The 72,089-nt window shown below is 36.7% G+C and overlaps 4 protein-coding genes across 4 annotated transcripts in view; 3 read left to right on the top strand and 1 right to left on the bottom strand.

Annotated features, from left to right (window-relative positions):
- Nucleotides 1–19,107: 19,107 nt before the first annotated feature.
- On the bottom strand, nucleotides 19,108–23,062 carry LOC107193879. The gene is made up of 5 exons (XM_015583413.1): nucleotides 23,031–23,062; nucleotides 22,869–22,949; nucleotides 22,275–22,506; nucleotides 21,604–21,906; nucleotides 19,108–19,798 (listed from the first exon to the last, which is right to left on the bottom strand). Exons 3-5 carry the CDS (start codon nucleotides 22,472–22,474, stop codon nucleotides 19,108–19,110), a joined length of 1,194 nt encoding a protein of 397 aa, XP_015438899.1. The 5' UTR covers nucleotides 22,475–22,506; nucleotides 22,869–22,949; nucleotides 23,031–23,062.
- Nucleotides 23,063–43,132: 20,070 nt separating this feature from the next.
- Nucleotides 43,133–54,680, top strand: LOC107193880 (tyrosine 3-monooxygenase). The gene is made up of 7 exons (XM_015583414.1): nucleotides 43,133–43,735; nucleotides 50,419–50,530; nucleotides 50,744–50,833; nucleotides 51,385–51,444; nucleotides 52,168–52,987; nucleotides 53,732–54,095; nucleotides 54,482–54,680. The coding sequence occupies exons 1-7, from the start codon at nucleotides 43,670–43,672 to the stop codon at nucleotides 54,644–54,646; spliced, it is 1,677 nt and encodes a 558-aa protein (XP_015438900.1). The 5' UTR covers nucleotides 43,133–43,669; the 3' UTR covers nucleotides 54,647–54,680.
- A 2,817-nt stretch (nucleotides 54,681–57,497) lies between these two features.
- Nucleotides 57,498–62,524, top strand: LOC107193878. Its single transcript, XM_015583412.1, has 9 exons — nucleotides 57,498–57,567; nucleotides 57,630–57,746; nucleotides 58,600–58,831; nucleotides 59,401–59,619; nucleotides 59,687–59,879; nucleotides 60,025–60,251; nucleotides 60,328–60,478; nucleotides 61,341–61,605; nucleotides 62,385–62,524. Exons 1-9 carry the CDS (start codon nucleotides 57,498–57,500, stop codon nucleotides 62,522–62,524), a joined length of 1,614 nt encoding a protein of 537 aa, XP_015438898.1.
- Nucleotides 62,525–67,187: 4,663 nt separating this feature from the next.
- Nucleotides 67,188–72,089, top strand: part of LOC107193881 (ras-related and estrogen-regulated growth inhibitor) — a 9,114-nt gene continuing 4,212 nt past the window's right edge. The window contains exons 1-2 of the mRNA XM_015583415.1: nucleotides 67,188–67,286; nucleotides 69,417–69,530. Coding sequence (XP_015438901.1) covers nucleotides 69,434–69,530 — 97 coding nt within the window. The 5' untranslated portion in view covers nucleotides 67,188–67,286; nucleotides 69,417–69,433. The remainder of the gene's footprint in view (nucleotides 67,287–69,416; nucleotides 69,531–72,089) is intronic.

Raw genomic sequence — 72,089 nt, 5'->3', positions numbered from 1 at the left:
GAAACAAGCATAACTTCACAAAAAACTATAGTCTCGTAATTTGAAATGCAATCGTAGTCACTAATAACCCTGTTGTCAGAGGTTGGTGCGACTATAAAAAATAAATTGAACAAAATTTACGTGTTTATTAAAGTATTATTTTCATAAACATTTTCAAAGTGTCATACTACAAATAGAGCAGTAAAAGCAATCTGACTTAACAACATAATAAACAGTTATCGCAAGAAAATAGAAAATATTAAGAAAAGAAAAAGTACATAACGAAAAGGATACGAATAAAAATGTGTCATCGACGAGGTTCGGTAGAACGTAGTACATATAAGTTTCTAGTCTTCTTCTCTCAATAAAACGTCAGGGATACTATAATTTCGAGCAATCCAAACCTATGTTATTTCCATAGGTAAATTCTGCATTGTTGTTAATTAACAATCATATCGAATCGTACAACCAATCACAAAAAATCCGAATTAAGGGGTCATGCTCAGTCAAAAATTTTCAAAAAATCGATTTTTTACTTTCTACATTTTCTTGAAGTACAACATCTCGAGAATATTCTGTGCAAGTTTCAAGGTAATCCAATTAAAAATGACAGAGTTACAGGCGTTAAAAGATGAACATTTTATGTAAGTGTAAGCTTAACTTGAAACTTTAAACGCGTTTTTCTCGAAACTACATTTTTCAAATCGGTGATCAATATTTCTCGAAAACTACTGTGTCGATTTACATGAAGCTTTTTGCGCCTTATTTCAAATCAGAAAAATTTGTCCTTGAACGAAGGATTCTTTTGTTCGTTCCATACTTTTTTTTTAATTGACCAATAACGAGTGATTCTTTAGGTGAAAATCGCACTTTTTCAGGAAAACGTCCGCTATTTTGTTCCTAATCAATATTTCGAAAAACCCCACGTTCAAGGACAAGATTGGTTTTTCCATTACATAAATCTTACTGAATTTTTAATTTCAGATGAACCGTTACGAAGTTACAGTGATCACGGCAGACCACTTTTTGTGAAGAGACATCCGGGAGATCGCTCACCATTTATTTACTAATAAATATTTTTAAATAAAAAAATTACCTTATAATCTAGAAACTACAATCTTCGAAACCCAAGCACATTTTTTGAAAAACGTCTTATAGTTTTCGAAAAAAAAATTCCTAAAGAACACTCTTTTTTCGGCCTCCTGACTGAGCATGACCCCTTAAATTTCTTAATCCAAGGTATCAGTTTTACAACGGACCATGAATGAAATCTGTTGGCGATTCGATTTACCCGATTGTATTCATCCTTGCGTCTCTATGAAACTGTCACCGTTATTGGACAAGGTACTTTCATTGTACCCGTCTCGTAAATACGATTCGGTTCGTCATCCGTCTAAACATAGAATAAAATCGTGGATAATAAATAGCCGGCACGTGAGAGGAGAAACGTATGTACGGGGAAGAAACCGACGGGGTTATGATGGATATCGTTAAAATCATACCCCTGTTGCATGTAGAACGCGCCGCCGTTGGAGTAGAGGACAAAATCCAGGCTGGCCGCATAAGCAGGGGTGGTTCTTTGGCGGGTGATTGTCGTTCCGATATTAATACGTCGTAACGTTACACAATGATACAGCAGGCCGTGGTAATTAAAACAGCGCTAGATAGACTTGCCCGTACGACCGCGGTATCAATTAAAACGGACGGAACTCGGTGACAATTAATATCAGTTCGCGGTTTTGAAATGTTAATCATCGGGAGGGAAACAGGATCCCCGATGTCATGAATATTTTCTCGAGTAGATCGAGAGCGCGACAAAGACAGCGATTTCGGGTGATGTATCGACCGGGATCGTGGAAAAGCGTAATGTAAAACACAAAAAAGAGGGATCGACAGGGGCGTGGCGAAATACATGCCGCGTATTGGTAGTGTATACGGACGATGAGATAAAAATCTGGCCTTGCGTTGCAGGTGTGGTCTTAGGCGTCATAGGAAATTTTTTAGTCCTGGTTTCGCGTCTATTGGAATATGAATAACGACTTTATGGGTCGTACGCCGCTCATTACGAACCTGGTGTAACTTTGAAAATTTAGAGACCCTTTAATCAGAGTCATGTAATCGCGTATAAGTTAGGTCGCTGAACGCCATTTTTAGGCAAAGGTGTTATAAATGGCGGTGTAGGGGCGCTATGTACTAAGTTTCTTCGAAGCACTATACAATTGCTATTTTAGAAACATGTTAGATTATGAAAGATTCAAAATTAGGGTATACAATTACATTCTAATTCAATTACACTGATGATTACATATTACAATTAGTAATTGAATTAGTTGAAAAGTTTGAATTATATAGTTCAAGTGTACAGCGTAATTCAGCTAGTGTATCTCATTTTATTTCTGAATTACATTTTTTTTAATAAATCGCCGTAGTTGATTGCCGTTACATTTTCCTTTCATATAGTAAACAATATTAGGTGAAATAGGTACATGTTCCATTTTTTATATATGTTTGATCTTTGAAAAAAATATAACAGAGATGAATTTATTATTTCTTTTCAGATGTCATGAATTTATAAATAATATCATATTCATCGGTGATAATAATTTTTTCTGATTGCAAGTTTCACTTCTGACTTACCTTTGTCTTTGGCTTTCTATGGCGAGTTATTACCATTTCGTGCATAACATATAGGCATTTTTCTAAAGTATCAATTTTTAAGCTTCCAAACATTGTATACAGGGTGAGTCTCGGAACATAACGATTTCAAATAACTCGTGAGTTATTTGTAGTACGAAAAAATTTTTCAAACAAACGTTGCACGCTTTCCAGAGGGACAAACTAAACAAATGCAAACTAATTGTTTATAATATGATGTCTTAAAAAAATACGAGAACCGATTTATCATTACATACTTCACTTCTTCCTAGATGCACTTTTATGCCAGTAAATATCATTCCTTCAATTGATTTTGTTTTTATTTTCTTTGTTTATTAATAATATTTCAAAGTACTTCTACAGCAATTTTAATGAATACATACATTAAAATTATGTCATTGAAATCAATCCTATATTCTGTGATACTATACTATTGTATAATAAAGGAGAATAATTACAACTTTTTATTACATTTTTATATAAACAATATTTTGGTGGTAGTGGTTTACTGTTCCATTGTATACATTATACATTTTGAAACAAAACATGTTACAAGTATTTTTGTTGATTCTTTATTTCAAATTGAATGAAATGTCTGCATGTATTCATAATTTCTTGAATTTGATACAATACACGCCACATTGTTCCTTCATAAAGTGAAATAAATCCGCGTCTTGCGCACTGGGCTCTACAGCGTAGAAATTTATTGTTAGCCTAGGGCCTAGGTCCTCTTGAGCCTGTAAATGTGCTACATGCGTAAACGGCGTACCAAGGAATTAACCAATGTATGGCTCGTTTCGCAAATGCCTGGATTCCTCGTTATTGAGATTGAAAGTCATTCAAGTCCGTCGTGTTTTGAACAATGTGCACGAACATGGTACTAATCCGTGCATGACGACCCTTGATATGATTAATTAATAATTAATTAAGTTGTCTATTTACCATAGGAATTTAGGTATATAGATCCTCCTACGTGCGAACGTACAAGACTCAGCTGATAATATATGTTGGATGCATCGAGGTCGTTCATTATGTAAAATAAACCATAAACACGACCATTCCTAATGAGTAGTTGAAACGTTGCGATAATTGCATGTCGATTTATTACCAACGTTGAAATCCACTCTATCGTTCAATTTTATAACCGTGTAATCTATGTAATAGTCGCGCGAGTTAATAAACTTCGTTTATTGGTGTGAATTATGCTCGTTCGTTGAACCAAAACTTTAATTAGTCGGTATTCACTTGAATGTAAATTACTCGCATGGTTTACAGGTTAGGTACAGATTGATTTCTAGTATTTTGGAAATATTGTTTTGTATAAAACTGTGTTAAAACTGTCAACCATTGGTGTAACTAGATTTTTGGGGGGGGGGGCAGGTCCCCTAACTTTTGCCCATATCACACCCCATCAGGCATCTGTACGTAATTTATACCACTTGTGTGGGTTGCACATAATAAAGTTACACATTTTACAATAATTATTTACAAGTTTTAACACTAAAACTAAGAATAGAAGGATATAAATATAATTCTTAAAATAAAAGAAATTTGACATTGATTAAAATCAAAAGTATATTATGCGCAGATACCTATAATTCAAATCTATCATATATAAGCTTCAATTTGCTGTTTTTTTCTGCAAAAATATTTTTCACATTTTCGAGCACTAGTTCCCTTAATTGTATCCGACCCTTCCATTGATCTTGCAGGATTATTAGTTACGTATAATGTAAACATTAAATAGCTTAATTGTAATAATACAATTTTACTTAATATTTTAACGTAACGAGGATTGTATTGTATTTTTTATACTTACAAGGAAAGGCACGGTCCCCCTCCGATTTTGATGAAACTTCGTATGTCTGTTAAGCAGTCAAAAATAAGGAATACATATCTTTTTTTATCGGCTGAGACGCAACTTTAAGGGGTGAAACCACCCCTCGAAGTTTCGACCGGAAAGTACTATAAAACATACCAAGAACGAAACTTGTTAAATTGCAACGGTATCGTGTTCATGCTGCACTAGAATATAATTTACGGCTTTTTGACAAACAGAGTGTCACGCGCAATCTATAATTACATGAAAGGTAACGATTTATATACTTGTCTCATCACGCGTGACAGAAAGTACTTCGCCACTTGCATCACGTGACGAAAGATCTAAGCAGCGATACGTGATCATAATCTACATGATTATACCATGTTCTTTCATGTCGCTTGAATAGCCAAGCATCCGTTCGTATCTCGGCATAATTAATTGTTCGTTCCTCTTCCAGTTTTCAACGTTCGAATCGTTTCATTCCACAAAGTATAATGTCAGAAAAGAGTATTCATATAACGATGACTTTTACCATCACTTGACAATTCTGTTTTTAGGGTAACAACAGGTTAATAATTACTTTGATTAGGCTATATTTTAATACAAAGCTAACTTGTTCCATCTAGTATAAGTACCTTGAAGTAAATCACTCTTAACCCATTTAGTCATGCATGCAATGAGATAAGGCGATTGTTACACAAACAATTATTTATTAATTATAAAAGTGTATGAGGAAGAATATAAATGCTATCAACAAATTGTATACATGGGTACTTCGTGTATAACAAAATATTTCGGTGAACGGGAATCGTCCCCAGGAACTGTCATTTACAAGCAAAACAACTTTGTACTTCGATAAGTTTTACTTATATTCGTAGTATGTACATCTTAAAGATACGTAACTTTAATTCTTTATTAGGTTAAAATTATCTGGTGTCTACACCTAATATTTTACATATATCATTAGGAACCTGTATATTATCATCTTACTCAACCCTGTTAAAATCGAAGTGGGACAGTTGGGGTCCTTCCCTTGTAAATGGAACAAGAAATATGAGGAAAAAAAATATTAAGCAAATCTCTGAAAGCTCTTTGATAACTACAACATGAAAGAGCGAATTAAATAATGTAAATTTACTGAAAAAATATTGCGACTGAAATGTTGAGTTAACGCAACGTTGGGTTCTAATAGATTAACCTGACATTACACTGAAAATAGTATTGTCAATTCGTAATAAGCGTCATTACTGTACCTACTTTTTTCTTCGACTGTGTGTGTACATAGACATACAGAGCTCCCTCGATTATTGTCCCGAACTCGGGTCCTCGCAAGGACTATAATCGTGGACCACGCGAAACGCTTCTGACCCTCGTGAATACGTGTTTTGCCCGAAGCTCGAGCCTCGGCACTCGCCTTTGTAGTATTCCGAACGTAAAAAAGGACAAGTCAGTAAAAACATTTTTATTTTTGATTCGTTGTTAATGAAACTTTTACTAGTATATTGGTGAGATTTTTTTTTGATTAAAATGATACCAAACACGACATAATTTGGATCATATTTACTCATGTAGAAAGTGTTAATAGTTTATATTCGATCAGTATCGCTTCTGATAAATTATAAGTAAATATGACCCAAATTGTGTCGTGTTTGGTATCATTTTAATCAGAAAAATCTTACCAATATGTTCATAAAAGTTTCATTTTGCACTTGTGATTCGAAATTCTCGAAACCCAGGTAAGAAAAAATATAAGAAAATGTTCGATTCGTGTACAGTAAATCCTCGGTAAGTGTTCGAAGGTTTCTCGGCACTGAACATTAAATATTTCATAAACTAATGGCCACATACAGCCGAAACAAATATTAGTGTGAGTGCTAAAAATGGATAAGTGAATATATTGTCTTGTTTTTGTTTGTATTTTGTTTAACTTTGTTCAATACAGATTTATGCAAAAATTGTGTTGAAACTTCAGTCCTTAAAACAAAATATTCCTCTTACAAAACAAAATCAGCACTTCAAGTTTTGAGAATTGAGAGTTTCGAAATCTTACAAAGTTTCAGATTCGAGTTTCGAGAATTTAAAAATTAGGTTCCATCTTCCAACCCATCTCTACTTTTTGGCCAACCCAGTAGTTCTGAAACGCGGTGTGTGATCGCCAATCCGCTAACTATAGCTGAACGAAAATAGGAATCTGTGTTTTCGGTTACCTGTCCAGTCACGTGTTCGTGTCTTTCGGAAGATCATCAAGGAACTTTTGGCCGAATAAAAAAGAACCAGTGAACAGCACTGTTTTGCAGATTTCTGTTACGTATCAAGATTGTACCTTTGTGTTACGTATCTCAGTCATTGGGCGTCGTTGAAGGCGATTGAACGTGTTCAAGGAACGCTCATCCTAGTTTCGAACTCTCATTGTTTCCAGCCTGCAATTAATCAGGAAGCAGCGAAGCGCAACGGTTTTCTTATTGCATCGGTAATACTCGTGAGACAACATAGTCCTGAAGTTTATATTAAACAATCGAAATCTCTATGCAGATCTTACTTATATGTAATGGTAAACATTTCAATATACATATATGTATCCACCTTGAGAATATTTACTTTGTTCTGCAATATAAAAATTCAAAATATGTCGTATATTATTAGAAGTATGAAATACTTGGAACTCTTCAATTTTAGTATCAAAATATAAATGCTTTCGATATTGATACAGAAGTGATGTGATTGACACAGAAAGCAAAATACAGAATTCATATTAGGTATATGCATAGTTATATGGATACACGATAATTGTCCTAAATTTATCGAATCATGATAGTTGTTCAGTAACACTGCAGATACTGTCCAGAACTTTTAGTCCCTAGGTATGCTCGAATTATACAGCGTGGGGCAATAACTATTACCACCTCAGATATGTTCGAAACTATAAGGTTCACAGAAATATTTGTTGAACTAAAATTGCACAGTACGAAAAGAGCCATCCGATGTTTGTACAAAATGTATTTTGTATGGGATCATAGCCACCTCGAGGTATGCTTCAAGGTGTGTTAGGTGTTAAAGAAAAATAAATCGAATCGATGAAGTTATCTCACAACTCGACGAGACGAAGATGAAAATAGGGAAAAGTCAACAGGAAACACGCGGAAAATCTTTCCGAAACGTTTCCATGATTCGACGATAATTCTAGTCGTGGGCGAGTTGAGCCTCTGGAATGTCGCCACATTTTATGGCGGAGATGAGTCGCTAAGACCAGACATATTTCATACGGATCTTCCCCGAGGGTTCCTCGAGCTTCATGGGCAACTTATTTCTAGATAAGCAACTGTATAGCCGAGATTTCTGACTGGTCATGACGTCCGAACGGTAACTATCGTTCTTTGTCTCTGTCACGTTACAAACAAAGTGCTTGTTCGCAATGGAAATAGTAATCATAGTATAATTAGAAAGTATCATGAGTTAACATAACATTAAGTATGACTTGTGAAAAAGAGACTCCGGACACGCTTAACCCTTTCGTTCTCAGTATAGTCACATGGCTACGTAGGTATTATAAATTGCAAAATAAAATATTAGTACTATGTATTATTTCATATCTGTGTGTATGTAATACTTTCTACAAGTTTTGTATAGATGGCACGACAAAAATTTTGATATGCATTTAGAAGCTTATCAGTGCAATGAAACATGATTGTCCTGTGTTTCTTTAGTTTGTTGGAATTCAAGCGTTGAGCATTGTTTAGCAATAAAATAAAAGCTTATGAAGTCTTAATTTCTTTAAAGTACAAGTAACAAAGTTTACTGATCAAAGGTAAGAAATAGAGGGTTTATAAATGAATTATTATACATAACTGCGATGAAATTAAAGAATTTACAAAATGGTAATGAATGAAGAATGGCATCAAACGATTAAAAAATATTAAATGTTAAAAGAATTAATATATGTCCTTGTGAATCGTTTATATGTACGTATGTCATGGAAGACACATCAAAATATAAAAAAATATATTTTCAAATAAACTCAGTGTCCATAATATTTCCTTTGCTTCACAATGGTGATTTCAATTATTAAAACCACTTTTCCTATGAGTTTTATTAACGAAAGTAACAGCTATTCCAGTATAAGATGTCGGTAAGTTACTGTCAGATCTATGTTCATTAATGAATTTTTCTTTGATATACTTATTAGCACCTGTAGCAATACACTATTTCTTGCCATATTTCATATTTATTTTTATATTTGTTTCTTAAAGTATACCAATATGGTACTTACAAAAGTTACTCATTCTTTTCGTACATCCTGTACGAATCTCACCAAGTATAAAAACTAAAGGAAAATGTTTTATATTCTAATCTTATTTTTTTTTCATTAGCATCAAATATTTCATAATTGGTGCATTTAACGAAATGGAAGAGATACGGAAAATGAAAACAAAGATATTACTCCATTATCGTTGGATCTTGATAATCATCGATTATTTTCCATTTTGTTTCTTGATCGAGCAATCATTCGACTATCGAGTTTATCCAGCCGCGATACACAAATCTAGATCTGCTTCGATTAGAAAAAAGCACCGTGAAGTCGTTGCGAAAGAGGGAATACATTAGTAGCAAGCGATGTTAAAATCAGTGACTAATAATGTTGATCAATATTGCGATAGGTTTTTGTTAAGCAGTGAAAACCTAATGGTAACAGGCGCTACGTGTATCGCACGTAGACATTTTTATCCTCGGTTCGAAAACAAAGGGGTCTGGCTACCGTGCTGCGTTTTTCTGACCGCGACATGATTAATACCGAATGAACTCACTAACTTCAAAAAATTGTCCTTCGTAAAAACACTTACAGCGGCTGCAACAATATGTGTACTCACGGCAACATTTGAGTTTTGTACATTTAAGCGATGAATGAAATTTTATAATACTGAAATAAGTTTTCGTTTATTTAAGTTTTGATCGTAAAGGTAGAAACACTTCTGTTACAGTTTAATTAAGGGTTATTCAAGAATGTGATAATGCTCAATGACATATAATATGATTATATCATAATATGGATGTTCAGCATCAAAAATACATAAGGTGCGTATACTAATAACTATGACATGATTTTTATGTAAATTATGTCAGATTTGTTTTCGTCATTAAAGATTTTGTCAAGTCCAGAGTGAAATAAAATTCAGACTACTCTTAACGAAAATTTTTACTGCACCGTGAAGTACAGAGGAAATGTTTAGTTGTGAATATGCACAGTCTACTAATAACTAAAACAGACATTTTTATACGTAGTCTTAAGTCTAGTTTCAAATGTTCACTTTAAACTATAAAATCTTCTTCAAAGTATTCCTGAGGCTGTAGAAAATGTACAAGGTTAATCGATGAAATTTTGTTGGATTGCTTGGTGAATTCTATGTTCTTTAAGCACCACGTTTTGTTCATTGAAGCAAGCATAAACCGGATTGGCATTGAAACAGGAACGATTAACGTATTTTTCTGTAAAATATTCTTCTCTGCGTTTACATCACGCCATTAATTTCTTAAAACTAATTAAAAGTCGAATAAAAACCGTACTGAAGTTTTTTTCATTTTAGCTCGTTTCATAAGATTCACATATTGTATAAATGCATAAAACCTGCAGTCTATTTATTACATATCGGGCTAATGGCAGCACACGAAGGCCGCAGCATACTATATTCAAACAGTGCAGGCGTTGGAATCAGTCGCAGTACAATATCTTATACGTCAATTTCCACTTTCCAAAGCTAATACACATTGACTATATTACAATTATCCAAGCATTTATTACTTCAGTACGATTAATTTTTACTATTCAACATTCAAACAGCATTGTATTCTTTATATTAAACTTTGAAATTCTACCTTCAAATTATTGATAAAACCATCGGCGGTTTGTTTTGTGTGTTAATAATACATACAACCTGTGACGCATAAATATCGATGATTGTTAATACATACCGTCGTAACGTATTAACGAGCAGGGACAAACAGTGCGCAAAGAACGATAAAGTACCATGCTGTACGTGTCCGTGTATCGGGATCGTGATATAACCAACGCACGCGTGCTACGTGTGCTTGACGACCTTGCGTGGATCTCGAATGAAACTTAAGATAGAGAGAGATGCAAATCGATCGTTAATTATTGTCGTTATTTAAAATGTATGTAATCGCTAAGCGTTGCGGCATAGCCAAGTGGACGCGATGGTGTACGATGTCGAGGTTTGTCAACGAATCGATAAAATCTGATATCGATCGGGTTGTTTGACCTTAGCCATGGTTTGCAATGGACTCTTCATTAATCGAATCGCGCCTGTTACATTCGTAAGTGCAGTAAGTTTGTAGAAACGACTTACAATCAGTAAGAATGAATCTTACACTGTGTAGCTTGTTCCAAGAAACATCGAACATAAATTATAAGGGCAATTTTAAATACACCATTGCTGATTTTTGTTATAAATTATTGAAAATATTTCTCTTCTAAAAAAATACGCTATTCATAATGATCATATAAATTTGAAAACATCTTCGATGCATTCGATTCAACATTTGATATGTGTAACATTTTGTTTTTATTATTATTATTTCAAACCTGGAGAAGAGGTTGATAGGGATGTATCTATACATGTACGTATAAGTACAAAAGGTGGTATACATCAGTACATTCACAGATACATATTCATTTTTTATAGGTAGATGGTATTAAATAAGTGACTTACGCTCTCTTAAGAAAAAAAATATAGAGTCTCTATATGATGGGGTAATTGAAATTTTACTTTGTGCAAGTTCATAATTAATTTTAATATTTCCGAGTCATAGAGTTTACGTTACCGTACAACGTGATTGTACATTTATGAGCAAACTCGGCTTCCACTAAGGGAAACAATGACGTAGAAGAAGGACCTTCTGCCATTTAGTTTCAATTAAACATTTTTGACACATTATTTAGTAAACCAATCCTTCTAACTTCACAAACAAACTCAAGTCAACTTGGTCCAATTTTAAGAAAGTTCTTCTGTCTCAAAGGATGTGCGAAGACTTTATTAACTCACTGCATATATTTTATTCAAATAAAAGCCGATAAATGAAGAAATTTTTATCCATTTTGGGGATCTTCTTCGATGACGGCATCATTCACTCAGACTTTTCAACATCTGCATGAAAACTTGAATTCTTAGTGAATTTTTTTCTTATTTTTGTCCGAGATTCATAGTACTAAAAGGTCCAAAGAGAATAATAATGCATGAAACAAATCTTCCATGGTTAATAATCAGTTGTTGTGCGTGTTTTGGAAGACAAAAGAATTAATCGTCGACCACTTAATCTGATTTTTATTCTAGACCACTTGCCGTTAATGTTGTCAACGCGTGGACGAAGATGTGGAGTCATGCTGAATAATAACTATCTCAATTTTTCATTAGTTTTAAGTCTGGCTATCATAAATGTACTTATAAAGTAGGTTTCTATATCAATAAAAATATTTTTCTAGAATATCACTCATTACCGTTCGGTGGTAATTTTCACGAATGATTATCTACACAGTATAGTTTTGTAATCTAGATTTAATCAAAGTCCAGAATTTATTGGGGCAAACATCGTAATGCTGTTTCCGCAACCCAGTTCGATGCAACCTACGTTCTCAGACGGTCCTGTAAAAAACCCACCGGTCATTGACATCCCGATGGGGAATACCCAAGGAGATTCATGGTACGATTAACTTCTTTCGTCGATGGTACTTTTACCTCTATCATCGGCGAAACGTCTCCCATAATCGCGGTAGTTATAAAACATGTACTGTTCCGTCGCGTGTCAAACGAACGTCGAGGAACGTGTCATACTTATTGTGAAACAAATGAATCGTTGTTGGGACGACTGCAACCGACTCCGAGAAATCCGATTACCTGTAAACTGTCGACGAGAAATCCCGATCGGGTCGATTAATAAAGGCTTCCACAAACCAACGCGAAACATTCGCAGCGGCGGCGATAGATTTTTTCTAAATGAATTTTTGTGGAAATTTTTCGCATTGGTCTGAACAGTCTCATAAGACGCCATGCATTTTAAACTGTTGCGAAAAGTTATGCCTACCTGCGAGCTCGAAAAAAGGCATGTACTTTCGGAATTTATTTTTAAAAAACTTGAAGACTTTTTTAAACATACGTCATTGTATTCGAATGTGTACATTTTAAAGTGCTTATAATAATTTCTTCAATGCGAAATATGAATAAATAGGAGAAATATCAGCGATCACCCGGCGGCGTTTTTATTTTACACGTTTTGCGGTGACCACTGTAACTTCGAGTTCATTTATCGAAAATAAAAAATCCGAGCCAATTTAGTTAATATATTACATTATCTAGTGTTCGATCGTTCATTGTCCCGAAAAATTAATTTTCGACAAAATGGTAGCTGTTCAAAGTCGAAGTATCGATTTTCGCCAATAAAATCGTTCATTTTAGATCTATAAAATAAAAACTAGATTTTTATGTATAACATGAGTCCACAAAGCTGAATCAGTTCGGTGCAGCGGTTCTCGAGATATTTTGGTTACCGATTTTGAAAATGTGGTTTCGAGAAAAATACGTTTAAAGTTTTAGGTTAGGTTTACAACCGAATCAATGCAAATTTTTTATATATAGTTATTCTTAGTATTACGGCTTCATATAGCTTTGTGTATTTACTAACACAACCATAAATTGCATTGAGGCACAGTATTCATGACTCACGCACCCCTAAAAAGGGATTCTACCACTTTATATCTGCTCCGAAACTTCCAAGGCCGTATAATTTTTGTTGGATCAACTTCAAACTTTCACACAGTATTTCTAAAATAATGTACTGTAAGAAAATATTATAACCTAAAAATCGATTTTTTTTTCAAAATTTATGGGTAGGCATAATCCCTTAATACCAAGCCAAATTTCGTCGGACATGTGATTGCTCGTTCCGCGTATTCTCTCACAGCAGCACGTTGTCGTCGCGCAGCTTAACAAACGGCAGACAATTCGCGGTTGCTTCTCACCCCACGGGGTTTTTGCCGAACAAAAAACCGCGCTCGTCTGCCAGTCGAGGTTACCCGTTACAGCGAATCCCTGACGGTTCGGTTCCTCTGCAGGTAATACCCCACCTCGAGGCAATGGACCTTTCAAGGATCAAAAATTCAAACGTATACATATACGCACACCTCGACAAGTTTAAGGAGACCCTCACGAAGTCGCTCCAGCTGATGCCTGGAGTGGGTAAGTGGGGACCATAAACGAGTTTCACGTCATTCTCTTACGAATTTTCAGAACTACTTTTGGTTTTATTTTTTTGTGTACCTGCCGCTTAAGTGTACGACAAAAATACAATTCATATTGGTCAGAAATGACCAGAAAACCCTATAACGGTTAAAGAAGAACCACAATAAAAAATATTATTCTTGTTAATAATTAATAGATTCCTCGACTTTCAAAAATCCATGCGTTTTTATTACTGTTAACCTCAAATCCTGATAATAGAATTTTTATTTGCTCAACTTTCGTTTCTATCAAAATTTATGCTGTAAGTGAAAATCATTTTTGCAAGTGACTGTTTAAGAAGTTCGATTCTGGTAAAAATTCCCTATTTATGTCATTCATTTTTTACTATATATGTAACTCAATAAAATGTTGAATTATATGCATAAAAAAGTGTATATAAACACTCTACACATCAATCATTAAACATTGTTTCCATAAAAATGGAATAATTAACTTAATTTCAATAAAGAAATCTTGCTGTGCTACTAAAAACTCGAAATGAATACATGAACTCAACATTTACGTAATAATGATGACATTGTAGAAAATACATTATTACCTAATGTAAGTGTTACCATATCAGTCATTCATACTAATAGTCATAAATGTATATACACATAGTGCTTTTTATTAGAAATATTTTTTGCTAAATGAAGTAATCAATGTCGTCGTGCATTAATTTAATTGTAACGAAAGATTAACTTTTTACATATCTAACCATTTGTCTTTACACGACCAATAGATACGATGACAAATTTCTTTCACATATGCACAATTTTACGAGGCTATAAATTGCGAATGTTTATACAAATGCAGATGTTATAGGCTGATTTGTAAAAACAGTGACTCATTTCGTTATTACATTAGAAATTCCAAAATGAAAGTAAAGGAAAAGTGTTCTTAAACTTTATTAAAGTCCTTAATGAATTGAATTTTGAACGCTTGCATTTCCCATAAACATAGGACATTCGTAATATGCATAATAAATAATCTGTCCATGACTATGCAACTTCAAATATTTATTAATCAATCTAACAGAAGGGGGACTAAATACAATAAAATCTTATCCGTTTAGTGAACATTTTCATTGTACTAAAAATGAAATAAAAACACTTCTGAATATCCAAGAAGTTTTTTATTTTATTCCGTTCTACATATTCACGTATATTGTGCATGCATTGAAATACAGACGACATATAAGAATAGATCTATCATCTTATGGGACTTGCTGTCCCACGAAAATTACGCTGGTTCCAGCCGAGCGCACTCTACATAAATATTTCCGACTTCAGGAACTATGTTCGACACCGTGATGACGCACAGCACATACACCCGTGACTGCATACATATAGCGATCACACACGCATTATCGCCCCGGTTTCGCTACAAGGAATGGAACACTGAAATGGTACACGGGGGCTTCTGACGCCCTCGAAGCATAGGACAGAAAATTATATTGCATGTTAGGTCCATTCTTATATCTCGTCTGTGATTGAATCCGTAATCCAACAACTGGGAAAAAAAACGTATCTAACGTAACCGTTTCTAAAGTCAATTCTCCTCTTATGGTTATTTGGAACAATTTTGTGAGTCATTATTAAACTGCAGATTTTATGCACATATAAAACATCCGATCTTTCAAAAGTTCAGGATATACTGAAAAGTTTCAGAAAATTTATGCTGATTTTATTTTTATTTTGAACCTATTTGAACCCTTAACAAGACAAGTAAATTCGTCTACGCGTCCAGTTTCGAGAAACTAATCCATAAAATTCCATATTTGCATAAGCATCTACAGACTAGTCATAATAAATTGTTTTCGATCATCTGTCCGAATTTTAAATCTGGCATCGAGACGACATCACGTACGAATGTCACGTGACCGCGGTGAATCCGATTCACGGTAAATATGGGTACATCGAAGGGGAATGTCCACATCGTTTTTCGACCAGACTTCCTATCTGACTTCCACGAAGATGACGTTGACGTGATCGCGCGAGAAGGTCACGTTCGCGGGCATTGATATTTTACACGAAAAAAAAGAAAGAAAAAAAAGAAACATTTGTAGTAGGGTCTTATCGGCAACTGGCTGGTTGATCGGTTGTTTTATTGCGAACCGGAACAGGAAGCATCATTATAGCGTGCAACCGCAGAAATCGTTGGAAAAAACAACGAATAACGAGGTTCTTTTAACTATTGTCCTTCGGAATATACCACGAAAGTAAGATAAATTCTGCTCTTTTACGATCCTTAATATAACGGGGTAATTAATGATTCCAAGTGTAAATAAAACCTACAGTATAAAATTTGGCTTTTCTCCTATTTCACGTCACATCGATTATCATATATCGATCATTAGCGACCAAGTTCAGTCTGTATTACGATGTTTTAAGGTAATTAGAAATGAAGGTGATTTTTAATGTAAAGGTTTGTGCTTTGTGCCTCGTAAAAAATTGTCTTCCTTAAACTTTCCGATCTTTTATGTTTTCATTAGTTTGTTTATTAGTATTAACTTACATTAATAGATGTACATCTTAGTTATCGTAGTTATAAAAATACTGCAAGTTTTACGCGATGTAGACGCCAGCAGCGCTGTCACGCGGGGGACAGGGAGGCAACCAGGGGGTGGAAACTGAGATAGGCATTTCCGGGATAATGTTTGAAAGCGGAAGAAGGCCGGTTTGATATTTTGAGCGGCATTGATGATTGGCTGTATATGGGCTGTGTGTATGGACCTATAGGTGCATAAAATAGACTTTTAGGCGCGGGAGGATGATCTAAGGGGAGGGTATGGTATTCCATGTTCAGCCATATTGTGCCGCTAACAAAGTGCTGCCACCTAGATCATACCGCGGCAAATATGCTTTAAGTTAATTGTAAATCGGATAATAATTTTGTCTCTACGTGTTAAGTTTTATCATCAAGGATATGTTTTATAAGTAATATATATATTTATTTTCATAATAATATATACATCTCTGAAGTTTTAATATATAGGGTCAATAATACCACAATACATTCAGTGACGAGAAAACAAGACAAGTTTATTAAAATAGAATCTTTTACTGTGTGATGTTCACTTTGTTTAGACATATGGTGGTATCTTACTGTAACATATTATTGTATGATACATTTTACGAGGTGTATTCTATGATTATACAGTTTTACATTTCACAATGCAAGATGGCATTTTTATAATTAGATTTATAAATAAATCAAATGTACTTCAAAACACGCCAAGTAACGCCAAGCCACGCTAATATTAATAATTAAATTCGCCTGCAGACTGCATTACAAATTTAGCCTCACAGGATGGCTGACGGTCGATTCCCTTTCCGTCTTTCGGCCGTCCCCGTAGAACAAGACACCGTCCTTTAAGTCCATGGTTGCGTGCGCATTTAGAAATTGTGGTGCGCATGTACACTGACGAGCAAACTCGGCTTCTGTTGGGGGAAGAAGTGACGTAGAAGAAAAGTCTCCTACCACTTAGTAAATTTATTTCAAGTACTGAAATAAATGTTAAACCGAATGTTAATTTGATATAAATTTCAGCAACTCCCAAAACTAAATGGTAGCAGGCCCTTCGCCAACTCCACTTTTTCCCCTAGGGGAAGCCGAGTTTGCTCGTCGGTGTACGTACACGTCGCGCTGCCTAGGGTTAAGTTTAAGTATTAAGAAAGTTAAGGTTAGGTATTTCTGTTCACCGCTGTTAAATATGTCATAATATGTCAGGTTTTGGTGTAAAGGAGGATGGCCAGACTCTGACCGTCAGAGGCTGAAATTTATGTTTCACTTAGGCATCTAAAATTACCCAATGGAACAATTTTAGGGGGCGGCGTGAAAAAAATCTCGCAAAAAAATTTTTACCAAGTATAACTAAGATCCACCCTAGTATATTTATACTGATGTCCTTTCTCGGACAATAAATCTCTGAATCGTTTGAGCACGTGGATGCTATAGAACACACCGGAGGCTTCGATCTTTTTTGTCGCTGTTATGCGTGTTTACTGTGTAAGAAACTAGTGTCTATTGCATTGTCAGTATTATCAGATGGTGTCAATGATCATTAGCGACGAACAGAGTCGTTGAATTTTCTTGAATGATTGATGTTAATCCATGTTATATTCATTCTTCACATCAATTCATTCTAATGAATTTGTAAATTAATAAAGAAGAGAAGATTAGAAAGTTATTATCATATAAAACAGGTGTTTATAGTACAAACAATGGAAGTGGTTGCAAAATGTTTTTCTGACGGTTGGTCTCACAGTACACTATAAGATTGTATGTATTCAAGTAGGAACAATTCACATGTTGCTTCAGTGACAATTACAGCATTTGTTTTATCGGAATTGGGTGCTACTGTAGGTATTCTGGCAATTAAATATCAATTAAATCGAACTACCACAGAAGTTTACATAAGAACCATTAAGCTTCGAGAAAAAAGGAAAATTCTAGTTTCAATTATTACCTAGCATTACTGACATTGCAATAAAGATGATTAATTAATCTTCTCAGAACGTTGGAAAAAGAAGTGTATCAGGTATTACGCTTAAGGTTGCCCGATGAAGCCTAGAAGAAACGAGGAATTGAAAATAACGAAATAGGTAACATTCTAGCCATTCCCTTTACGTAAAATCACTTTCATTTTATTTATTCATTTCTTACAGTAGAAATCACATTATCGCTAACGAACAATTCTCGTTAATTACAGTTCCTGTCACAATATCACGTAAAACTATGAAAATCGTCGATCAAACGTTCATATTAATATGGTCGTACACGAATAAAAAGTTCATTAACTTACACTCTTAAGCAATGCAAGGTTCACATTTATTCGATTGTTATTAACTACGGACTAGAAATCTTAATTTTATAGGGATAAATACTACACGTATTAACAATGGACTAGAAATCTTAATTTTATGGGGATAAATACTGCACGTATTAACAATGGAGTGAACACAACATCGATGCGATCGTTATTGTCACAGACTAAAACATTTTTGTGTAAGTGTAAATTCTGTCGATCCGATTAATTATTATTTCCACGTTCGAGTCATAAATCGTCTTCTTCCTTATTAATTACAGACTGCCAACGCGACACTTCGATCACAAGAATTTTCGCAAAAACCCCCGTGCGCGCGCTGTATTAACAACATATTAATTCCCGGTACTGCGAACTGAATCAAGAATCTTTGAAAGGATTCCTGTTCTGATTCGCGGAAACGAACAATAAATGAATTGTTCTTAGAATATGCCGTACGGCTTTCCTTCGAGAAAATCTTAAGTAATCTTAGGTAATCTTTACCATCGAGCAGGAGTGTCCTTTGCTCGTGGACCCAACTGGGGAAGGTCCTCTATATCTTAATGATATTTTTTATACGACGTTTCGTTTCTAGAACCGTATAACATTCTCGTATAATTCGAGATCTGAATAGACGGAGTCGCAGGATTCGAATTTCTCGATTGCTCACGCGATCCGAACAATCTGGAGAACGATAGATCCTTGAACACTTCCAGTATACTTTTCTGGAACTTCACTAACGAGTCCTCGAGGAAGGAATTATCTTTGCTATGCATCGACTCGGTACTGTTCCTGCGTCGATGGAATTTGATGGAGATTATCGAAGCTTCCTCCGTCGTCACGATGGAAGCTGAACGACTTTTGCTCCTGGTTACTTCGAAAAGATCCAATAATTCCGACTGATTCATCACCAGACCATCGATCCTAACGTCGACGATCGACTTTCCGTTTACGGATCGACGTTTTATCAACGACACCATGCCGTCTAACGCTTCTGGTCTTGGATTTGCCTGATCGGAGGACCGCATTCTCGATTCGTTGTTCTCGTTGTTATTGTTCTGCTTCATAGAATATTGGTCGGTTTGAATGTTACCGCTTATTCGGGTCGATGTCGACACGTCAACCAGTCGAGTTTTCTGAAGCATCGTCGATTGCGCCGCTGGAGCACGCTGGACGGAAGCTGGAACCGGAAGGTTAAGTCTTTGTGTCTCGTCGCTTTCGGAATCTCTTAATATCATGGCTTTCTTGGTCCTAGGAAGAAATTTTCTATGTTAACATGTTGCAGACGTGGGGAAATCAGATTGTATTAGGTTGTCCAATAAGTTCGTGCGGTTTTTTATAAAGTTAGAACTTTTTGGAATGAGATACCTCGGTCAATTCTACGTGAAAAGGAGAGTCGACTGACATGCATACGGTTTTGTGTGGAAACTCCGGGTTTGTGAGATAGATAGCAATAAATATCGGAATTTTTACCACTTAAACTGGCATCGAAGCAATTAAATGACATCGTAGGGTTTATGTTAAATATTCGATTCATGTCATTGGAGGTGGGAGATGTCTCAACTAGCTGTGGTTTGCAAGGTTGTAGTTAAGGTAGTTTCTGTTAATAAATAAAAGGTTAAATTTCCCATAAGGAATTATAATAAAAATATAGGTTTGGGGGGTATGATCTGTGTGTACATTGTATTTTTTTTTATTTATCTGATTGAAAGCAAAATACTGGTTCTGTGCTGGTTAAAGACAGTTTGAGTAAACAAATGTTTTTCAAATTTCCTGAGGTTTCCGTACAAAACCACCAGTGTCGTTACACTTCTCTATTGATTTTCTAAGAATGACACCTTGCACGGAATGAAATTGGGCCAAAATTACGAAACGAAACCATTAAACATTTAAATCCTACGAACATTCGTAAGACTTAAACAGACATTCCTAGAACATGCGAAATTTAAGTCTTCGGAACATCCGTAGGACTCTCGAGACGGACGTTTATAGAACATCCGAAATTTAAGTCTTGGGAACATCCGTAGGACTCTCGAGACGGACGTTTCTAGAACATCCGAAACATAAGTCCTAAGAATATTCGTAAGACTTAAGAAACAGACATTCCTAGAACATCCGAAATTTAAGTCTTGGGAACATCCGTAGGACTCTCGAGACGGACGTTTATAGAACATCCGAAATTTGAGTCTTCGGAACATCCGTAGGACTTTCGAGACAGATGTTTCTAGAACATCCGAAACATATGTCCTAAGGATATTCGTAAGATTTAAGAAACAGACATTCCTAGAACATGCGAGATTTAAGTCATGGGAACATCCGTAGGACTTTCGAGACGGACATTTCTAGAACATCCGAAACATAAGTCCTAAGAATATTCGTAAGATTTAAGAAACAGACATTCCTAGAACATGCGAAATTTAAGTCTTCGGAACATCCGTAGGACTCTCGAGACGGACGTTTATAGAACATCCGAAATTTAAGTCTTGGGAACATCCGTAGGACTCTCGAGACGGACGTTTATAGAACATCCGAAATTTGAGTCTTGGGAACATCCGTAGGACTTTCGAGACGGATGTTTCTAGAACATCCGAAACATAAGTCCTAAGAATATTCGTAAGACTTAAGAAACAGACATTCCTAGAACATGCGAAATTTAAGTCTTAAGAACATCCGTAGGACTTTCGAGACGGACATTTCTAGAACATCCGAAACATAAGTCGTAAGAATATTCGTAAGATTTAAGAAACAGACATTCCTAGAACATCCGAAATTGAAGTCTTGAGCACATCCTAGGGATGTTAAACATGGACGTAGGAGAATCGAATATGAACTGAACATGACACGGATGTCCGTTGCATGTACGGTGGTATCGGTATCGGTACCAGTAAGTAATCCACTATGTTTAGCAGCCAGCTTTAAAAATATAACTGCGAAAAGGTGTTCTAGGTTTAAATTATGTTGCCAATTTGGTGACGAAATATGTATAATGAATTATTTATCGGTGGACCTAATAGAATGTTGTGTTTTCCAAATACAGGTACTGATTAGTAAACAACCTCGAGCACATTAAATTCTTCTTCAGATTCTTCCACTTCTTTACAACAGCCGATGACAGTCTCCTCGCTCTTTCATCGTTCGTATGACTCTGACCGTCGACCAGTTCCGGTGAGATCCGATCACCAGGATGAAGTGACTTATACCCAAGCGAGTCAGAAGCCTCCTGGTTACTCGGCGCAGAAGGGTTCACTTCGATTTGTGCACGCATAATTTTCGTAGTTCCACCAGACACATCCGTAGACTCGTTTGTGATTTGGTCCAACTGGTTTTTTAACGCAGACGACCACATGTTCGCCGATACTCTAAAATATTTCTCGAATTAATAGATATCAAACTAAAAATATTATTCAGTCATGATTATGAATGCAAGGAATAATATTTAATCATAGAAAATAATAAAATAGAACATTGCAAAATTAGAAAATTTTTATTCTTTGTCAATATGTCAGTTCCTTGGATTAAAAATGCAACGAATCGACCCATTTTGTGCAATTACGGAATTCATATAGAACTCTCAGGAATTGAAACTTACGCTTTTGCAAATCAGAAAAATGTTGATGAATAAATGTCATTGAAATAAAGGAAATATGAGATGTATCTGAGAAATTTAAAGCAGTTTCTCATGGAATTTGGACATAATATACATTTTTATGTTTGAGAAAGTCAGTACCTGCGTCGGTCACGACGGGGTGGTTTCACAGGAACAATTTGTGTTTCCTTCGATGGAACCGGTTTCGTTTCTTGCACCACCTGCTTCATTTCCTTAGCATCATTCGAATCGATAGAATTCCGTCTACTGTCGTAAGCATCCGAGAGGGTGTCGTGCGAGAGCTGACCTCGATGCGGATACAATAACTTGATATGAATCATAGGCGATTCGCTCTCGATCGTCTCGCTTCTGTCTAAAAATTCGTTCCCGTTTAACAAGCACACTGTTCTTATTCGAGCAAACAGGTGTACAGTAGCGGACGAAAGTTTAAGTCTAAGTAACCTAACTAAACTAAATAACCAACAGCTCGTAATTGTTCTTACAATTACACCTACACTCGTACTCTATCTATGAACGACTTTGAGACCGTCAAAACATAAACGGTAGGTACTCGTGACGATGAGCATGCAATCTTTGATGATGTATTTACTGCGGACATTAGTATAAGACGAACATTCAAACACGGAGGTTGTTCAAATTTATCGGGCAATTATAAGACTATTTACCACAATATCTTGAAAATGATTAGAGATTCTCGTTTGTTGTCACACTCACCATGAAATTTATTCGATGTTTTGCAATAGTAAAGTGGTCCAACACAAGCTGCTATTATACCAACTACGACCGCCACTCCAACTATCGGGATCATTTTGTTGAAATCGATGCACTTATCAGTTCCAAAGCGTAAAAGGGAAATGTGATTCGTATCACGTATACCTTGAATCAATTGACGAACGATGAGTTGCGCATTCACTAATGTTACTCGCTGTACTAGATATGGAAACGAAAAGAGACAATGTCACATAAACAAACACGCGGCCTCTATAGCTTTGCGTACTCGACACTGTTGGTCACGCGTATTTGGATACCTGGTAGAACAGCAGTAACTGTGGATAAAAATATGTAAATTAACGAATCAAACCAACTTGTTATTTTCTTACAGTCTAAACAGATTAGAAATTTAAATTGCTTATTTAAAAAAGCTTGTCAAATGTGTATCAAAATTGAATGCACGATTTAGTCTGCCTATCAGATTTTTATAAATGATGCAATCCGAAGGTGAAGGATTTTTCAAATAACAAATAAATTCTTTATGTTTCGCAGATAATGTATAATGTTATTCTATTGTAGACACCAATACAGGAAAATATTCGAAGGGTAGTCTATCGAAAGTACGAAAGTGTTCGAATATTCGTGAACAATAGTGTAAATCTGTATATACCAACCAGAAAATTGCAATTCGGATCGTATAATGATTGTATACCCAAATCATCAGATCAATAAATACTAAATACATATTTACCTTTATTTCATTATGTTGATAAACTTTGTTGACTGAACATTACAAACGGATTCCTTATAATTCAAGAGCAATGAAGTGAACATGTAGGAAATAATCAGAAAATTATTTACAAGCAATTGAACACCAATTACGGTAACCGTACTGTTATCTCAAAAGAAAATAAAAAATATTTCAAGGAAACTAAATGATCGTAATTTCTGAGATAACTTCGTTACCAAGTAACGCTTATGTCATTTGGCTTGCATTGCTTGTAAATAACGTTAATGTTCAGTACAGGATAGAATCGAGTTCTTTCATACATTTCAATTTTGTGCAATAAAGTCTGATTCTTACTTCATTTATTTCATTCCAGAAGGCAAAGAATTCTTACAGAAAATAAAAATGTTTTTTTTTTCAGATTTAAAAGTTCTTTTCGAGGAACATTTTTTCAATTTTATTAGTTACTACTAGTGATATTGCGGATTTGTGGTAGATTTACATGTGCCCAACACGATGAAACACTAACTTCGACAATGATTAATAATATTTTGACTTGAATTTTGGCTTGATAAGTTCCAAAACGCATGGATTAAATTTTCCATCGGTTTCTTTTTAGAAAAATAAAACTGTTAGAAGTGTCAACATGGGGCTAATAACTATGAGGATCATTCCATGGAAAATCGATTAAAATTGGGACTTTTTAAACATTGGACTTATTTTTATTAGGAGAATCTTCTACACTTATTCAGAACATTTTAAAGAAACTACACTGAAAGGAGTAAAAGTTTAAATGTTTACTCATACACTCTGTCGCGATACAAATTGTATGTTCTTAAAAATAGTCCGATTTATGTCGGGTTTGGACTTATTTTCATCAGGAGAATCTCCTACATTTATTCATAACATTGTAAAGAAAGTACACTGAAAGGAGTAAAAGTTTAAATTTTTATTCATGGGTGATTCGTTCTGTGTGTTACATTCTAACCCGAGCGTCGGTCGTCGAAGGCTTATAGGGATTAGATACCGTCGCCGCGAGCCGAGGTCGTGTGACGTCATCTGACTTGATCGACTTGAATCCGACTTGGTGTCCCATCAAGTTGCTCCTCAGCGGAGCCCCCCGCTTGCAAGATAACTTGCCACCTAGCGGCCGCTACCAAAAACCCAGGCGAATAGGAGAAACGTCTCCACACACCGCCTGTCCCATAAGATCTCCTACAATTTTATGATAGACAGGTAGTCACTGACTACCTAAGACGCAAGTAAAACCGAAATTTTCCGATTCTAAGAATATTCAGTTTTTTATTTATTCGTCGCCAGAATTGCTATTTGGCTCACTGTGCGATACGTTGAAGTGGCAACTTTTACAATATGTACAATATAGTTTATTAATTAGGAGCAATGCTTCGTATCGAAATAAAAAAACTATAAAACGAAAAAAAAAACATCTACTGCAGAAATCGATTACTTTTTGGTTAAACTAACAAAACTGTTTCATAGTCTTGTCAGTTTCTCATAGTCTTTTCAGTTTCTCTTTGTAGTGGAATACTGCCTTTCAATACCCTGCAACAAACGATATACTTGATTCGATCAAAATTTTAAGATGGTTTTATTGTTGTGAGATGTACTGTAAAATCGTGTTTTGGCGCAGTGCAAAGGCAACGTTTCTTAATAGTACTTCCGTTAATTATTTAAATTACTAACATTATTAGTTATTAATATTACAACGGTCGCTTTCGCTAAGTTTCGTGTGAAAGGCACCTGTTCTCAAGGTGTTAACCCACAAACAAGTGCTAAAACCTGTGTACCGGTACTTCTGGTCAGACACGTAAAAGTGAAAGAACTTCCTTGTCACCTAACGTCCTCTCGGAGAGCCACGAATTGATAGGATATACGCCGAGTCAAGGACAAACATTGGACACAAATCGGCCCAAATGAAATCGTAGGTCATTGGTGGAATGCCGTCGAATCGCGAACTGGTTTCTTACTGGCGAAATACATATAGGTACGTTAGATTGAGGCCGATGTTTTAATAGATATATCGTCGATCACTTCCGTCTAAATGAATGGTGACAGAAGTTGTCAGAACTAGTAAATATTTAGATTATATTTAACTGTAAATAGACAGGTTAATGGTTAATGTTATGTGTTCGATCGGAAGGCGCTCGGTTGGTCCATTAATAATGATTCTAAGCTAGTATTTGAGAATCATAAATACACGCCAGTATGCAAATTGGTTGTTCAATTATGTAGCTGCAACTATGTATATTCGAGAGATGTATACTTGATACATAAAAAGAAAAAGAGATTTTTATAACTGATATAACAGTTTTTCATAATTTATCGTTACGTTACTTCTTTAATTGTTGTTTGTTATAATATTCACCTCAAATATTATCACCACACGGTATAAATTCCAAAAGGCTTTTCCTTGATTAACACTTAGCGTTTCGTAGTGGTTTTATTTTATTCAAGGGTACTAACCCTCCCTTTACTAAAATAAAACCTTTAGGAGACAACACTAGTCATCCAGTTCGGTTCTCTAATTTTCTACAACGTTGTATACCGCAATCAAATACATTGCATTAAACATTTTACAAGTATTAAGATGTTTAGTATCTAATGTATTTCTTAAGGGATCTAAATTCAGGAATTTTTGTAGAAAGAACTATGAGGTATATCGATGTTAAACTTTTCTCTATGAATTCGTATACATTAATAGGTTAACTTGACTTTTTTCATTTGAAAATGTAGTACAGATTAAAAGTTATTGTAATTTTCCGGGGTTGCCTAAGAAAAAGTCTACGTTATCTCAAATAAACAATTGAGAATGATTCTTAATCTGTGTGAACGTGGGTATCGCCAGTACTAGAATGACGAAAAAATATTGAAGAATAAAAAAAATGGCAGTCTTGCAGAAAAGTACCGATTTTCGCGTATTCAAATTTTCAAATTGCAATATTCGAATTTTGCAAATATCAACTTCATTCTAATACATGAGAGAACTATGCACCTAATGAATATGCCTACATAATTTCAAGTCACTCCGACAAATAGTCTTTGAGATATCGTGGCAGCCATTTATAAAAATGTCGTATTCAGAAAAAACGCGTATAAAGTTTCGATTTGAACCTGCATGCCGCGGCGCGCCGCTTTGGTTAAAAGCTAATAACTTCCTTATTATTTCGAATCAGGCAAAATTCTTTTGGGATTATGGTTTTAAAGTATTAAGCCTTGAGAAAATGTGAAAAAGAAAAAATCGATTCTTTCGACCCGTCAAAGTTGGGACACCCCTTAAGTTTATTTTACATTTTTAGTATGACGTTGATACATTTCACATTTTACAGAAATGCTCCTCCACATACTGATATTGCACGACTATACAATATGGTATTGTAAAATTAACTGTCGCGTACTTATGGCAGTCACAGGTCATTTGTGTTCCGAATCTACCGAAGTTGTCTGTGGTCGAACACCGCAAGCCGAGCCCTCGTAATTATTAAAATCCTCTCGGTGCTCTGACAGAGTGCCCCTCGTGCCATTGACACGCTCATTGTTAGCCCGTCAGTCCCAGAGTGATCTCCCGCATTGTAGAACCGAGAGAGTTCGACTTCGATAGTACACGCAGTATCGACCGTGAAAATATTCTGAATATGAACAAGAACAAAAAAAAAATTGAAGTTATTTACGAACAAATTTCTCATCGTCTTTACACACAAGTGGGTTTACTGTGTTTTGATCGGTGTAGCGACAAAACAAGACAATTCGAACGCGAAGAAGTCCCGAACACGTCGACAAAATTGCCAATGAATCATCCGGAGATTTACTACATCACAAGTGTCTAAATATAGCGCGACGAACAGGTGATGCAAATGTCGTCACCGAGCGTGCAGATCGCGGGGATTTACTTGCAACACGTATCTGGTTATTCACCCGCGTCCATACATTTTTCCCCAATGGCATAATTACAAAGAATCCGAGGGGACTTGTTAGATCCAGTTCAATACGTGAATCGTTATTGATCGACGGAATGAACGTATTTTTCTATGGTAATCCACGAGATTCCATGAATTGAACAACATCGATATAATAATTATACTGGTATCGATTAGCCGGATTACCGTGTTCTCCAGTAGTCAGAACTCCTTCGTCGTTGATCAATTCGTAACGGCCGGCAGGTGTGAGCAAAAATAAAAATCGATGAGTCTTGGGAAATATTGATGAATTAACATTCCTACCTTCATATTCAGCTGATCCTGTCTCCCGATCAACACGGACGCGGAAGGTTCTCCTGAATTTGTCACAGCAAACAACCCTTAATCATTGATATGGAAATCATTGACACGACTGATACTACCTTCCTTACTTGAAATGTAGTAAGTATCTAGAAAAATATCGTTTCTGAAAATTTTTCGAAAAAATCAAAACAAATGTAAACGAATAAACAAAACTAAATAAACTGTTTCGAATCAATGTTTTTGTTAATAACTTTTTAATAAACAACGATCGCCAAGTAAAACCACAACACAACGCAGGGTGATGACTTTCACAATATAGTAAAAAATCATCAAGATCGGTGGGTGATTCTTTCTTGTAAATATTTATCTCCAATTGAGTAGATAGGAAAGACTGGGGCTAATTGTCACACGGGTTGATTGTCCCATTTCGTATAATTTCGCTACTAAACGTCAGACAGACTCATTAAAAGGCATAAAATGTACTCTTTTTCATAAGTAAGTGTTTGTTATACGAATTGTTTTTCATTATTTCTTGTCACTTATGGAAAAATTCTATTTCCGTTCACTCGAGTAATAATTTCTTGATCTCTTTTTCGTTTTCTGTCCACTATGTAGCGTGTTACTGTGAAGTTTCTGGTATACTAACATAAACTGCATGCTCTGAAATAGAAGTTTTTCCTAGAGTTTTATCAACATTTTCCTCCGTTGTAGTATTGTAATCCATTTTTCTACTTTATGACAAGTGGGATGGTTGTTACAAGTATAATAGTCTACTATACTTACTATACTTACAAATAAACATGGTGAACGAAAAAACACGGAGGTAACACATAAAACCAGTACTTCTTGTAAAAAAAGTTTTAATTTAGATACATCGAAATAAGCAGAATTCTTGTAAGAATCTCAAATTCATTTACATTATACATATTACACACTCCAATACTACTTTTGCAAAGAAATTTGTTTAGAACAACTCATTCCTGTATTTTTACAAAAATCTTACCATTTACGATACCTGTGACAAACAATTGTAGCGTGAGGCAATCAACCCTAACGTGAGGCTGGTTGTCACATGCTACATTATCCTAATTAACAGCAAACCGACAAGCATTGACGCTGGCATTACATTAATATTTTTTTTTAAATCAAAAATACCTACTGTTTCTATTACTACGAAGAACATATTTAAATACTTAATAATTAGAGAGAAAAAATTGCCATTTAAAACACGTGACAACCGTTCCCGGTGTCCTCTATCCAAGTACTCAAGTCTCGAGTACCCGTGGATCCAAGTATCAGTAACAAGTCCTATCGCAGTTCCTTCTGTTTCCACGTTCCCGTCATCGTGTTGTCACATGCTACATTATCCTAATTAACAACAAACCAACAGGTATTGACGCTGGCATTACATTAGTATTTTTTTTAAAATCACAAATACCTACTGTTTCTATTACTATGAAGAACATATTTAAATACTTAATAATTAGAGAGAAAAAATTGCCATTTAAAACACGTGACAACCGTTCCCGGTGTCCTCTATCCGAGTACTCAAGTCTCGAGTACCCGTGGATCCAGGTAACAGTAAGAAGTCCTATCGCAGTCCCTTCTGTTTCCACGTTCCCGTCATCGTGTCCAGGAAGAATTAGTCAGTCGGCTGAAGGTAATCCGCAAAGACCAGTCACAATGACAAAGATAGCCAAAGAGAGTTGGGTCGCAGCTTCAGTCTAAAAGATTTCGAGCGAAACACCGGACCAGCGTCGACGGGTGAAACGAATCCTTCGTTAGATATCCGTCGGGCTTGGCGGAGATCGCAAAATGATCTTACCAGTCGCTGGATAATTGGTCCTTGAGTTTGGTTCCGGCCGAGGTCGAATTGCTTTCTGTTTCGCGTTAATCGCCTCGCCCGGACGTGAGTAATCGCGGGAGCTATCGAGTGCATGTCTTGTTAGACGGTAGCCTGTCCGAACACATTGCCACTCGCGGCACTCTGTTCCATGGATGAAAAGAGAGAGGTAGAGGCATTGAACTCACCTAGACCTCATTCAATGAAACAAAAAAAGAAAGGAAAAGGTTTCGTTTCTTTTGTGGAAAAGTCCGCTCTCGTACGATCGTTTTGCGTACAGTGTGCCTGTCGGGTGAACCTTCTAGTCGTTCCTTTTCTTTCTTCGTTTCGTATATTTTTCTCTGTTTCACGCGCGGAATGTGATGTTACGAATTCTTGATCTTGCGGTGGATACCTGGTAGAATTCATAGTAGAATGCAGTCGGAAAGATAACGTTTCAGGAGTGTGCGTGGGTGCTTGTAGTATTTCTCATGCAGTTCCGTTTCGATTGATTCAACGTGCAACCATTCTCTGATTAAAAAAGATTTCCTCTCCCGTTTCCGTGGTTCGGTTATTAATGAGGCACACGAAATTGCGGATGTAGTTTACTGCTGATGGTTCGTGAAAGGGGATGAATGTAATCCATGATTAGTTTCACGGGGTGCATCGCGAAATGCGATGTTGACCCTGGAACTGCTGAACATGAACGTTGGCACATTAATAAAAGGGACAGCTTGTTAAAAATATAAGGACGAATCGATAAATTAACGAACTTCTTTACTTGCGTGTTGCAATAAAAGTTCTGAAGAATCTCAGAAAATACACTCCTTTTTCGATGATGTTTAGGGGTGTTTACGAACCAGTCATTTTGACTGCTTTGGTAGACTTAGTGTTAACGTCGAGCGTATGTTTGAATTCGATTTATACAAATACACGTTGGAACGTGAAAACAAAGATTGTTGAAGCAGTTTCATAGTTTATATCATTGAATTTATCATATACTATATAATAATATTCTCATTTTTGTGATTAAGCATTTTTTCAAAAGCATTTTATTTCGTGTATATCCAGTTAGATTTTACTTTGTAACAGTTTATCTGATGACAAAACTAAGAGTACCCGAAATTAAGTTACTAAAAGTTACTGAAGACAAAAGGAAACCTCGTTTTAAATGAAATTCTTAATCTCCTTAATACGCTATCGAATTTTTCAAAAGATACCGAAGCTGAATTTGTATTTGAATAATATTTTTTAACTTGACCAATAGATGAAAAAATCGTTGACAGTATTCGCTTGAAAACGATTGTTATTATCAGCTCAACGACACATTTTATCATTTGTATATATTCCAGTATGTAACTCATGTTTCAGAAAACATCTTTGATTGTATTTACCAATTTTCTTTCTAATTAACATGTATCACACAAATAGTTACGTACCACGCATGTGCCGCCATGATTTATGAAACCGCTGTGTGTCCGATATTGATTGATTATCTATCAAACGATAGTATCACTATGCACCGGATCAGTTCGCTTATACGTGGGCAGCTCTCGGATACATGTTAATCAGTCACTTATGAATCCCGGTGGTTTACACACCCACTATAATGAATATTAATACGATAAACATTAACAGGGGGTCATTAAGTATCCCTAACGGATACGTAATGCGTAATCAGATATTATCTAACAAAAGTGAACGATTAAGAACACCGTTCAATGTACAGGTTCTTCATTTACTCAGTTTGTCTGAGAATTTCTCGTAATGATTCTTTTTTCTATAAAAGATACTAATAATGCTGTCAATAAGCTAATAAGAGGGTGACTCTACTAAAAAAACTATATAATAATTCAGAATAAATTTTTATAATTGAGAATTCGTTTTTGAGAGAAAATTTGTTGAATACACGTGCTATTAAATAATACGCTAGCAATATGTCTGTTCATTACTTTCCATTTCTACTTGTTCTAAACACAGCACGCGTGCATATCAGATCGATTTTCAAGAGAAACTTTCTCGATCACCGAGAACCACCTGTCTAAACAACGATATAACTAGACAATTATATCAGCAATAACAGATCATTCTGTATATCATACTTCAAGAAGAATTCCACAAAGTCGATCAGAATATTTTGAAATCACGTAAAATATAAAAACTTTTCGTTAAATTATCTGGAACCTTTTCGGACGAACTATACACATGTTTAGGTCTGTGAAGTTAACACCGCCAAATGCAAAGTTTTATGAAAACCCAACAGTATTCGTTTGTTTACGATTTGTCCACATTTGTCCAACCAAAATTTTCGTTTATCCACCCTTCAAAAAAAAGTTATAAACAAATTAAGAATATGATATCAATACTCTCACGAACATTTTTCCTTCATTTCTAACTGGGATATGATTATTCACGATATGTCCTCGTTTATCCACCCCAAATTTTCGTTTGTCCACACAGCAGAATCGAATTATTAACAAAAAAAACATAAATAATTAGATATGATCGCTCTGAGCATTTCTTATTGCATTTTCTCTAAACTGAGCACTGTAATTAGTTTGTCCATGATTTGTCCACGTTTGTCCACCAAAAATTTTAGTTTGTCGCCGTTAATATTAAATGTTATTTTTTCGTGTTTTTTTTTTGTTAACAATTCGATTCTGCTGAATGGACAAACGTGGACATATCGTTGACAATCATATCCCAGTTAGAAATGAAGGAAAAATATTCGTGGGAGTATTGATATCATATTCTTAATTTGTTTATAACTTTTTCTTTAAGGGTGGACAAACGAAAATTTTGGGTGGACAAACATCGAAAAATCGTGGACAAACGAATACTGTTTGCTTTTATAAAATTTTGCATTTGAGGGTCTTAACTTCACGGACCTCACATGTTTCGTGTTTCGCGATTTATGTACATTGTACGGAGATAAAGTTACAAGGCTGAACGGTACAGGGTACAACACACGAAACATAGATATACTTATGTATCTCATCGAGCAAAGTGTATCCAGCTATTGCACCATTGTCCTGCATGTTTTCCGCGCGTGCGATTTAATCGCGGTATTGTCTCCGATCGTGTAATACGTCTGGGCGTACAATTACGCGGGAACACCGAATTACTCACTGGTGTCCATTGTAATAGTGTGCGATCGACATAATCAGACATAGACTCTTTTTTCTCCGAGTTGAAAATCACTTGGATCGAAGGTGTCAACTTTTCATGTACATAGGTTGGAATAAATATCGAAATATCGATTCATTTCATCCGATTCCTCATTTTAAATCGTTGATTATTCTTTCATATTCCTTTCCCCAGTTAATTCTTTCAGAAACTAATTCTCTTACACTACCTTCCTAACCCTCACAGTTGGATACAAGTTTTTGGAATTAAAATTTGACTGCATAGTAGACGACAAACTAGTTTTCAGTACCGAAATACGTACATAAATGTCTTCCTCAATTTTGCTATTTAAATATACTGTAGTCCCATTCATGTGGATGATATCCAATTTTTCCTTTGTTGCAAGAGCCAATAAATACCTTATTGAACTGTATCTCACAGTGGGGGAATATGTTTCGAAGTAGTCCACTCCTTAAGTTTATGTACAACCACGTATTACAAGCCTCGCTTTGTATGTTAGCTCCTTCTTGCCTGCAAATTGTCTTTTCAGCACCTATTTAGTTAAAAATACCTAGGATTCCCTGCACTCATTCTGACGTCTTGTTAAAAATCAACGCATCGTGTTCGCAGTTTATAGCTTTTAACTATTTTTGACGATTAGGTCTGTGGCGGCACAACCTCCTACATTCGCCACCAGAGGTCTACCGAGGGACACCTTTCCCGCAACTACTTGAAGCCTTCCTCGTTTATATATATACGTCTAAGACAGGGTCTGATAGGTAGCCTTACTGACGAGTTTACTAGCAGGCCCAGGACGAAACGCTCCCTCTCCTTTCTTTTTCACATTTTCCAGTCTACAGATTGCCGCCAAAGGTCATATTAACGCCTCCTCGACAGTCTGTTGTAGGTCTTCCTGTTCTTCTTCCAAAATGTAATAGAATAAGAATCCTTTGGTGATACGAAGTCTTCTATGGAATTGCATTCCATGAGGCGAGTTGACGTTAAGGTTTTAAGTAAATTTACCTTGCTCGTGAATCCAGTATCGTCAAAGGTCCTTTCTAGTTTTTCTCATGCTTCTTTTGGGGTGAGTATGCGTTGAACATGTGTATACTTCTGCTTCTCTAAAGTCAGAATGATCTTCGCACATGCACGAGTCATCTCCTTTGCATCATACACAGCCCCATAAGTCTTCATTTTACAGTTACGTTTGTACAGCAAACATCCACGTGGCGAAATTTTCCCTGCCTATCAGCTTCTCGAATTGATTCATTGCAGTCGGGTCCATCTTAGCAAGCGTGACGCCGGTATACGTTTGTATTATAGGTTATGTGACCCTTCCTTTTCATACTTCGATCATTTGTGCAGGAGGAAGGATAATACGGAAGATATTCCTGTATTTCGGGTTTTTTCTCTCGGAACTGAGTCAAAGAAGCTCGATAATTATCCCCGTCGTGAAAGCGTGATTAAAACGGTCCACTTAGTCTTGGCGTTTGTCTATCTTCGGAGAATATCACGCGCATCCGAGGGGGGAACGACTTCTTGACGCAATTTAGACCCTATAGAGCCGATTATCTCGTTCGAAAGTGGATTTTCATCGCGCTTGCGCGCGCCATGTCCTGGACTTGAAACAGTTTTGGATGAGCCCTGTGCCCACAACACCACGCCCCTGACGAACGAGACTCTGTGCGATCACGCAATCGAACGTTGTTATTAAAAGTACGATTCCGAATGGACGAGTTTATTACCAGTGTAATTACCATAATCGAGCCCCCGCATGGCGTCAGTTGCTACGTCCCGTTCAAGGCTCGTTTCTAATCGATCGATTTGCATTAGGGAACTAATTATCCGGCTATTGTATAACCTATTGTCTATCTACAGACGGTAGAGCCAGCGTAAAATCTGTATGACAAAAAAAAAACGAGATAGACGGAGAAAAATTCGATTGGAATCAATAATCGGTGCTGTGAATGGCAAGGTGCAGCGCTGCTGTCAGTCTCCGTGTTTGTATCCGCCACGAGCCGCAGCTTGGATTGTTATTGAAAATAAAACCCACTCCCCCCTCTGCCCATTACAATGCTGCTTTTTATATGGACGAAGAGTATTTAAGGAACTGTAACTGATTAGAATGACTCACCCATTTGTTCACACGGGGCTACTGTATTCACCTGCCTGTCCTGATTGTAGAAGATAGCCGGCTAGAATTGAGCCATCATGATGAAACTTTGTGGGATTGTAGTAGTGATGGGCACCATCGACTAAAAACTATCGACTAAGTCGATAGTAACCAACGACTACTTTCAGTCGACTAATTTTTTCAATCGTCGACTACCTTAGTCGCTTGAAGCGACTAACTTCAGGCGAATAATATTAGTCGCTTGAAGCGACTACTTTCAGTCGACTAATATTAGTCGCTTGAAGCGATTACTTTCAGGCGACTAATATTAGTCGCTTGAAGTTACTACTTACTAATTAGGAAGTACTAATTTAGTCACTTCAAACGACACGCTCGAACTATCGAGCTATTGATCGCAGTTGACTGGATCTTGATTATTTTCTTCGCGATGCAAACGAATTTTAATTTTTCCATATATTTTTTTATGCATTACCAAGAACTGTGCAAATTATTCCTTATAACCTAATTGATTTTCATAAAAAATTTAGAGCAGTTAATTTTTTAAGTGCCAATATTAAATAGCTTACAAAAAATCGAATATTAGTAATTGTTTAAAAAAACTATTCTATCTATGAACTAATACATTTCCAAAAGGTAAATACACGAATGGTGCTGAAAAGTTGATGACATAACCTATACATAACCTATAAAGCTAAATTTCAGTTGACTAAAAACTATCGACTAAATAGTCAATAGTATGTTGCGGCTAAATAATCATTAGTCGATAGTTTAATTTCGTCGATGGTGCCCATCATTCGATTGTAGAGGACATCAAGTTATGGAAGGAACAATTTTTATCAGCCGAATCTCGCATTAAAGAGGTGAAATCACCCCTCAAAGTTTGCCGAATTTTTCGTCTTTTTCAGTATACCTTGTTAACCGTAAGAGATAGACAGAACCTTTGGTTTGATAACAATAATATGGTGATAACAAATTGTCCAAAACACAATTTGTTTATAACACACAAAATTGTTATAACTTTATTTTACAACTTGTTCAAATTTACATAACGACAAAAAGTGACGAGCATTTCATTCCAAATCCATTGAAACATATGTATACACATGGTAGTCCATGCAATTTGTTCACCCTGAATAACTTCTAAAGTATACATTGTATGAAAAAACTTTTTATAGAAAAGTTGTATGGTTTTGAGGGATATATTATGTAATGCATATATTTTTTATGTAAGTGAAGGCGTTTCGGAGATTTCAAGGTCAACTTTATTTTTTTAAATGGAACGCTATATTTTTTATGCCAAAATATCGAAAAGCGTTAAATTTTTAGTAAAAAAGTACTGATCTTTATTAGCCGTAAACCTACTAATTAACGAATAATTTCACTTTGTTTCTTGAAAATGGTCTGTGCGTAATATCACGTTGGAGATTCAATACATTGTCGAAGACAAATCGTGTTAATTTTCTGTAACAGACAGAGAACGCCTCATCGAGTCGTATTTCATGCCTAGACTGCGGATCTTAAAGTAAACATCAATCTTTAAAGATTTACTCATAGATATTAGAAACAAGCAGAAATTTGAAGAGAATCCGTACTAAAATTTATTAAACTCCTTTACTATATACTGAATTTTAGACAACTATGTACCCTACAAATGCAGAAAAATTCGCAGTCTATTCACAAAATAACGCAAAATTCATAACTTTTTTTTCATTCATCGCCACAAAACGAGAACTGTTGTCTTTTCGATAAAACCGACTAGAATCGCAAGTTTCGTAGACGCGTTGATCAACGATAATCCTAAGCCGCGGTCGTGAATCACTTAATAAAAAGAAATATTGCGAAATACCGCGGGGAAGGATCTCGTTCATGAGAAATACGAGGCGTACCACTAATTGTATTTAGTTTTTCCCCAAGGATGTCTCATTAGCCGCCTCTAGGTGACCTTTTTATGTCTGATAGATATGTCGGTTTGCTATGAGGAAAATTTTCCATGAAAAAAAGAAGAATATACAGGTTGAGTCACCTAACGTTTGCACCTGAAATATCTTTGTTGTTTTTAAAGATACGTCAAATATCTTAAGGACAAAGTTGAATGGTTCAATGGGGCTCACACGATACTAAAAAATGTCTGTTTTTGTCATTTTTTTATAGAGATATCAAGGTCATCTTAATTTTTCAAAAATGGAATCACCCTTTTTTAAACAACTACAATGATAGTGCCTTTCATTGGGAATTCAGTGACTATAATTGTTCAAGGTGATTCAAGGTCATGGACAGAGAAAACTCATCCTTGCTTCTCGGATAATTTTTCTCGTACTCACAGGTGGATTGACAGCTATAGCTGCTGAAATATTATATTCATTGTCTTCATTAGTCGTGGGATTCTTGCGTTTACACTTTCTTACATCTACACTTCCAGTACTTCTAAACAACTTGTAGATATTAATAAAAGTCTGCCTAGAAGGGAGATTTCGCTCAGGGTACCTTTTTTCATAAAGCAATCGGGCCTACAATTATCATGTCACACCTTTCAGTCATTGAATAAGACTTTGGAAACACACTGATAGTAAATAAATTGCAGCGTAATCGGCTAGAGGATGTTTGAAAACATTCAATAACATTGCAGGACCGTAGTCTGTTTACTACAAGTCTCACTCGTGATCAACGTATTCTGCTTTCATATTTTAAATCTTATACGTTTTGTCTGTCCGTAATCTTGAATGACCTTGAATAATTGCAGTCACTGAATTCCTAATGAAAGATAAAAAAGGGTGATTTAAACAAAATGAAGGTGACCTTGATATCTTTAACAAATGAAATAAAAATGGAATCACCCTTTTTTAAACACCTACAACGATAGTCCCTTTCATTAAGAATTCAGTGACTATAATTGTTCAAGGTGATTCAAGGTCATCAAAAACCAAAAATTTTTTGTTATCGTGTGAGCCTCATTGGGCCATTCAACTTTGTCTTTAAGAAACATTTGACGTATCATTAAAAACAACAAAGATATTTGAGGTGAAAACGTTAGGTGACTCACCCTGTATATGTATGTGTCCATCAGCGGAGACAATTATCAGCCACGCCTGACATGGGCTACAACAAGGTAAGAAAAAGGGGCAACTAGCTAGAAACTGGCCCTTATGTAGCGAACAAAGAAAACAAGATCATTGCAACAGTGTTGGCGTTGATTGCATCGAAGAGACAGATTAATATTTTCCAGACGCTATTCATTCCGTTCGCGTTAAATGTCCGCGATGTAATTGAATATTGTTGAAATCACTCGGATTAGCTGCAGAAGGATAAATCATTGCTAATAAGAACCGTAAACAGAATCGTTGCGTTACCAAGTTCCCAGAGAAATCAATGAGTTTCGAAGAGATATCTACCTGAAAACGTTTACATAGATCGTGCAAGAAACGTTCACGCCTCACCAAATAATTATATGTTTCCGTTCCGTTTCCTTTGAATTTTATTTTCCTCCAGTATGGAACAAGTAACATAATGCAGTTCATGGTAAAATCGTTGAGCATCAGGATCAAGGTCCACGTTTTAATTCGATGATGGATGAGTCATTACCATTCAGGATGGCGTTGCCGTGCAACTTCATTGAATAATATACTTTACTTAATATCGTATTAGAACTGCCGTCATTTAAATATTGATACATCGTACACAATAATATTCAATACGATTGTTATTGGTTTTTATTAAATCCCGGCTTTCATATTTTGATTATGTAAAATATGTGAATATCCATGAACGAATGCAGTCTAATAACTATTATATAAATTCAAGTGACACCATTCCAACAACCAGACGTCATATAAAGATCTATTTGACGTATTGGTGTTACGTGTGCCGTAAACATTTCTACTTAACTAAAGAAATTTCTTGATAAGCCTGCGTCCTGCACGCGCTATCAATCCCAGATTCCTATTATTAAAATGTCTCGAATAAAATATGCAAGTGTATTTTGTGAAGGTAGTGTGTTTATCAAGTGAAAACACAAGCATTTAACATTTCCCGCGGGGAATTGTGCTTCCAGCAGTGGGACGTATCGATGTCTTCGATTTTTTTTTCCTTTCCGTCGTACATCTCTATCCTCTTTTCATTTCGTTGTATACGGTATTCATAAATCGTCTACTCCATTCTAAGAGAAATGTGTCGTGTGAATGTAATTTCATAAATACTTACTTGTTTGAGTTTACACGTTGAAAGTACGTGTTTGAAGTACATTTCAGCTTCTGGTCGAAATTCTTTTTAACAGCGGCTACCATTTTATTATTATTAAGTATTCAATCAGTAGAAACTAGCAAATAATACACTTACGTTTGTCAATTTGTTCAGAATTTATTTTGCTCTTAAGACACATGTACTGCTTTAATAATTCTTATTATATATATTTAACCATAAAATTAAGGGTATCGGCGGAAAAAAGTACTGAAGTGGTATAAACATTTTTTACTGCCCGCAACTCGGAAAAAAAACATTTCATAAACTTCAGTATTAAGATATTTAATGAACAACGTGATTGGCCAATAAAGTTGCGTTAATAAAGTTTTTGAACAATAAAGAGCAAACAATTTACATTTAATTAGGTACTAATCTTCTTCGCAGTCATCTGCTACAAATGATATTGAATCCTGCAGCTACACAGGAAAACTTGTTAAGGAATCAACATCATTTCAATTAATAAAAAATTGAATAAATTTGGTCATTATTCCTTAATGAGTAGTTAATGAATTGCCGGATTACATGTAAATGAACGTTTTATTGTCCTGATGCAGAGCAAGTGCCACTCCATTTCCGTGCTCTTAGAGGGACCTTGATGCATGAAAGTAAGATCTCGTCTCATTTAGAACCTCGGCGGCGGGATCAAGGCGCGTATGATCGCCGTATACGTACGCAAAATATCGTTGAGATCTATGGAATTCTGTATTCTTTATCTAGGATCTACAGATAAAAACAAGGCCACCGAGGCATTTCCGGCTTGGCGGTATTGTGCAGTCTAAAATATGTCCGATCGTAACCAGTCGTATGGCAATAATTTCTTGATTTAATTACAAATAATTACTAAACGCATAACAATTTAAAAGGAGGGTAAAAGTTTTGAAAATAAATAAGAAGGTTTAAAAAATATTTTCTGGTGTATTATGACATAATCAAACTGTAGATATAGATTTAAGTTCATATTTATTCGAATTAATTTACAACAATAGTAATAAAATAAAAATTAAATCTATTTTTAATTATATTTTTAGTTAAATACATGTTCACATATTTTGTGCTCTTAAAACGTAGATAGTTAATTTACTTCGATCGCTAGTAGACCTGCTAAAAGTGGGTACTAAAAACAATGATGCAGATTCTAAAAAGTAATAGAATACACGGCAACACACATCGAATCTAATTAAAAACTGCTTAAAAATATATATTCATATGGCTACGTATTCTAAATTACAAAATAAAATATTAGTAACATGTATTTTTTATATAATAGTTTGTTTTTTTTCATAGTCTTATATAGATGGTATGACACTAATTTTAATGTGCATTTATAAGATTATCGGTAAAATAAGGCATCATTAGTCCTTTGTCTCTTTCATTTGATGGAATTCACCTGTTGAATACTGTTACAAATACAATATAAACTTACAGAACTCTAATTTCTTTTAAATATTTTAGGAGGATTTGCTGATCAAAGGCAAGAAAAATTAGGTTTTACTAAGTATAATGTTATAATGGGAATTATTATATATGATAGTGATAAAATTATAATAATTATCGAATGGCATTAGATGGTTTCAAAATGTTAAAATGTTTTTGTAAATCATTTACATGTACCATAATATACACAAAAATAAAATAAAATATATCTCTGGTTAATTTGAAATAATTTTAGAATGAAAGGATCAGATTTATAGTTTGGTATTCTATATTATTATCCACTCATCGGTACACTTGAACAAAGTTTTAGCGAAGTTTGAGCGAAGCGACATTGATGACGAACGTTTTACATCGTTATACTTCCTCACGTATCACCTGGACTCGGAATTCCCGGGACCATAATAGCGCGAAGCACGCGTGGATCAATGTGACCGTATTCTTTCAATGAACGATCCAGGACGATGATTAACCATCATAGGCCAGTATGGATTACTTAGACAGTTGAAATCGTTGGTTGCAATTCGCTGGTTCAAACGAAGAAAGTAAGTACAAGCGGACGATATCTCTCGCGCCTCTATACGGGATCACGGCGGCGATTGCGTCGACAAACCTGTACCCGGGGAATTCACGGTGAGAGTGGAATGAACCATTAAGGGAGATCAACGGAATTCACACGAGTGCGCACGGGAGTTCCCAAATGCCGCTCAGCCAGGCGTCTCGTGACGAGTGTAGTGACGTCGATCGCATACGCGTGACCACACGGAAACGAGCATCGAAGGAAAATTTCCTTCTGTTCCGAGGAAATGACGTTTTACCTGACCCACTGCAAATAGTATATTTATAGTACCTGCGTCTACGTTAACCTCACGTCTAATTGCCCCCTGGCGGAACACTTGATTTCATCGTGAATACATACTTTGTTTTATGGGATTTTCCCGATTTTGTTTTAATGGACCTGATTTTGTGCGGGGTGAAATAACGTAGGTGCAGAGAAACGAGACGTCACGTTTGAGGATAATTGTACTGGAATATTTTTGTGAGCAATTTATTGTTGCTTTGTCAATGGAGCCACGTACTCGATCATTGTACTCTTTGTGAGATGACGATGAATGAATGAAATCACTCTGGTCTAATAAACAAAGACTGTCTTATGCTGTTTACGTGTATTGAAAAATTTGTTCGATTAGTTGAAAACTTAAGGATGTACGATTTTATGCTGAAAATGTTATAAGGAAAGAATAGAAGTGTTAAGAATAAAGCTTGCGAGACAAACTCGTTTAATACGACGTACTGCTTAAATTTTCGATCCTCCGAAGCTTGCTGGTTTCTAAAGGAAGTCACGTTACTATATAGTAAGCAAGATTTTTGGTTACTATCCAAGTCTCTTATAATTTAACGTGTCCTTTTTTAGTTTCCTATACACTATACATTGTAGAATAAACACGTTTCTCTGTAGATTTCAATAGATTCTCTTCACGAATGACGTATGAAGTTACCGAAGAAGATAAATACGTTACATTTAATTTCTACTTACGTATAAATCATTTGAATTAAAAATATTTTATTACAGAATAAATGTATATTTTTATATCTTCTGGTAAAATTATTTGTAACATTATCTTACCTCTCCGTAATGTAACAGCAATAATATTTTTTATGTACCAACGCCCTTCGCCTCTAAAAATTATCGCCTCACGAATTTAATTTTAACCACTAAAAAAACACGATCATAATTTCATTCTGAAATTTCGTGAATAATTAGTAGCCAAAACGTTGCCATTATCACTTCAATTATTTCAGTAATCGTGTCGTTCATAAAGACCGACAGAACGCAAAATTATAAACTAAAAGAGAAAATTGTCCAATCTCGTGCATTAAATGCTTTTAAATACAGCTGATAGACAAAATCACATGAAAATTATGTCATTTCAAAAGTTCTCGTAATGAAGTAAAGATGACATCGGTAGTTCAGAAATGTTTAAATCATCGAAGATTTATTACTTATTATACAAATAACCAACATAATAAACCAGTATACTATACACTTCGTACTTTGTATAGATCTGCTTGAGCAAAGGTGCGTTTACATCCTATACCATATCTCCTAACTCCTGACAATCGATCAGAAGGGAATTGGAATGCAAGTGTCTAAAAAGAATATCGATTGTAAATGTATAAAATTGAAACACCATTGACCAAGGTGAATTATTGTTAAAGAAGACTACATTAAAAGATAGAAATATTTCAAACACAATATAAATTCTTCTTCTCCACTTCGAGAACTTTTCAAATGACCCACGTGAATCTTCAAAAGTCCAAACCACCGTCGAAGAGGGCCTTATCTAGTATACTTCATTTCCCATTGTTCTCCAGAAAATCCTAACACCAGCGAAACATCGTATCGTTTCGTGATGTTCGAAAAGCAGAAGTCCGCGATCGTTGGACGCGCGTCGTTGCCGGTGCGACGAGAACGCGGTGGTGGTGGCGGCGGTATTGGCGGTGGCTGCAGCCGCTGGACCACCCGAAACAGGGGTGGGGTGGGGGCACCCCTGACCCCGACGTTAGCCGGCGGTGAAGGGAGGCAACGTTTATATGCGGCGGCAATCCGCCCCGTAGGCGCATTCGCTCGCACGCTTCGTCCAAAGTGGACTTACACGAGAGAGGGACCGACCCGTTGTCATCTTCAGCGTCCTTGCCGCCAGCTGCCGCCGTTGTTGTTGTTGTTGTCGTCACCGTTGTGCCCTATCGAACCAACGGAACGAGATTACCGAACGGGGAAAAACAGAACGAACAGTTGGACTAAAAGAGGAATCGTCAGCGGGCCAACCGATAAAAACCTGAAAAGCATATTCGAAGCTGAAGAAGAAGAATTGTTTTCGTGATCGGTAGTACAGCCCGAATTTCGATATAGTTTTCCCCGGTGATCCGTCGTCGATTTACACGGCAGTGAAAAGCACAGGCAGTCCTTGTTGCGCACGTATTTCCCTGCAACGCCCCCCTCTCCACCCCCTGAAGAGAGGATACCGAGCAACAGAACAGGAAAAGCTTGAAGAGTTTTCGCAAACGAAGAACGACACGGCGGATACGATGGCTGTCGCAGCGGCGCAAAAGAACCGCGAAATGTTCGCTATCAAGAAGTCCTACAGTATCGAGGTGAGTACTCGAGAGTACATATGGGAATGTTCAGAATTGTTTTCGTGTTAATCGAAGAGCTAGAAGAGAGTTACGATAATTGTGGGTTGAATGTATTCGACTACCTGTTGTATATATATATATGCTTGAATGGATAATTTTCCAAGGCAGAGGTGCCAGGTCAGGTGTTAAACAAGGGGGAAGGGGGCGGCTGGAACGGAAACCACGAGAAAACGCGGGAAGATCGCCGCGCATTTGAATCGTCACGAATTCACGCGCATTACGTTGTAATTGGTAGTACTCTCTTACCCGTGGGCCCAATTACGTCGCTTTCCCCCGTTTATTATTAATAACGTAGCGCAACATCGACCACTTTCGATCTTGATCCTTGGACATCGTTGTCGACAATATTCTAGTGTCATTTAAAATTTGTATTTAAATATCTGTTTGGCCAACAGGATAGAACTATATTACGGTCGAGAATACAATTAAATAATTCGATGTAATTCATAATTTCTGTTAATTTACTCCGGTTAATATTCAGTCGGACACGTGGTCGAAGGTAACATTGTTTGTTGTCAAATCTGCCGGGCAGAAGTAAGTTTCCGCGAGATTCATCCGAAATCATCCTCGGAACTTTCTGACACGGAAGAATTCTCCATCCCGTTTGACTACGTGACTTTCGTGATAAACCTCCGGTGTATTTCGTAACAGGCGAAAAAATATTACATCCGTCCGCAGGTGTATGCGTGTGCATGCACGCACGGACACACAAACGACGCGGCTCGGTTCGCCGCCACGAGCAGGCCGCTTCGGCGGCGCGAGTGAAATTCTCAGGCTGGAAATGAAGAAGAGACCGAGTATAGAGAAAGTACACGCGATCAGTTATTATCGTGATTGCGTAATATTAATGACCTTGCCGTGAACAAAAAATGGAGTTCGTTATTGTAGTCTGTCCACGTGAGTATCGTCGAAAAACGAATGAGAAGCCTCTGGTCTCTGCTGGAAGTGCTTTAGACTCCAATAACAACATCATTCGCTTTTCTTTTTTCTCGACTTGGCGGAAGTTTTGAACGTAAAAAATCCGAATTGCGCGACACTCTATGGGGAACGTGGGAAATTCTGTGTCGAGAAAGAGGAGATTAAATACAGTCGAACGGGTGAAAATAAATAAGCTGACAAGCTCGTGCAGCAAATTACACATTTTTTCATTTATGAGGATACACGATGATAATACTTTAATTGTTAATTTACATAGTTTCACATATTCTTTATATTTAAATATGAAATACATTCGTTCAATGTGTGAATATAGTTTCGAAATTACGGTGTATCGATTAATAATTCCTTATAATTCCGATATGGTGCTTATATATTATAGATTCAGAATATTTTTCGAATGTTCTGTTCACTAGAAATGGCAGTGGTTAATGGGGACAAATAACGAGTATTGTCACAATAATTTAATTTAATTCATACGGGTGAGGACGCATTTTTACAATATTTGATTCAAAACATTACGGCACACAAATACAATGGTATAATAATGAAGTAAATAAGATACAACAATTATAAGAATAGGATTCAGACAGGTATTTGAATTATTTGGAATCAACTACAGAGTTTCACAAACTGCTACTACTATCTGGTGTACTCGATATATTATCCTCAGTCGTGGAAAATAGTAACTCACCTTAGTGTACACAAACAATATACCAACGTACAATCATTTTCAGTCCAATTGTATAAGCTCGACGGACGAACATTGTCATATAAGTCGCACGGAACTTACGCGATTCTCCGAACAACTTCAGCTACCGTGTCCTGAAAACGTTCTAATTCGACGAAACTCGCGAGACAGGCTGGCCGATAAATTCTAACGAATCGCCCGTAATTACAGGCTCCGTCTGTCTCTAACAATTCTTATCGAACCAGACGGATTCCGTCAGAAGATCGCAGCCGCGAGAAAGGTCAATACCGCGGTCTCTTCCTGTGTTTGAATTTACCGGATCGCGCAACACCGACTTCTTAATCGACAGCGTGTATCCTCGAGGCCGTGTGATATTTTTTCCTCTCATTCAGAACCGGGCTCCGCCTTCCGAGGCGCGCTCACGGGTCATTCGAGGCATTAGAATCGCAAGGACGTGTCCCTGTGTTTTCTTGCTGGATAGCGATACTGTTTTTCATACTTTTTCTTTTTTTTTTTTTTTTTACATCTCACGGTGAGTCGTTTTTAATTGGCCGCACGAGCAAGGTCTATGAGGAGAACTTTATCATTCATGCGTGGCCGCCGACACACGTCGATCGCCAGCTCACGGTATATTAATCGTTACGTATCGCGGGCGCGCTACCAGTTTTTCCACAGGATCAGATAAGTATTCCGAATCCGCCTGCCGTCACCACGGTTCCTCGTTCACGAATAGAAAGGCGCTTCATGGAAATGGCGTTTTCCGTTTAACACGATCGACGAGAAATTTCTCAGTCAGGCATTTCACCGGCGCTGGGTAGAACGCCGAAGATGTGCCTGGTCGACGTTTGCTGGTCGTTAATCCGTTACTTTCTCCGCGTGTCGACGCGGCAATCTATGGGGGAGCTGACGGGGCCCCCGATGTGTATATTGACACATACGGATACGCTCGCCTGGTAATTGGGCAAAGTTCGGTCCAGGTAGCTGATGAAATTTTGAAAAGTCTTGTATCATGCACCTTCACGAAAACTTCCTGTGGTCACGCGCGATGAAAAAATAAACGAAGGAATGCGTGCGGCTTTGGGTTCCCGAAATGGGGCAACGTTTCTTCACGTGGCCCGTTTAACGCGCTTGGTTACGTTCCTTGGCCAGGGTGGTCTAAAATCAAAATTTACCAGTTCAAATGGCCAATCTTCCAGAAACTCACATCGAATTTTACAGTTCAATTAACCATTGAATATTTGATCCATTATTGTTCCCTATCAGTATATTGTTCCTTATCGATCTCAGCCCAAGAATAGAACAAAAATTCCCTAAACCTTCCGACTTTCGTGTAGATGTTGAGAAACACGAAGAACATCGAAGCGAATTTCTATAATCGATAAAAATTTATTCGTTTATCTGCTTTTAGTGGAATAAATTTTATGAGCTACCAAATTTTTTCAGCTGTTCAATTTTGATTCTGGACCACTGTACGTTGACGACGGTATTGAAAGATCCGTGTGAATCAATAAAATAGCAAGTAAATTCCGTTCGTTTTGTCACAGACGAAATATAGGATTAGACCTAACATGCAATGTAATTTTCTGTCCCATGTTTCGGGGGTGTCCGTACTATATCAGTATTAAATTCCTTGCTAGCGAAACCGAAGCAATAATGTATGTATGTATTGATATATGCGTGGAACGTAGTTCCTAAAATCGGAAACTTTTATGGAGAGTTGCGCTCTAACCAGCGTAATTTTCGTGGGACACCAAGTCCCATAAGATGTTAGGTCTATCCTCATATCTCGTCTGTGGTTTGTCCACGATGAAACATAAATTCACTCTTGTACTCCCTCCATTAATCACAATGGCAAACGACGCCGACGATAGCTCCGACCCACTCTATTCGCGTGCTCGTTTAGGATCTTATCGGTGCGTGGTAGCGCCAGAGTAATGAGGGTTGAAGAACGATCCAGCATTGAGCTGTATCGTTCCCGACACCCGTTCGCGCCAGGGTCTTTCGTTCTCGTTTTTGCCTCGAACCACCCGTCCCGGATGGATTTGCAAAAATCCGATGTTAAGTATAACAGAAGCAAATCTGTTTATCATTCTACACTAAAAACGAAATAAGACCATAACTGTTTCGCACAGCTGGAACGAGCACCAGAAGTCTCTCTGTAACATGGGCGATAAAAATTGTCATACACCGGGTGACATAATGAAGTATTTCTCAAGGTATGAATACTTATGAATTGGCACGTTTGTACTTCACAGTCACTCGATGTATGAAGCTACACGTGGCATAATGATGCTCAATTGTTTAAGACGTTGGTAACTAAGGTAACTGATAGGAATATGCGCAAACGAGACCGAAATTCATTTCGCAGTTATGGTCTTATTTGGTTTTTAGTGTAGACGGAAAATTACGAACGACAGAAAAACGGTCGAATTTATAAAGAAATATAGAAGACATTACGTGACCGTGGGGACTACGTAGGGGATAAATCGGTCAATCGAAGAATGTGCATAAGTTAATAACTTAAGATCGATACACACGGATTCGTTACAAAATCTCGTAATTAACTCTAAACACCCTCCTCGTTATGGCGGTGACGACGGCGTTGTCGTCGGTTTATCCGCGGAACGGACGGTAGTCGGTGTTAATCATATCGCGTTGCAAAATCAATTCGACCTCGGCTCCCGCATGATCATTATGAATATGTTATAAATATGAGAACGAAGTGACTGTAATTCCAATGGCCGCGAGAGGCGCGGAGAGTCCCTGAACGTTCTGTTTCGAACCCCGTTATTCGCCTTTGGAGGCTCGCCACACGATCGACAACAGCCTCTTAATAGCCTTTAGTGTAGATCGGACCGACAAGACGGTCAATCGTAATGCAAACCGTGTTACGTGTATATACACACAATATGTGAATCGCGGCTGTGCCCCGTCGATCAACTATGCTAATTATTCTATTTAAATATCGTGTTTTGCCCGAACCGCATCGCAGCGATTCCTAACGATGAGAAAAATCATATTAATGCACCGGATGCATTATGTATATTGGTCGTGTAATTATCTATACCTACCAGTTGTTCTGCAACTTTTTTTTCTATTCAGTATCCCATTTTTTTTCTCTCCATAACGATCGTTGAGGTTCTGTACGATCTTATGGATGTTTAATGAGTTTTCACCTCGTTCGATATTGGAGAACCGAGTCACATTTCAATGTCAGTATTTATATTCAATATTAATAGGCCGTGAATGTTTATGCAAACATAGAACTTTATGGATGCATTTTTCCTAACTCGAGGCAGAGAAACATTGATTTACCTTGTTAAGGGTTTTAGTAGTAGATTTCTGGATAAATTTGCTAGAAGTTTTTAATCTTTAAACGCATAAAATCTGGTGTTTAAATATTAATAACATTAGAAATAAATTCATGAATGACCAAAGAGTAGTAAACTTGTCCAGCGAGCGTCGGGTAACTGGTTTCGTTGTTGAACCAGTGGATGATAGAATTTCTTAGTATTCGTAGCTCGTTCGTCGCGAAGCAAATGTAAAATAAGCAATAACGTTACGCGGTTATGATTTTAATGACGAAATAATGATCGACCTTGGGTGCATTTGTCATGGATCATTACGCCGTTTTACCGGCAAAAAGTCGTAGTTAATAACTCAATAAAGCGCGGAACTCGCGTACAATTCGTTTGAAATGCTAAATAATTTTTCTTTGGTTGCATTGCGAGGTGACGTATAAATAATTTCCTGTCGATGCAACTGTCCCGCACTTCAGAATGCAGACCACCCAGGCGATGAACATTAGAAACATCAATATTTTCGATTTCCATCTCTTTTTTATGTAACTTTCATTCTTTATTGTACAACTTATTCGGGATCGTTCTTTTATGCTGTATCTTTCAAAAATACTTCTGTTACAAATACCAAAAAGTGATTATTACTCATTTTCTATCGTAGCAATTGTAGCACGCAACGAGAGAAAAGCTTCGTCATTCCTCGATGAATGAAACAAAGAGGATAAACACAAGTTACACGGCACAAAGTTAACCAAATTTGTATGGCAATATGAGTCAGAGTAATTAGCCAGGTGATACGTTCCGACACTCTTCGTCTGTCCCTGATGAATCGTGGTGTCCGGTCGAAGGCGAGCATTTTTTCACGATGTCGAATAGAATAATTTTCAAATCGACCACTGTTCCAATCTTTCTACGGGATAATCGTCTCGTGATGCAATCATCAGGGCAGAGTCATCGGTCATCCGTATCCATTCCATCAGCGAAGTACTTGGCCCACTTGTGCGCGTGCGTTGTTAAGGGATTACTACACGCGTGTTCTCTAAACCGTGCCAACCACTTTGCTCGGCTGGAAAATGTAACTGGGTCCCACCTTGTGCGTCATTCATGAAAAGCGGCCGTTAAGAATTTGAATGACAACCGATGTATCTTGTAGCGTCAGCTCGCTGCGCATCGCTAGATTCCTAATGAGTTCTTCATGAACCAGTCCTTTTTATTCGCATTACATCTTCTTGTAAGTTACAGTAAGAATAACCAAAAAATTCTGTCATACACCACGGCCAATTGAATTTCAGAATTGCACGCTTAACTTTCATTTTAATTAAACTTCTTCTTTTCCTTCGTGCGATTAAAGGATCATGGACATGTTCTTTGCGAGCGCGATCTGCTATGACCTCCTTCAGACAGGATCCCCTAATTTCCTATCCTTCAACTGCAACCGGACGACCGGGATGAAAAGTCATTTCCGTGCGTTCGGTTCGTTATCAAAGCCACCGGACGTTCTTTGGCGGACGGTCTCGGGTAGTTAGGTCATCTTTAACTCCTCTTCGCCCTTCAACGGAAACTCACGAACGTTCGAAAATTAACTGGACGGTAGGACGGAATGTTCGTCATTTGAGATTTTTGTGCAACTGAAAATACTTTTGTTATATAATTATCATTTATATAACTGTTATCTATAAAAAGTAACGAATTTTCTGTTATTTTTTCTTTTACAGAATGGATATCCTGCAAGACGACGATCCCTCGTGGATGACGCCCGTTTTGAAACTTTGGTTGTGAAACAGACGAAGCAAAGCGTGTTGGAAGAGGCTCGACAACGAACGAATGGTAAGTATCCACTTATTAATGCTCGTATAATTAGTCGAGATGTTGTGTTTTTCATTTCCGTTTCGATGTTGTACTTCATGTTCTTGTTCTATCTAGTAGATGCATTTAACAGCTTACTTGTGATGTAATGTCTGTATAAAAACGTTTGGTATAATTAGCTTCAAGTTATTCCGTCTGTTATCGATGTTGCAAGAGCATTTTGTTTGCTATTAGATTCGGAACATTTAGATGATCAGACGGAAATCGTTTCATCGAGCGATGACGAGCAGGTGGAGACGTTAGCGTGTGCAGCCAAAAATGGAGGTTCGTATTAATCGTCAATTTCCCGGAGCTTCACGGTCAACAAAGACGTTGATGTACAAAAGGAAGTCGACCTATAAAAGAATATTAACATACTTCAATTTGTAATTGGACTGCGAATCTTTACGAAAATTCAAATTATGTCGAAGATTTCTTTCCATTAGAGGTGGTCAAAAATACAGGGTCGTTGTTAGGTGTTGCACCCGAACATACGACTTAAAAACAAAAGAAACTTATTTTATGTCTATAAAGCAAACATGTTTTAGATACTTTGAAGAATTACATCTTGAAGCTCTTCAACAGGTTTGGCAATAAGTCCTGAAATAAAAATGCTAGACCACATTTAGATCTCTTCTATTAAATATTCTTTTGTGTCCAATGTAAAAATTTTTACTCCGTTGATTTTGCACACTCACATTTACGATAAATGCATAAAGTTCGCAGTCCACGTATGTATAATATTTAACATCTATAGCGTCTTTTCGATCAGAGCTTCCGAATGCATGAAGTATTTAGATGTTACTTTTGGCATGAATATTGTAATTGACTTCCAGAAGCGAGAGCTGAAGTGTCATCGGACAGCGACGACAAACCGGACGACGATTACGACGATGGTAAGAGAATCTTCTAACATTAGTGACAAAAGTCCATAGTATATCGTCTCTTTTACGAACGAAAATCCTAGAGAATATTGGCCATCGGTATGATGCGCGTAGTGGGTGGGTTAAATGGAGGGTAAAATAGACCTTATATTAGAGGGTATATTCCTGGCCAAAGAGAATTGAACTGAGTGCTTTTCTGACACTCGGTTCAAGTACATGGAAGACTTCTTCCCTTCTCTGGCTCTCGATGCTTTTTCGAGTTCACTTTGTGCATTTAAAATCGTATTAGTTTTCGAGACCCGTTTCCTAACCCTATAGAGTCGTCTTCCGTCGCGTCCACGCTAAATGTATAACTCGGTTATTCCTTTTTTGCTTTCTCGATCTCAACCGGGCACGTCTGTGGGCGACAATAAGAGGTATTTCATTCTTTCCCCCGTTTCCACCCTCACGCCGACCGTATGAAAGCGGCCGGGAATAGACATTTCACGGAAATGGACTCTGAATTGCTCGATTATTACCGTCCACTTGAATCACTTAGCGTCGTCGAAATGTCGTGTAAGAACGTGGCGAGGGTGCTCAAAAGGTTAGATCCACCGGTGATTTAAGAGCTTAATCTACCCACGAGCAAGATAGATCGGTTAATCTTACTCTGTCAGGAATTAGGGGACACTAACGAATAAGATTGAGACGTTTTGAGGATTTCACGCGAACGAAATATTTCGTGGTTACTTTCAGACGCCGGATTAACCGAGGAGGAAGTGGTGCTGATGAAGACGATAGCCGAGAGTCCTGAAACCGAGCATACGGTACAAAGGGCGGCGCTGGTTTTGCGTCTGCGCGAAGGAATCGGTTCGCTGGCGAGGATTCTGAAAACGATCGAGAACTTCAAGGGCACGGTGACTCACGTCGAGTCCCGGCCGTCGAAGAGGGAGGGCCTGCAGTTGGATGTCCTCGTGAAGGTTGACATGAGTAAACAATGCTTGCTACAGCTAATCCGAAATCTCCGTCAGAGTTCAGCGTTGGACGGCATCACTCTGCTCGCGGACAATTTCGTCAGCATTAAGGATCCCTGGTTCCCACGTCACGCCTCTGATCTGGACAATTGCAACCATTTGATGACCAAATACGAGCCCGATCTTGACATGAATCATCCCGGTTTCGCTGACAAGGAGTACCGTGCCCGCAGAAAGGTCATCGCAGAAATCGCTTTCGCTTATAAGTACGGAGACCCCATACCCAGCATTCCTTACACCGAAACGGAGAACGAAACCTGGTCCAGAGTGTTCAACACTGTCGTTGACTTAGTCCCGAAACACGCCTGCATGGAGTATCAGAGAGTATTTAAGAAACTGCAAGAGGAGAAGATCTTCGAGGCACATCGCATACCTCAGCTGCAAGAGGTCAGCGACTTCTTGAAGAAGAACACTGGATTCACTCTGAGACCCGCAGCCGGATTGCTCACAGCCCGAGACTTTTTGTCTAGTCTTGCCTTCAGAGTATTCCAGAGCACCCAGTACATCCGTCACATCAAAACGCCGTTCCACACGCCAGAACCGTAAGTATTTTAAATAGTCAAGATAACGCAGTGGTTCGTTGTATCGTTTAGAGATTCGATCATTCCCCGAATAGCCGATTCGCCAGTTTAAAATTGGACTCAATGTTGGTTTTTAGTAGGATAGCAAATTTTAGGTTAGAAAATTAAAATTGACTCATTTCTGAAATTTTATGGCGAAACTATGTAAGAGTTTAGAACGAAGTAACATTTTCTTAATGTTTTTTGGACCGGAGACGATTCAAGTGAAAGTGAACAGGGCAATCGATACCACGTTATGACGGGGACAGTTTCCCGTTACACAGAGTACGATGATAATAGAATTTCCGCGCCTCTCTAAGCTCGTAATGGGGCTCTAATTGGCTTTTAACGACACGATGGCGTTGATAATTTAGTTTCGCAGTTGGAAACTCATTTCTCCGCGGAAAGAACGTGCAACAGATGTTGAGTTTAATGAAAAGTATTTTATGCATAAAAATAATCGGTATAATCTAAATTTATTGAAACACTTTATTTCGATGTTTACTATGATCGAATTTTATTCGATGTCGTATAAACTTAACTTTGTACCTTTTTAATCTTCTTATTTTGGAAGAGATTGTAAGGATGTGATAGCGTGGATATACAATATTTCTAATGAAACAACTTTAATATCTTCTCCCTTCACCTAATTTTGGTGTGAACTTTTATCCCTATGCCTTACTTCTTCGCAGAATTGATTTAATCTTCTTATTTTCTCTTTTGCAGAGACTGTATCCACGAACTGTTAGGACACATGCCGCTGTTGGCTGACCCAAGCTTTGCTCAGTTCTCCCAAGAAATCGGTCTCGCGTCCCTCGGTGCATCAGACGAGGAAATCGAAAAATTGTCCACCATCTACTGGTTCACAGTTGAATTCGGTCTTTGCAAGGAAGGTCCAGAGGTAAAAGCTTACGGCGCCGGTCTCCTGTCCGCTTACGGAGAGCTGCTTCACGCGTTGAGCGACAAATGTGAACACCGACCGTTCGAGCCAACGACTACAGCGCTTCAAAAGTATCAGGATCAGGAATACCAACCGATATACTACGTCGCGGAAAGTTTCGAGGACGCTAAAGAGAAATTCCGTCGCTGGGTGAGTACAGTTCGATACCGGAGACTTCAACGCTCGGTGCGTTGCGCACTAACGCCACTACGCCCTTCGGCGGATCATTAATGCATTAGCCGCCATGTTTAATCACGTGTATTGATACCATCCATAACTTTCAGCGAAGAACCAGAAAATAAATTCTGAAACTGAGATATTAAGTCGAATAAAACATATTGAAATGTGTAACATTTGACGAGTGTTAAATAAATAAATTAATTTTAATAGACGCTAATGTGGCAGTCGATTTGTTAAATGGGACCTCGTTGAAATTCAATTTAATCGATTTAATAACTTACATCGTTAAAAATAATCACTACAACTATTAAACAACCGTAGTCATTCGATGCTAATTATTAAATTTCTTGATTCAGGTGGCAACCATGAGCCGACCTTTCGAGGTGAGGTACGATCCACACACCCAGCGCGTGGAGGTGCTCGACAGCGTCGACAGGCTGGAAAATCTTGTGTCTCAGCTGAACACCGAGATGGTCCATCTCACGAACGCCATTAACAAGATCAAGAAGTCTTACGCGTAAGAACGAGTAGGTTCCACCCCCCTCCCCCCCTAACCGCCCCAAAACGATACGGTTACTTCTTCGCGAATCGCCGAACATCTCGAACGATTCTCGTTTTTTCCAAAACGCTTTAATTGAAATTAGGATAATTCTTATGTGGGCTCTATCGATTAGAAAAATCAAAGTCATTCACCGTGTTATTTAAAAGCGAAATACGAGCTTCCTAAAAAGACTAGGTCTCTCGGTCAGCTCGGCGATGCACGGTCATTTCATCTAGATCATCATTTTTCGTCCACATCGTTCTCACTCTGTGTATAAAGTTGTTCATTCGCGTAGTTGTACGCACGTACGCGTGACCAAATATGTATATCCGTTCAAGTGGGGCCTCGAGTTGTGTACGTGCGTAGACGAGGCCGAATGTTTTCTGTTTCTTTCGTACTCAGCGTGATAGGGAGCCTGTAATAAGTTAATTTCTGCTTTCCGTGTTATTTATTGAGAGAAAATGAATTATTGGTGCTTTATTGAAGAACTCTGCGCGTTCGAGTATTACATTGCTGTTGACAATAAATTTACGGCAGGGTTGTCTTCTAATATCACAAGGGTGCATCGAGACCCGAATCAACTTGATCGAGAGAGGGAAAAAAGAAACTGTTGTCACGCGTATACACGTACGTGTTCCATTGTTTTCTTACGTTATACATAGTATATTGTATTCGATTCCACTTCATTATTATAACTATTACCGTTATTCTAGACGGAGAGTATTCATGATTGTGTTTGAAATTTGCTTCACGGTAGGCAAAAAAGATGACATCCACCGCGATAGTTAGTAATTCACGTGTAGTTATATATTTAGGTTAGTCGTCTAGCCAGACGACTAGTATTAAAAGACAACGTAGGTTCTTTAGTTTTTCGTATTATTAACGAATTTATAAATTTCTTGGGAAACATGCCCATCTCTACGTCGGTCGAGTAGTGTTTTTTTTTTTTTTTTTGATGTCATAAACAATCGACAATCGCGAATTGAATTATGTATCTCGAGAAGTTTGCACATTCCCTTTACATGTGCTAAGTTCAATTGTCTGCCTGATAATGTATAGATAGACACGATAGAGAATAGAGAATCGCGTTGTTTCCCGAGAAACTTGTTTCTATCCACGAATCCGCTTCTATAAGGAAGCGACAAAGAGTTGTATTAAAGCCGCACTGTCTAGCATGTAGTGCGAGTCCTTGCTTGTGCACCCTGCACTTCTTTTTTTTTTTCTTCCCGTCGCTAACTCGTACCAAATACTTTTCCATGTTCGTATTAACGCGCGCGGGTCATTTTCGCGCTCACCCAGTTGTAGAAAACGGTCGGCGCGTATTTACGCTAGATTTCCCTTGTATAATATTGTAAAGTACTCAGAGCATAATAAAAACCTAAGATATGCATCTTATATATGTTGTACTCTCAATTCTCCTGGGATAAAACTAGATCTCTTCTTTTTACTGACATAGAAACAATGTGTATTGAATTGCTATGAAATGCTTTCTTTGAGATCCTATATAAAGTGACAGAGCTGTTACCAAAGCGAGTAAAGCTGATTAAATTAACTTAAGTCTAAGAAACGGTAGATAATAGTTAACAATAGAATTACAGGTCATAATGACTTGTCAGTACACTCTTATAACGATGATTAAAATCTTGTCACAATACAGTATCTCAGAGCTTTTGAAACTTTCATTACGATATGAAAATGAAGAAATTAGTTAATTTATAAGTTTACAAATTTTCAAAAGTTTGACATGTTTACGAACCGATCGACATAGATATATGTTTATTGTCGGTAGTTCTAGTGTTAAAAAAATGTCTTAATACGTCAACGGTGGACAGTTTTACGTCTTATAGGATCGTCATGGATCAGTTGTGTGCATTAAAAAGAAGGTGTAGTGTGAAGTCATTAATTGGGAAAATATTAGTAGCTATGGATGGTTACTATTAAAATGTTTACAGGTATTCATCACGAAGAATGTACAATAGTTTTACCGTTACACACAAGGTAGTGATGGAACCAAGTGTACCACGAGCAGTATTCAACCGAGAGAGAGAGAGTATCTTGGAAAACAAAAATAATACTCATCTGTATATTTCAAGTCTTCATAAGTACTTTCTTGTTTTTTCTACAAATTATTGTAATATGTATGAAAAAAATCTGATGTTCCATACATATTTTAAGCCATGTTTAATACTTCATAGTAATATAAACGCTGTCGACCGAGCTTCACTGCCTCTAACGATTATTTCTCTAACTATTTATTCCAACTTTCAGAAATTTCGTAACGCGTTGTAACGTTTACCGCATATTCGACAGTGTCCTAATACTTATGAGCAGAGATGTACGTATATACACATAAAATGTACGTGCATACATTTTATGTACTATTAAATTGTAATCGTACAAAATCAGTAAGTTTCAAATAATTGCTAGGAAACAATTATATACCAATCGGATTCGAAGTACTTACAAGTGAAGCTCCGAATTTTGTATCCACTCGTTATAGGTTTCAAAACCAGTTGAACAATACCAAGTAATTAACTAGTACGTGAAACAATGGTTTTCGTGAGTACTAATCGAACCCAATAAACTCACGGGACACATAGTACGTATATGGAATACATCGACGTTCACGAGTACACGTTAAACTTGGTCCCATCGCTGATTCGAACGACACGAAGCGAAGTGAAATTTGCTTCTTCACCGTCTGCCTCGGGGTGAACGTCGCATCGATGAGCCTTATTGCTACCTTCTGTTTACACCGCGGCATCATGACGATTCCCACGTAACGTCGACGACCAGCCGATGGACGGAAGCCCGCGTGCTCTCTGGTAGTCATGAAATTCTTGGTTGTGCTCGGTGCGCTCGTGATACAGTGCGCGGCCACAAAATCATGGAACACGGATAGTAAGTGGAAAATGTCGCGGTACCGGTGATCGAAATATGTAACTTCGATTTTCGCCCGTCAGGTTATTCGGAGGAGACGTTCTCCGTGTTTGGTTGGATAAGCTACGTGAAACGCCTCTCGCTGATAGCACTAATGGTGTCTGGCGTGATCCTTTATTACATCCCAGAGTCTCGTCCACGTGAGTAACAAGTAACGAATGGAAAAGTAAAAAAATTCAAGAGATTCGTGAGAATCACATCCCTCGTCGAGAAATTTGTATCCCAAGACGTAGAAAAATATGTTTACAATATTTTGTAAATCCACGTCATTTTTTTTTAGTTTTTAATCTACCTATAAATTTGGAAAAAAATTGATTTTTGGGTTTTAATATTTTCTTACAGTACATCATTTTAGAAATATTGTGTGAAAGAGGAGTTACGCCCGTTTAAAGTATACGCCCCTGGAAGTTTCTGAGCAGATATAAAGTGGTAGAATCCCTTTCTAGGGGTGCGTGAGTCATGAATACTGCGTCCCAATGCAATTTATGGTTGTGTAAATACACAAAGCTATATGAAGCCGTAATACTAAGAATATCTATATGTAACAAATTTGCATTGATTTGGTTGTAAACCTGGCTTGAAACTTTAAACGTGTTTTTCTCAAAACCACATTTTCAAAATGGGTGACCAAAATATCTCGAGAACCACTGCATCGAACTTCAGGTTTGGTGGACTCATTCTATACATAAAAATCTAGTGCCTGGTTTTTTTTGGCGAAAATTGGTACTTTGATTTTGAGCAGCCTCCATTAGGCAATTTATTTCGATAGTGACAGTACCTATTATTAGTGAGTCAAAGGAAGAAGATAAATCCATTCCTAGTCATTTTTTTTATAAAATAGAAATTACATGTTTTTAATTTCCTCTATTTTATAAATTTTTACTAAAGGTTTCGGTTACTGTAATTGCATTTACACAGTTTATTTGGAATTTTTTGTAACAGTGGATAAGAATCGAATTTTTAAATTATAGTAATTAAATAATTATTTCGCAGATGCACGGCGAATATGTTACGCACTGGTCGACATCACGGCGAATGCTTTGAAATCCGCGCTGAGCGCTGGCGAGAGTGAGTACATGTACGAAGCTATCAAAACCAAGTATCATCAGGCAAAATATGAGCAATCTTTATTGGGACTGAATCGTCGTTCGAGAGAGGGTCAAGAAAATTATAGTAAAAAACCGAAAACGGACATGGACGACGATGGATTGCGCGAGTCAGTAAAGTCAGTAAAAGTCCTTTCTTATTCAGTCTCCTTTCAAATATTTTCTAAACAATTTTGACACTGGAAAGTTATTTTTTCTTTTATAAGTCAATAGAAAACAAAGGAGTGAGAAACGTCGGTAATTAAAAGAAGATACACTATTAAATACTTGAAAGTATTAATCATATGATTTTCGAGCTACTCTGGTCGTGACCATACGAATTGTTAAATTTGGCGTTTGAATTTGCAAAAGTGCTCTCTGATGAAAATTTTGTAAAGTGAAAATTATTGTTTTGGATAAAAGTATCGAAAATTTCAAGAAATAGAAATGACCTGTAAACACATGAGACAAGTGTGTCATTTTAGAATTAGTACATACATATAATATACATATGTGTATATATATATATATATATATATATATGTGTGTGTATAACTACTATATGTATACATACTGTTTAGATGCGTTTGGAATTAACATGGCATAATAACTAATTCCATTGTGTCCAGTTATTCATAAAATATATATACTTTTTGAAGAATTTTATTTCATACACTTACTGGCTAAACTGACTTTGAATATTTTACAGAAGTAGGGAAAAAAAGAAAGTAATCAAGAAACAAACCAAAGACTATCGACAGTCTCGTCACCGAATTTCAAATAATATTTCTGATCCTCGCGTGGAAATCGCAAAACCGGCTTATTTTTACACCGACAAATTGGATGACGTTCAGAAATACGTAAAAACGAATTTACGTGGCGTGAACAGGATCAATGGATCGGTGGAAAATTATGCTCTTTTAATCAGGTATAGCTACGATATATTCTCAATATATTTTATTCAGTCGAGGAATTATTTCTGTTGTTTGTTGCAGCGGCAGTCCACTACAAATGTCCATGATCGATCAAAAATTTGAGAAAGATGACGTAGTTCTTATCGAAGATCCTTATTGTAGAGTAGAGTATAAGGAATGTGGTACATCGATCGATCGACTGTCATCAAAAGCGGGGGCTTCTGGCTCGGAACAAGAGGGGACAACGAGCGACCACAATAATCACACAGAATCAGTAATTTTCATTAAAGACCTTGGTCTCTTGTTACTATTTATTTCCTAAGATTCACGTTGTAAGTTCCGTCTATCTGAACTCGGAAATGTTATGAATCTAACTGTTCGTCATTTGCTTCGAATTACCATTTATTGATAAATCATAGCAGGGTCTGGAAAAGTACCTTAAAACTGTCGATTTGAGCTCTGCACCAGAAGCTCTATACCAGAAAAATTCAAGATACTTTAATTGCACATCGTTATATCAGACGAATCCGTGTCAGTTGGACGGTGATTGTTACGGCATGAATGGATGCTCGATATCTTCAGGAGAAATAAACAATAGAGTTATTCTTAATACCGAACCGTCCGATGAAACTAAAAACGTACTAAAGTAAATGAATAACTGTCAATGCAATAATGGCACGTTATACGAAATATAATTAATCCGCGAAAATTCCTGTCCGTAGATCGTCAAAGAGCATGGTGAATCCGAAAACGCATGAGAAGATAGATGAGAATTACACTGGACATGGTCGTGAATCTCGACTGTTGAAATCCAGTAATTTCAGCAACGACCGAAGAGTGAATTTTCAAAACGAAGATAAGACGGCGTTACAGGTAATTAGCTGGCTTTCTAACGTATAAACGTAGCAATAATAATATTTATTGGAACTACAACAAGTGAAGAAATCTGCGCTGTGGAAAATTTGCTAAAAGTGTAATAGATACTGTATAAGTTTAACGATGATTTATTATTGGTAGTACTACTGACAACGAAGTGATTTTTCATTAAAGAAAATAAGTCAAATGTAATAAAACAGAATTTTTGGAAGATGTTTTTGAAATTTTTAGGGATATACGTTCTACTGAATACTATGATATTTGAATAATGTGTCTAACCATTACTTGCTGTTTCTACTTATTGTGAGCCCAAGTGATGGGTATTAGATGAATTTTGAAAGCAATAATTTTCTTGGAAATAGAGCTTTCATAGTGTTCTTAAATTTTCGATTTATTTCTTTATGAAAAATCCACACCTCGTCCTTTATAGCACCAATAATAGACTACATTGTATATTATGGTAAATCACAAGCAGAGATTGGCAAATTCATTATCTATACATATAAAGAGTTTCGAATAACGAATAAAAGATAAAAAAAACGTACTTCGGAATTTTTAACCATTCAAATGTGGAAATTCCAGTCTTTATAATAAAATAATATTTCTTCTTGAATGAGTCGACATTTGAAATTCTGCTCTATGGATTGAATGTACTTTTTTGCCAGTCTATATTATTTTAATATATAAAAAGTCTTCGTAACCACAATTTTCGCCTTAAATCTCCAACCACTGGGACATTTACCTTAGACGGTATTGAGTGTCTAAATAACTGTGTTATAGCACTTTCAGACTATCTATCCGATTCTATACTGAAAGATAGGCGCTGCCTGTGAAACATTATGTTTTCTATTTTTGTCAGAAATGTGAAGAGACGGTACACACACGCGATAACACGTCAAGATATGTTTTTAAGAAAAAATTAACCGGCCACTGTTGCCACGATGGTTCCTATTTTACGGATCGAGGAGGCGAAGCAGACGACGAGAACTCTCAACAGGGGAGACGTATGAATTCGAAGCATGATCTCGATGGCAGACCTAGAAGAAAACAGAACCTATACAATACGAATTCAGATGACTCGATCTTCGACTACAGTGACTTCTATACGAAACCAATCTTGAACAGTACGTTATGATCATCCCGATAAATTGTGTTCTAAAAATATTCTAAAACAACTGTGAATATTAAAGGCACCTTTACACGTTACGTATCGTTCTGTTTTATATAAAAATATAATATGAATGATCCAAAGCGTATGCTGCTTAAGACTTTGTTTAGTACTACACTGCGTTTCAGAACTATAAAACCGTCTGAAGCTTATATATTTCGGCTGTGAAACAACAACAAAACTTTCATGGACACAAACGAATAGTGTTTCCCTTTATAGTGTAATTCAGTAGAAGCTCAATAATGGATTATTTTGGGGCTGTGGCGGACAAAGTTTCCAAGAACTAATCAATTAACGGTTGTTCGAGGTGGCCTGGCTGGCCAAAGTTATTCGAAGATTCATTCGCAGCCTTCAAATAAAAGACACAGATAAAAGATGAAAAGTTTATTCAACGCTACGAATAAAACGCTACGAATAACTAATAAAATTTTTTTATCTTTTATTCATTATTCGAAATTTTTATTTAGAAAAAAATTTTGCCGAACTCTGCTGCACAGTGTGCGAAACACGTGTGATCAAGGAGCGTTCCCAGTGATCAATTAACGGACTCTCAATTATTGGGCTTCTACAGTACTGCTTTTCAATACGTCGCAATACACTTGGTTCAATTGAATTTCAAATGGAACGTACAGGAATCCAAAATTTCAAGATGGTTTTATAGTTATGAGATGTACTGTACAATCAAACATCTGGTTAGCTGCAACTGCGTGCAACGAGAATATTTTCATGATTCAGATCGATTCAAACCTGCCTTACTACGAGCGGTAAATTGGATTTTTGGAGGTTGCCCCGAGGCGAAACGACGAGCCGCTGCGAAATGCAACGAGGTCGGAAAGGAAGAGATCCAAGGGTTCACCGACGAGTGGCTCCTCTAGCTAAGAATACCATGCAAGTCGTTGCAAATGCTCGAGCCAGTCGGCAACCTTAGAGACCTATCATATCCAATCGTCATTGCGATTACCCGACACACCGGTACAGTTTGCTTCACGGACGAATTAAAAAAGAAAAATCAAGTGAATCCAGTTGAACAGAATCCAAAATAAATTCTAAATCTTCCCGCGAACGCTTGCTTGTTTATCTTCGAACCGAAACACGAGTACACACGGTCGGCTAGGAATATCGACCGGAAGCGCGAAACTCTATTACAGCCGTCGACTCGGAAAACAAAGATTCTACTCGCCGTAACGTATCCGGAAGGAACTCGAACCGTGTGTTTCCGAGAAACATCGTGCATTATTTTACGACCCCAGAAGCGTGGCCGCGGCCTAAACAGAGTCAATATTATTTGTTCCGATCCAGGCGATTCGGAAGCGCCGAGAGGGGGCCGAAAAACACGCAGAGGAAACCGCGAAGATTTTCGAAACACGACCTTCCACCTAACCGTGCGCGCTTCCGTACACCCGAAGCCGGATAAGGTAAACGCATCGATTATGAAACGCCTTCTGAAACATGTCCCCTTTCTGAAACAGTATCACAAATATCGAAATTATAAATAGTTTTCTCATATATAAGCGACTTTAAATACACTATTAATATTTATACATTCTTTTCTTTATAAATTCAGGAACACGAGTATTGTTATATAATAGTCAATTGCAAAAAAAATGTGTTTTAAATGTAGGTGCCTCCATTGGCGTAACTAGGTAGGGGCCAGGGGGCTTGCCCCCCCCCCAGAATGCGGACTGCCCCCCCCCCGTCCAGAAATTATTGAAATATGTAAAAAAACATTCGTCAGTTAATAAAATCTTGTGTTAAAAAAATAAATACTTGTGTTAAAATGCAACACGCAACGCGACTAAATACAAAAAATTAAATACTCTCCTCATTATGTTAAAGTATTAAATAAAATTGTATTAGAATTAAGGTGTTTAATTTTAACATTCAACTGTAACTAATAATCCTGTAACATCAACTGAAGGGATTGCAGCAAATTGAAGCTTATATAGATTTTAACTATAGGTATCTGTACATAATATACTCTTGCTTTTAATCAATCTCCAATTTCTTTTCGCATTTTTTTTTAATTTTTAAGAATTATGTTTAATATATCTTTCTATTCTTAGTTTTAGTGTTAAATAAATATGTAAATAATTATTGTAAAATGTGTAACTTTATTATGTGCAACCCACGCACATTGTATAAAGAACATACATGTGCCTGAGGGGGAGTGTTATGGGCGAAAGTCAGGAGATCTGGCCTCCTTCAGACAAATATCCTAGTTACGCCACTGGGTGCCTCTAAACTCGTAAACACGCAGTTCTACTTGTGTAAAAACTGACAACGTCCACGATTAATTTTTTTGAAGTTTTTTACAAATTTAAATTATTTTCGAATATGTGTATTAGCATATACGATAGCGTATAAATCATAGATTTGATTTTGCGACGAATGTTCAGAATTTTGATCGTTTTTTATTAATTAAAATAACTATTTCATATTGTGTACTTCAATTTTTTGAATGTCCGGATGTATGAAACAGTTCGAAAGCGTATTTCAAGTCAATGGACCTGTGTCAATTAAGTAGTTTTTTAATAAAACAATTCAAGTAGCGATCACATGCACATTCTCATAAAAAAGACGAATAACTATACGTAATTCAAACTTTTTAATAAATGTCAGAAACCTAACCTAAAAATCTGATGTGCGTAAGTAAACATAATTTAAGTTAAATATTTCTTACTTTCAAAAGTTTTTTAACAGACAAAGAATTTTAGACTGTCTGTCAGAATAAAAAGATGGAAAGCACTGAAAAAGAGACCACTAAAGAAAAATTTTATAGATTTTGTAAAAAATAAAACACAATAAAAAAGAAAATTGATTATTCATTTTAACCCATTCCTTACAAATGGTTGGAAATGTTGATTGATTTTTATTTAATTTTTCATACATATAATGTTAAGATACTTTGGCCTAAAGTCACATTATGTTAGAAAATTATCGACCGATATAATTTTTGTGCTTTAAGTACTTTAGAAAATATTAATGCAAATTTGATATAAAATGTGATGTTTTCAAAAATGTTCTATGCACACGTAACGTCATTTCTAATGGATAAGTGACCGTTTTAAATTAGGGACATTGAATATGAAACATACATTTTATGGCTCATTATGTGGTCACAAAACATTTGTCTATCAAATTGTATGCAAACTTTCAAAGTTAATACATTAAATGTTTCAAATTAGATGGTAATCGAATAACACCACCGAAAAACGTTCATAATCGGTACGTTTACCTTATACAGTAGCTGTTCGTTTATTGCATATTTCGGGACTGTAGACTGTAGAGGGCCAGAATTCCAGGAATTATGCAATAAACGTGCGCCAATTACTCGAGCGCTTTTCCCACCACTCGGCTGTACAGTTGTGCGATTCAGCTACATACATATAGGGTAGGCTGGATATACGCACTTTACGGTCATCTTAATTATCTCCGTTATTTTTAGAGATACCAGAAAAGTTTATTCACAGAAGTTGTTTAGTATGGAAAGGACTATTACTTAGCAGTAACAATTTTTTTGTGAGTGGAGGATCTTCATAGTTTTCAAGGTTAATTATGTTTTCTCCTTAATGATACTGAAACATTGTGAGATAAAAATATTTTTTTTTACGTATATGAATTCTTCTAAACATTCTACGTAATAAAATATTAAGGTATTATGTGTAAAAAGTTAATAATTCGTGAGCTATTTTATATCCAAAATGTGAAATATGTATGTCAGAAACTGTTCATTTTTGGTCGACCTATAACAAAATTACTTCTGCTATGTTATGGTCTCTCTGATACCACATAATTTTGGTAAATAAACATTTTTTTAACATCTGTATAAATAATGGATATAATTAAAGTGATCAACGTTACTGGACTATTGTTTATAATGCACGTATGATTGCACAGTAAGTTCATTTATTCTTCTGCACTGAAAACAATGTAATCAATAATATGGAAAACATTGTGACGTACAAAATGATTAACAGCTAAATTTGTTTAATTATCTGATTTATGTGTAAAAGTGTAGAAAAACATGGGTTACTGGTTGCAGCAAAATTCAGTAAGGTACAAAACTGAACCAATATGACTATTTTTCCAGGAAAATGATATTCATCTATATTTCACTAATATGGAGTAACAGAAAAGTTCAACCTGTATACATATAATTGTACACCTATATAATTCAAACTAATAGACAATTAATGTTTTAACTACATTACATTGAGTTAGGTACAATATTTTACTTCTAACTCATAATCAGTGGTGGCCGTGCGCGCCTAGCGTTTCTATTACGCTGAGCGGCAGGCAAGACAACCGCCTTCATTGAGTACCACTGTCGCCGCCGCGTGTTTTGCTCAACTATTTCACTTCCCTATTTAAAACAAAACAGATTTTGTAACTTTCATTGACAGTTTCCTGAGAAGAAAGGTCTGCTTTATCGCGTACTGTGGTTAGATTTTCACCTAAACCTTTAGTTTTTGAAATAAATTGAAGAATATCAGCAAAAACTGGTGCGTTTTCGGTGTCCTTCTCATTTTGAACATTATTTAAACATATTTAAATGTCTTTAATATAATAACATTTTTTATCATTTGATTCGAATGAATCCAGAGAACTATTACGTGTCAAAAGAAACTGAATAACTATTACTGTAAAAGCACAACACAGCTCCAAAGTTGAAAATTTGCAATTTTTCAAAAAATTGATTTTTTTTAACTGGACGTGCCGGAAAGAAACGGTTTGCAAATTCGTATCAAACTCAGAAAAATCAGAAACACTTATTACAGGTTACAGAAACGAAAAAAAGTTAAAATTTGTTGAACAGTGTTATCACACCCTAGAGAAATTAATTTTTTTAATAGGTATTACTTTAATTTATAAACTGCATATCAATTTTTAGCTTTCCGCCGCTTTTCGATTTGTATATTTAACCACCTAACAAATATTTAACATTCTCATGCCTAACTCTGACTGTGTTATAAGTTTATATGCTTACATAATTACTTATATTTAATATGAATTAAACATGATACGAAATGTAGTTGATTATAACTGAAAATATCTAAAAACATTGAAACATTTTATCAAAAAAATATTACATATCCGCGCTTTTTGTGATGAAATATGTATGTGAGTTAAACGTGACACCGTATATATTCCATCCTGGGCGTGCTGGGCGACAAAGTGGGGTACGCGCACGTGTGTGGGAAGTACGTGTGAGCAAGGGGCGTTGCCAATACGCAATAAAAGGGACTCCATTTAACGAATGGCTACTGTATCGCACGCGTATACCTGGCCGAAGAGCAATAAAGAGGCCCGGCTCCCGCGCGAGAGCCGCCAAAAGAGAATGGGGGCAAAAGACAGTCGCACGGTGACCAAGAAGCGCGTCGGATCACGCAACGGAACCGCGAAGTCGCTCAGGTACACGTGCAACGGCGGACACGGAAAAACAGATCGATTCCGTTGTGATTTCCGATATCGATCCATTTACCACATCCTTCGATATCGTTTTCGAGAAAACAAAAAAACTCTTCCGATCTTAGTTGATGAATTAATAAGACGGAATGTTTGATTACCGTACAAGTTGATGATACGTGCAACAGGGAATGGTGAAGAAGCTGCACGTCAGTGTGTTCTAGGTGCCTGGTAAGCGACTAGAAATAAAAATAACACGTGGTTTATAATCGTTGTTGGAGAGTACACGGTGCGATAATCAATAACGCGGGTAACTTTCGAATCGGGATATTGTTTTGTTTACCTCTTCACGTTTGTCGTAATATATGTACGAAACGCACGTTTTTGCAGAGGTTTGTGGCTAAATAATCAGTATTTCAGTATAATATATGCATGGTACATCTGTGCAACAGCTACAAGCAGGTATGGTACCTTTACCATTTCTTAAACTAATACACCACTAGACTGTAAAGTGAGTAAATAACGAATAAAAGATTAAAAAAAACGTACTTCGTAATTTTTAACCATTCAAACGTGGAAATTCTAATTTTTATAATAAAATAATATTTCTTCTTGAATGAGTCGACATTTAACAAACAATTATTTAATCTCATTAACTGTTTAAAACTCAGAATAATGCTCTTAGATACTGACTTAGCCACTAGACTGTAAAGTGAGTAGTAATTAATTTTTTGTATTCGAAATTTTTAATTCAGGCATTAAGGGGTATATTGAACAGAATATACAGTACCGGACAAAGCTATAATCATTTGAGCGTAATCATTCGTTGCAGCATTTCTTTAGCATTTTCTGTACTAGTTAACGAAGAGTATGAATTTCCTTAAACATTAATAATTATGCATTTATAGCACGAACCTAACAAAGGTAGTAAAAAAAAATTTGAATAAAGTTTAATAGTATTTGCTTGTTAGTATCAAGATATTAAAACCTTTCGTACCAGAAATAAAATTCTGTCTCATTCCGATTTTTATATGATTTCCTTAAACATTAATAATTATGCATTTATAGCACTAACCTAACAAAGGTAGTAAAAAAAGATTTGAATGAAGTTTAATAGTATTTGCGTGTTATTATCAAGATATTAAAACCTTTCGTACCAGAAATAAAATTCTGTCTGATTCCGATTTTTACATATTAATGTCCAAAATTGTGAATTTGCATAAACATTCATAGTCTTCGTTCAAAAGAATCATTACGCTCCAGTTCTTATAATTTTATCCGATAGTGCGTGTACATTACTTTATTGTATGATTACACGTGTGATCGACAAAAATGTTCGGAAAGCATTAATTAATACAGTGAATATAATGGAATCCAAATGTACCGTTCGCGATCAAAACACGGTCATGCCCGGTATACGAACGGCTCACTCACCCGTAACGCGACGCATGTACCGCAGCGGTACATTGTTAGACGCCTGGAGTAAATTCTTCAGATTCCACGAAACATGTGCGAACTGTTCTATTAATGTACCCAACGCGTCGGTTCCGTCTCTCTCGAACGTGTATCGTAACCGTATGTACCACGAACCGGCTCTTTCTCCGCTTCCATTCCCCTCTTCTTTCACCCGAGGATGAAGAGTGCGGTTGTATTTAAACTTTCGTTCGAAAGAGAACACGAGGCGAATGCCTCAACCGATCCTCGCAGATGGTCCCGTTTCGATTCCGATGAAGGCAACACGGGGGCACCCGGTAAACGGGAAAGTCTCGCGAGTAGAAGTTTTAAGATCAGAAACCCTGAGATCAAAAGTCTTGAGATCAGAAATTTTTTCGACCAGACGTCTTGACATTAGAAGACTTGAGATCAGAAGTCTTAAGATCAGAAACCCTGAGATTAAAAGTCTTGAGATCAGAAATTTTTCGACCAGACATCTTGACATTAGAAGACTTGAGATCAGAAGTCTTAAGATCAGAATGCATAGATTCGTGATGGGTAAACGGGAGCATCAGTAATACCTTCAGGAAAACCCGTGAAATAAATGTCATTGCGGCTGGTTAATCCGGCTGTATTATTAACTAACCGTGTACGATTTCCCGTCCCGTGTCTTCCTTGGCAGAGGCCGGGCCTTTGAAATAAGACGACGGCTTATCTGTATCAGTGATTCGAACGTTGTATATGAAAATTGGAGGTGTTATCGACGCCGGTGGACATCGGTCGAGGAAATATGTAATCGCGACAAATTTTTACGATTCACACGTACACACTCCGCGACCTGACAACACACGGACGCACATATACCCGTTCCTTTGTTCGAGATTTCTATTGCAGCCGCGCTACATGGTTCTGTTATGCTTTGTGCAGTGACAAATGCGCGGAGTATGACGTCAAATGCGATTAGAGGTATACGGAGAAAGAAGAGTTCGCTATGCGAGGTAAAGGTGGCTGTGATTGGAGCACCTGGAGTCGGGAAAAGTGGTGAGTACATATACTACTAGCTGACGTGCCCGCTCTTGCTAGGGCAGTTTAGTTTGTGTATTAAGTTTTAGTTCGAAATGGTGGCCCTCGATATGGTGAAGCCATGGACCGATGCCTATCAGTAAATAAATTGTTTACGCGTACGTGAAGTAGAGTAGTCCAACCTAAGCAGAATGTTTTCTTGGAATAACTAAGTACCAACAAGGTATGGCAACGTTGCCCCGTTTGGTGACATCAGCCAATTTAAAAAAAAATTTTTAATAATTCTATACAAAGTTCATTTATCCCTGAGCACCATTCTCTACCAATAATAATAAACCAATCAACTTTTAAAAGTATAATAAGTTCTATACTATATGATATTATTTTAGCCATAACTTCACTCCCATAATTAACAGACCTTTATGCCAGTTCTGTATATTACGTTGCTTATATCCAGAAGTATGGAGATTGGGCCCCTGCTGTGGAACATAGCAGTGTAGTGAATATTCGATAAATGTTCAGAGCTCATGTTCACCGACGAACAGTAGAAGTTAAGAACTCATATGTAAAATAACAAAAAAAGAATTTTTTTATACATGGCGCGTCGTAGAAACTTTTTCTTTTGGTGATTTAACAATCCAAAAGAACTGAACAATTTTTTTATTTAAACTTTTGTTCTATCTCGTACCGTTACAAAGTTCTATTAAAAAAACGAAAACACGCAAAAACATTCATGTAAAGTTTGATTCTTAACAAAGAATCAAAAATAAAAAAGTTTTAAAGTTGCATTTGTATTCTCACATCGATACGCAGCTTTTTAAATTTTTTTATCTGCCTCTGCTCACCGTCAACTAGTGTTGTTAAAATGAGCCTCGAGTCTTGAGCTTTAACAGCTCGAGTCGCGGTTCAAACCCTAAAGGCTCGAACCCTCAAGGTTCGAAGCTTGAGTCGTGAAAGCTCGAGTCTTTAACGCTCGAGCCTTTAAGCTTGAAAGCTCGAGTCGTATAAATTGTATGTAGTGAAGTAATGTACAGACCTTGAATTTTCGAAGCCTTAAAACTTAACCTAAAAATTTTCAGTTTTTAACTCTAATATTACACGAATCTCAAGCTTTTAAAGATTCAAGGGGGAATAATTCTAAAACGTCCAGAAAAGCATGGTTTTTATAAATTAGTTCTGCAACACCCAAACCTCATTAAACTATTATTAATAGGGTGATCAAATATATATTTTGGACAATACGTTAAATTTTCTTTTATTACAAAATACCTATGTATACTTGAGCAAGATATACGAGTCATAGGATGTTACGCGTCGAACAAAATAATTTCTCAATTTGTTCACGGTTCATTGATCAAAGTTGGGACATTTTTTTCGTTATTCACGTGATATTCGACTTAATATTCTGGTAGAATATTTTCGAAAAATTATACTTTGAAAGTATATATATAAAAAACTTAATTTTTGCCAATCGTCACTGTGTTATTCCACATTAAGTCTGAAGCTTTAAGGTTCAACCCTCTAGAACCCTTAAGTGTTAAATAATGGAATTTACACTAAATCTATAATATTATACTTTATACAGTTTTTAAAAAATACAGCGATGACTGCAAACACATGAGAGATTGATACCAAGAAAGGGAAATGAAAAATGAAACAAAATAACCATTGAATAGTAGACGAAATGAAACATTGCTAAAAATTTGTCTGTAATGTTCAAAATATAGTATTATCTGATCGACTGGAAACCTACTCTTACGCCGTGGGAGTCATAGATGACCGGCAGCAAGATTAATGTACCACGCATGATAAGTTTGCACAATACATATAATCATATTGTGTAATATATTATTATATGATTCTAATGGGCAATCACTCTTTGGCGCTGAAGACAAAACCAGCAGAAACATGCTCAGCAGTGAACGTGTTAAACATAAAAGCCTCGAGCTTCGAGGCTCGAGCCTCGACTACTCAAAGCCTTGAAACTCGAGCCTCGAGCCTCGACGACTCGAGCCTTGGAGCTCGAGCCTTGAGCCTCGAGCTTCATATGATTGTAGCCTTAAAGACTCAGTCTTTAAGGCTAAGCTTTGTAGCTTCAAAGACTCGAGCTTTATACAACACTACCGTTAACTCAAGAATGGGAAGCGCACGTGTTTACATTGTCGCTCAAGTGTTCTAAAGAGGATCCCGCCTTTACTACGCATGCGCGTAGAAGATCTGAACCATTTGTCGAATATGCTTGGTATTTTGACCCTACGAACGCCTCCGTTGGTACATCGAAAAATTTTGATAGCCTAAAATTATTCCCGAGAATTGCACTACAATGGTCTGTGAACGTATGGTGCGGTATCACAAGTGATAAAATTATTGGTCCTCATTTCATCAATGGAAATTCGTATGGCAACATCTACGCTAATTTTATTAAGGATACATTGGGTCCTTTGCTAGAAGTATTGCTTTTATTTACACGACAAACTAAATAGTATAATCCCAGCACATTGATTGCGCGAAAGGAACTCGATGAAAAATTTCAAAATCGTTGGATTGGTCGCGGCGGTACAATATCGTGGCCATCTT

The sequence above is a fragment of the Dufourea novaeangliae genome, unplaced genomic scaffold (assembly GCF_001272555.1).
Source record: "Dufourea novaeangliae isolate 0120121106 unplaced genomic scaffold, ASM127255v1 scaffold34, whole genome shotgun sequence".
Lineage (NCBI taxonomy): Eukaryota > Metazoa > Arthropoda > Insecta > Hymenoptera > Halictidae > Dufourea > Dufourea novaeangliae.
The sequence above is the reverse complement of the archived record's forward strand: the minus strand, read 5'-3'. Positions and strand labels throughout refer to the sequence as shown.

What these genes read in the sequence shown, in the direction of transcription:
- LOC107193879 (XM_015583413.1), bottom strand. Translation starts at nt 22,474, where the DNA reads ATGATTCATATCAAGTTATTGTATCCGCATCGAGGTCAGCTCTCGCAC. An exon ending in CCCCGTCGTGACCGACGCAG is followed by an intron (nt 21,907 to 22,274) that starts GTACTGACTTTC and finishes GAAATATTTTAG; the next exon opens with AGTATCGGCGAACATGTGGT. An exon ending in AAGAATTTAATGTGCTCGAG is followed by an intron (nt 19,799 to 21,603) that starts GTTGTTTACTAA and finishes ATTTCTTCCTAG; the next exon opens with GACCAAGAAAGCCATGATAT.
- LOC107193880 (XM_015583414.1), top strand. Translation starts at nt 43,670, where the DNA reads ATGGCTGTCGCAGCGGCGCAAAAGAACCGCGAAATGTTCGCTATCAAG. An exon ending in GGCTCGACAACGAACGAATG is followed by an intron (nt 50,531 to 50,743) that starts GTAAGTATCCAC and finishes GTTTGCTATTAG; the next exon opens with ATTCGGAACATTTAGATGAT. An exon ending in GTGTGCAGCCAAAAATGGAG is followed by an intron (nt 50,834 to 51,384) that starts GTTCGTATTAAT and finishes ATTGACTTCCAG; the next exon opens with AAGCGAGAGCTGAAGTGTCA.
- LOC107193878 (XM_015583412.1), top strand. Translation starts at nt 57,498, where the DNA reads ATGAAATTCTTGGTTGTGCTCGGTGCGCTCGTGATACAGTGCGCGGCC. An exon ending in AAGATAAGACGGCGTTACAG is followed by an intron (nt 60,479 to 61,340) that starts GTAATTAGCTGG and finishes TATTTTTGTCAG; the next exon opens with AAATGTGAAGAGACGGTACA. An exon ending in TACGAAACCAATCTTGAACA is followed by an intron (nt 61,606 to 62,384) that starts GTACGTTATGAT and finishes TTCATGATTCAG; the next exon opens with ATCGATTCAAACCTGCCTTA.